At 39.6% G+C, this 72089-nt stretch overlaps 3 protein-coding genes and 1 pseudogene across 3 annotated transcripts; 1 reads left to right on the forward strand and 3 right to left on the reverse strand.

Moving 5' to 3' along the window:
- Positions 1 to 246: 246 nt before the first annotated feature.
- LOC127957838 (uncharacterized) lies at positions 247 to 2933 on the forward strand. The gene is made up of 4 exons (XM_052556542.1): positions 247 to 697; positions 954 to 1109; positions 1201 to 1293; positions 1830 to 2933. Exons 1-4 carry the CDS (start codon positions 545 to 547, stop codon positions 2139 to 2141), a joined length of 714 nt encoding a protein of 237 aa, XP_052412502.1. The 5' UTR covers positions 247 to 544; the 3' UTR covers positions 2142 to 2933.
- Positions 2934 to 31470: 28537 nt separating this feature from the next.
- On the reverse strand, positions 31471 to 32316 carry si:ch211-238e22.2 (uncharacterized protein LOC560730 homolog). Its single transcript, XM_052555977.1, has 2 exons — positions 32233 to 32316; positions 31471 to 31635 (listed from the first exon to the last, which is right to left on the reverse strand). Exons 1-2 carry the CDS (start codon positions 32314 to 32316, stop codon positions 31471 to 31473), a joined length of 249 nt encoding a protein of 82 aa, XP_052411937.1.
- Positions 32317 to 32644: 328 nt separating this feature from the next.
- Positions 32645 to 36561, reverse strand: LOC127957447 (uncharacterized; annotated as a pseudogene).
- Positions 36562 to 42192: 5631 nt separating this feature from the next.
- On the reverse strand, positions 42193 to 44876 carry LOC127957839 (uncharacterized). Its single transcript, XM_052556543.1, has 4 exons — positions 44427 to 44876; positions 44016 to 44171; positions 43832 to 43924; positions 42193 to 43296 (listed from the first exon to the last, which is right to left on the reverse strand). The coding sequence occupies exons 1-4, from the start codon at positions 44577 to 44579 to the stop codon at positions 42985 to 42987; spliced, it is 714 nt and encodes a 237-aa protein (XP_052412503.1). The 5' UTR covers positions 44580 to 44876; the 3' UTR covers positions 42193 to 42984.
- Between the last annotated feature and the right edge of the window lie 27213 nt (positions 44877 to 72089).

A 72089-nucleotide genomic window follows, 5' to 3' on the forward strand; every position in this document is an offset into this window, starting at 1 on the left:
GGGTAGGCCTGCTGCTGAACAACAATTAGGACAGGTTTTGAATAATCCAGTCACATGAAAAAGTAATTTGCACCATTTAATGTTTGCTTTGGAGGATAAGTTTTGTTATTTATCTTTCTTCTCTCCTATGCTCTACCTCACCATTCTCATTGGCTCAATGTGGAAATGCAAAGATTGTGGTGTCTCCAAAGCCAAGCGTTCTGAGCTTCTCAAACATTTTAAGCTTGATCATAGGAATGTTGGACATCGTCATCCTTATCCTTGCGTTTATTCAGACTGTCCTTGTTCATTTAAAACTTGGAGTTCTCTGAAGAGCCATGTGTCAAGGAGGCATCCTCAGCATCCCTCTCAAAAAGATGAATTGACAACTTATAAATGCTTGCTTTGTGAATACAAACACACATCATCATTTAAAGACTATTTCCATCATATTGGGCAGCACCTGAAAAATAATGAAACTGTTCCTTGTGTCTTTAGTGACAGTTGAAAGGTCTCGGATACCCTGAGTATTTGGTAAATTCTCTGAAAACCAAAGCCTCAGACCATGCTTTTCCAGCAAAAAATGTTAAACGACCTAAACGTGGTGAGGCCAATCATATCCCATCCCTACCTATTGGAGAGACAAGAGATTGTGGAAAACCAACCTAGTGTTCAAGATCTGCAAGAAAGATGGCCAGCTCTGTTTCAACAAGAGGAGGTAAAAGCATTTATTTTATTAAAATTTTTTAAAATGTACTAAAACTTTAAAATGACTTAAATTGGAATTACCATAGGTTTTACCATTGGAGTTTAGTATGTAGTGTTTTTGAAAATGTCTTGGATGCCCTAATTATATGTTTTGTTGTTTAATGCATTGTGTGCATATGTCTTTTACAACTAGTTCTCAAAGTAAAATCGTTTTTTTTTTTTTCTCTCTCTCCAAGAAGTATATTTTCTGTTTCTCTTTCTTACAGATTAATGCAGAATATTTTCGCATCACAACCTTACCTTTACAATCAAGATTTATGGCCTCTTTGGACAGACAGAGCTCTCAGCTTCTCCAGGTTATTAGGAGCAAAGGTGGAGCCCTCCGTGAAAAAACCAAGGACACTATTAAAGTTATGGATCAGGTATTGGTTACATGCAAACAAATTTGCTTGTGGCGATCAATTTAGTAGTGTATTGGTCTAATAAAAACAATACATCTTGAACATTTTGTAGAGTTTGGACATAGACATCAGAAGAGAGTGCCTGCTGAAGTGCCTGATCACATACCTTGGTGAAGATACAAGCTGTCTGATCAAAGAATACCAGGTAATGTAGACAATGTAAACTACTGAAATCTTCTACAACCATGTTTGCCTTAAAGTTATATTTCACTACCAAATCAACATTTCCCTATGTTTTACTCGCCCTCAAAGCATCCTAACTAAATTTTGATTTGGTAGTGACATATCACTTTATAGTAGTAATTGTGTTATCATTTACACATCAGCCTGTGTGACTTTCTTCCACGAATATGTCTGATTATCTACAATGGTCAACACATTGTACGGGCGTTTGCTTGTACAAAGTGTTTAAAAGCATTTTCAAAGCTAAAGAAAGTGTAAAAGTACGTCTTCACCCAAAAATAGTAATCACTTACTCTACTTTTGCAATAAGCCGTTTACATTTTATTTTTATGCTGGACACAAATGAAGACATTTTAATGAAAGTTAGCAACAGATGTTTGGGCTCTACATTGATCTCCATAGTAGGAAAGCTAAATAAATTTTGTAATTTTCAGATGAAGGGATATTTTTTTTTTTTTTTTTCACAGTCCCTGAATTTACTCTCTCCTATGTTTTTAGGCTGACCAGAGGGAGGAAGCAGAGAGAGAATTTGAAAAGACCACCATGGCGTTTTTTGTGATCCGTGAAACTGATGCTCTTAGTCGTGCACTGGACATTTCCATTGTCATTGACGGTGTGGAAGTACTCAATGAGTTGCCCTCTGTTGCATGTGCCTGTGCTATGATGTTTGGACTCATTTATGCACTGAACTTAAAATATCCTGAAGGACTCAAATACACCTTTGAGGCCTTTCAAAAAATAATCATGGACATAGAGAGTAAGCAGATGAGCCAAAGGGTGCAGAACCTCTCTTCAAAGCTGCAGGAATGAATTTGTTTCCTTTGACTCAGCTACAGTGTTCTGCTGATGCTACATTTCTTTGAAGATGTTGGACCGTATAAATCCTTTTATACAAAGTTAACTGTACTACTGTTTACTAAACCGGATTTGTTTTATCTTGGTTAAATTGTGTTTTATCTAGGGTCAATTAAATAGCTTACCCAAAAATAAAAATTCTTACGTTGTTTAATCATCCTTAAGCTATTCAAGTATTTAACTTTACATTTGGTTCAGAGACATTTCGACAATTATGAGAGAAGTTTCATTTTTGGGTAAACTATTCCATGAAGGTGAAAATTTATTTTTAAATTTCAATTTATTTTTTTATTTCTACCATTGGCTAATTTGGTAGGTGTTTTATTAAAAGTGTTTTGTTTTACACTGCCCAATTTAAAGCAGTTTTTGGGCCAAACTTGTTTTAACTTCTAAAGGTTTGATTTGTGTAGTCAGTTCTGATTGACAGTTCATGGAAATGATTACAGAATTTTAAATGTTTGATTGTGTAGTCAGATCTGATCAGATCGTTCATGGAAAGATTGTATGTTTCTCTTCGAAACCATAACTGATTCTTATGGTGAATTTACATTGTATCCAGTGTGTCAATGCACAATGTGTTTTTATAAAAATTCTATACACATTGTAGAAATGTTTTATGACAAAAATTGTCAAGTTTATGATGTGTTTATATTGTTAGACAGTGTGTATTTGTATCAGGATACTGTACACATTGTAAAAAAAAAAATGTTGTATTATGACAAAATAAATTGTCAAATGTTTGATGCTTGAAGTCATTCATCTTAGTTGATAAAATTACACATTCTGAAAGTATTTTTTTTTTCATATTATATCAATATTTTAAATTGTATTTGTTTGGATATTTGGTTAGATAGAAAGTAAAATAATTAAGTTAATACAAAGAAAAAACATTAAGACAAAGTATAATTTGAGATTTCATTGAACTTAAAAATATTATTTGATTTTGAGATACTTTTTGCTTTGGCTAAGCAATAGATAGTTAATTATTTTCAAAGTAAAAATTTTAAGTTGATAAAAAGTAAAGTAATTAGATGTAACAAGTTGACGCAATTTTTTTTACTTTGATCCAATGAAACACTTTTTTCAGTGTATATATAGCAAAATTGTAATAATGTGAGAAATGTTGAAGGTGTCTGAATAAATGTAGGCTTGATTGTATATTTCATTTTTACATTGAAGACTATCCAGTGCTTTTTTACATTTAATTATTTGGTTTCTGTACCTTGACGCCTACAAACTTGAGAAAACCTTAAACATTGTGTAAATAGCACAAATAAATAAAAATAAACAAACATACAAATTAGACAATTTCAAACAGGGCCCACTGGTACAACCTTCACCGGGTCGCCGCTAGTGCAATGTGGAATTAGTTTACAGCTTTTTCAAGCAGTTTGTGATGCATTTTGGAAACAGGAGATGTACATTTCTAATGCACCACCTAGCTTGATAAACCCCTTCTCAAAGACTTACTGTTTGTCAATTTTATTTGGGTAACACACATATTCTGAATGCCGTCGGCAGAATTCGAATGAGCCATTTTAATCTAGATTAATCTAGATTAATTTCAAGATCACAGTGAGATTAATCTAGAATAAAAAAATTAATCTATGCCCACCTCTAATTAATAAATTAAAAAAAATGTTCACTATTGTGCTAAGAAGTCTCTGGGTTAATTTTACACTGTTTCCCTTGGTTTGGTTTTTAGTCTGCATGTGAAAGCGATTTTCCCCTTTTCCCTTTCCCATTTAAATGTGTTTGATCTTATTCAATCTTATTTTCTGTCTTTCATGCAGACCTTATTTATTCTCTCTTCCAGCTTCTGTGATTTACTTTGGAAATGAAGTTCAGGTAAAAATCAGTCTTATGCAACCTGGTTAATGACAATCAACTTCCCAGTCTCGTCCACTTTGCAGCTTATTTCAAACAAATGAAAATCTAGATCACTAAAAGACAATTCATGATGTAAGACAGCATCTTTTACATTTACATTTTTTACTTGAGTCATTTAGCAGACACTTGTATCCAAAGCGGCTTACAAAAGAGGAATGAGCAATGGCATACAAGTGCTATAACAGTGCAAATAGCAAGGGCTTTTTAAATACTATAATAAAAAATAAAAATAAAAAACAGATAGAATAGAAAAAGAATAAAGCATGTTTTAGAGGTCTTTTTTGCTTTTGTTAATTGTATAACTAATAAAAACAAAACAAATGAGTACAAACATATTAGAAAAGCTAGTGTTAGTTTTTTTTTTTAATGAAAATAATTAGAATAGAAAGTTCTAGAGGTAGAGGATCAAATAAAGATGGAAGAGATCTGTTTTTATGTGTTTTCAGTCGATTCTTGAAGATATGGCTAAGAACTCAGCTGCTCAGATTGAGTCGGGCAGGTCATTTGTTTGTAGTTTGTACTGCAATTATACTAAAAGTGAACTTCTAGGTAAACTGACAGTTTATTAATTAAATACTTTGTACACTTTGAAGTATAGTCTCAGTAAACGACTAGTTTATTAGTTTTATACTGCAAGTATACTCATAAGTTTTCGTTAAGTGAACTTTACATCATACTTTAAGTATACTACTACTGTCCCAATTTAGGTTTCAATTTGTATATATTTTGTTAAATGAATATCTGAACATAGAAAACATCAAAAGAAATAACAGGGTATCTGCTTCTTAACAAAAATATTTTATTCTAGCTTCATAAATTCTTTTTTATAAACACTTTAATGTAGGTATGTTAAAAAAATAAAGAAAGAAATAACATTTTGAACAAAAAGCTGAAAAAAGACTATAAATTGGATTCAGAATGATAATCAAATGTAAATGGAGTCATTCAACACCCCAAAGCTTGACTGTAATTATTACCTCTTCATCGGTTGACAATTTATTCCATAACATTACAGTTTTGATGCTGTTTCATGTCAAATAATCGTGTTACATGTGTTAGTGTCTGTTGTTTGTTTTTTCTTCTTCACTTGTGTTTTTTTTTTTTGGGGGGGGGGAAATTCTGTGCATAAGATGTGTACTAGCACCCTCTACCGTATAATAATGAAAACACGGATTCTAGGAGCACAAGTATAGTTCAAATATATTTAGACTTTTTTTAAGTATAAGCATACGTAAATGTCATTTTAAGAATATTTCTGAGAAGTACATAAAAAGTCAACTAAAAGCATAATTTCCTATTTTTTGTTTAAAAGAAGTATACTAATAGCACACTTGAATAAACTTCTTTTTCCTAGGGTAGAAGAGTACCATCCTCAGGAAAGGTTAAGGTTCAGGTTTTCGTCGAAAAAGTTACCTAGTGGTCCTATGGGCCAATATATAACTACAAATTGGATTTTAAGAGGGTAGGTAATAGTAACTGGGTATCAACAGCTCCTTCAGGTCTCATTCAAAGATGGTAAAGGATTACATTTCCAATCGTTAGAGATAAGCAGACCAGTAACTCCAACTCTTCAAGTCAAATGGGGGGAGTGGGAAAATGAGAAATTATTGGGCATTGCTGCAGGTAGCAGTATCGTCTGGTTTGATCCAAAACTGTTTTGATGTTGTCTGTTTTGACTTTACAGATCACTTTAAGTCATGCACAGAATGAATTACATGAAACAAAATACAATTGTCCTAATATATTCATGGAACATGATACTGTATGACCCCGAATAGTCGACGAACTGAAGCTTTGATTCGAGGAGCCTGGTTCGACTACCAATCTAACAGTCGAATATTCGCAGGGTGTTATTGATTATACCATTTTGACTATATGGGGGAAATACCGTTTTTCTCCCAATAAGTTAATATACTATTATGATAAAGTTGTAAGAATCTGAAAGAAAGAAGCTTCAAATTAATATTTTAAAGTGCGTGAATAAATCCAACCACCCCTATGGATTTATGTTTCACTTTCCATAATCTGAGACTGAAAGAGGAGCATCTTGGCGGCAGGGATTTAAAACTTTACTAAGACTCAAATTTTTTAAAATAAAATAGTTAATTGTTATGGTTTCGCCAGCGTTAAGTGTTAGCTATCTGTTCATCAAAACATAAAACATTATTTACCCTATCTATGAAAATCCTTCGTCGGGGACACTCCTAGTATGAACACGTCATCACACAAAAAGCTTTTCTCCAGCACACAGCCTGCTAGCCCGGCCGGGAACCGCCGACGCCGGAGTCCAGCAAGGCGCCCTCGACGAGGCCCCGCGCTGCTGACGTCGGACAGCCCTCGAGGAGGTGAGTCCCCCTCCCAAAACTCTAACCTGTTCTTCGATGTCTTCCAGCAGATAGCGGGAGGGGGGACGCTCGCCAAAGAGCAGCGTGGGGACGAGCGCCTCAAGCATTGCTGGTCTCAAGTGCGGGTGGCGGAAGGAGAGGATCTACAACCAGCTCCCCACACCCCACTTCATCATCCAAAACGGCCTGCTCTATTATGTCGGCCAGCGGAGGGGGGAGGAAAAGACGCTGTTGGTGGTACCGCGGAGCAAAGTCCCGGCGGTCTTGGAACTCGCCCACGCCCACCCGATGGCTGGCCACCTAGGCGCCCAAAACACTGTGCAACGGATCCGGGACCGCTTCCACTGGCCAGGACTGGAGGCGGATGTCAAGCGGTACTGCCAAGCGTGCCCGACGTGCCAACGGACCTCGCCACATACTCCTCCCCCTAGCCCGCTGATCCCGCTGCCGATCATTGAGGTGCCCTTCGAGCGCATCGGGATGGACCTGGTGGGGCCGCTGCCGAAGTCCGCCCGGGGGCATGAACATATCCTGGTTATCGTGGATTATGCCACCCGCTACCCAGAGGCCATTCCCCTCCGCAAGGCCACTGCCAAAAACATCGCACAGGAGCTCTTCCTACTGAGTAGTCGGGTTGGCCTACCAGCGGAGATCCTGACCGACCAGGGCACCCCTTTCATGTCCCGGATCATGGCTGACCTCTGCAAACTCCTCAAAGTCCGACAGATCCGGACCAGCGTATACCATCCACAAACCGATGGGCTCGTGGAACGCTTTAACCAGACCCTTAAACAGATGCTGCGACGTGTCGTGGCCGAGGACCGACGCGACTGGGACCAGATGATCCCGTATGTGCTGTTCGGGGTCCGGGAGGTGCCCCAGGCGTCCACCGGCTTCACGCCCTTCGAGCTCCTCTTCGGCCGCCAACCCCGAGGGCTCCTAGATGTCGCCCGGGAAGCCTGGGAACAACAGCCTGCGGTATGTCGGACCACCGTCGAGCACGTCAAGGCCATGAGAGAGCGGATCGACAGGGTCATGCCATTGGTCCGGGAGCATCTGACCAAGGCCCAGCAAGACCAGCAGCGCCTCTTCAATCGGGCTGCCCAACCCCGGGAGTTCCAGCCGGGAGACCACGTCATGGTACTGGTCCCCACCTCAGCCTGTAAGTTCCTGGCCCGCTGGCAGGGCCCATATACGGTCACCGAACGGGTGGGACCCGTCACCTACAAAGTGCGCCAACCCGGTCGCCGAAGGGAAGAGCAGCTCTATCATATAAACCTGTTGAAGCGCTGGGTGGGGACCGGGCCCCAGCTCTCGGCCCTCGCCGCCACCTCTCCCGTGGTTGTGGACATGGATCCCCATCTCTCCGCAGCCCAGAAGACGGAACTGCAGCACCTGGTCGGTCAGTTCTCGGATGTGTTCTCCCCTCTGCCAGGGCGGACGACCGTCATCCAGCACGAAGTCCGAACACCACCAGGAGTCATCGTCCGGCAGTGGCCCTATCGTGTCCCGGAGGCTCGGCGACACGCAATCGAGACAGAGGTACAGGAGATGTTGAAGTTGGGGGTAATTGAGCCCTCGCGGAGTCCATGGTCCAGCCCCATCGTCATGGTCCCGAAGCCCGACGGCACCCTAAGGTTCTGCAACGACTTCCGCCGCCTAAATGAGGTCTCTGAATTTGATGGCTATCCCATGCCCCGCGTCGATGAGCTCCTGGATCGACTAGGAAGGGCCTGGTTCATATCAACTCTCGACCTCACCAAGGGGTATTGGCAAGTCCCCCTGTCTAAGGATGCCAAGCCTAAGACAGCCTTCTCGACCCCCAGTGGCCACTGGCAGTACCGGGTCCTTCCCTTCGGCCTGCACGGGGCCCCCGCCACATTCCAGAGGCTCATGGATGTCCTGCTGAGGCCCCATATGGCCTACGCCGCGGCCTACATCGACGACGTGGTCATCCATTCAGAGACCTGGGGGGAACATTTAGAGCGGCTCCGGAGGGTGCTGCTGGACCTCCGCCGGGCGGGGCTCACCGCCAACCCCCGGAAATGTCACCTGGCTCTCTCCGAAGCCAAGTACCTGGGCTTCTGCGTGGGACGTGGCCTCATCCGCCCCCAGGAAAAGAAGGTGACAGCTATCCTCTCGGCACCGCGGCCCTCTACCAAGACCCAGGTACGAGCCTTTTTGGGGTTGGCAGGATACTACCGATGTTTTATCCCTAACTTCTCCTCCTTAGCCTCTTCCCTGACAGATCTGCCCAGGAAGGGGCAACCGGAGAAGATAGCCTGGAGTCCAGAAGCGGAAGAGGCGTTCCAGCAGGTGAAGTCAGCCCTCACCACAGAGCCAGTCCTGCGAGCCCCCGACTTCAACTGCCCCTTCCTGGTGCAAACCGACGCCCCGGACACCGGGTTGGGAGCCGTTCTCTCCCAGGTCCAGGACGGCGAGGAACACCCGGTGATCTTTATTAGCCGGAAGCTGACCCCGACCGAACAACGGTATGCCGCCGTGGAGAAGGAAGCACTGGCCGTCAAGTGGGCAGTCCTGGAGCTCCGCTATTACCTCCTCGGACGCCGGTTCACCCTGCTGACAGACCATGCGCCACTGCAGTGGATGGCCCGCGCAAAGGACACCAACCCCAGGGTAACCCGCTGGTTCCTTGCGCTCCAGGACTTCTACTTCACCATACAACATCGGGCGGGGACGGCCAACGCCAACGCGGACGGCCTCTCCAGGATAGGGGCAGCTTTCGCAGGTCTGTCAGGCCCCACTCCCCACCCTCCCCATATCTCCCCATTGTCCCGCAGGCGCAGGTCGACGCTTAGGGGGGGGGGGGGGGGGGTGGTGGGTGTGACATGCGTCCCGAGCGCTCGTCAGCGTCGCCCTGGCAACACACTGGAATCACCGGCACCAGCTCATCACGGGCTGAGCGGCCGCACCTGCAGCTCATCAAGCTGCGCCTACTTAGGCAGAGGAGGAAGGCAGAGTGGTGAGGAATGTCTCCCAACAAAGACACTAACCCTTACCTCCTCTGTTACAGAGAGCAGCGTGTGACCGTCAGCCCCACCAAGGAGAGCACAGCACGGGATCCACCACTCAGGACACAGCGAGCACGAGGGACTTGAAGCGCCACAGGAGATCACCGCCTTCACCCAGAGCACCTACCTTTAATAAATCCACCCTTCGGGGACTTTCTCTGTCAATCGGTTGCCGTGTCGTTCCTCACCCCGCCACAATACATTTATGTGCAAAAGTGTTAGTATTTTCACCAACATAAAATGCTTTTAAGACCATTATTTCTATATCGTTTGCTGTAGTGTGACAGTAGGAAATATCAGTTAACATTTCCAAGCATTTCTTTTGCCATTAAATGTAATAATCCAGTGAGATTTTTGTTTGCACAAGGAGTCTGACAACAGCTAGTGCTCCACACAGAGATCTGCTCTAATCATGATCCAGTCTGTCATGAAGAAACAGAACAAACTGAGACAGACTCAGTCCAGAAGAACTGTGGCACCTTCTCCAAGACACTTCAAGAAACCTTGTGCATAGTTTTTAGAATTTAGTCTGTCTCAGTTTTGTTCGTTTTTTCCTGTTTCTTCAAGTAATTCCAGACAGATTGAATGATGGTGAAATCAGATCTCTGTGTGGGACACTGGCTGCTGTCAGACTCCTTGTGCAAACAAAAAATCTCACCCTGATTAATACAATTAACAACAAAGCAAAATATTGAAATAACTGGCTTATAAACATTTTTGTTGGTGAAAATACTAATAGAACAGTACTGTATATATATATATATATATATATATATATATATATATATATATATATATATATATATATATATATATATATATAATTTTAAACCGCTATTCAGATTTGTGGATTTGCTATGGTGTTCAGCAACAGCACCAAATACTTAAATATTTAGACTACTGTAATCTGGACTACTACATTCCCTAGATATTGTTTAAAGGTATTTAATTCTTTATTGTTCATTCACACTTTGTATTAGGTTAACATTAGTTAGTAACATTAGTTAATTCATTAGTTAACATAAACTGCCAATGAAAAATTCTTCTGAACATTCATTCATCTTAATTATTCCAATATTTAATAACGCATTGCTAAAAGTGTTGCAACTGTGTTATTTAGTGAGGTAACATGAACTAAGACTTGTATTTTTTGACAAAGATGAATAACTTCGTAAGCAAATGTAGCTATTGTTCATTGTGAATGTTAATGCATATTAACATTAATATAAATCTTATAGTTATTTTGCACTATAAATACGCAATAATCCACAAATGACTTAAGCTGTTAACTTTTGTAATGTGGCTGACACTCCCTGTGAGTTCAAACAAACCAATATCCCAGAGTAATGCATGCACTCAAACAGTACACTGACTGAACTGCTGTGAAGAGAGAACAGAAGATGAACACAGAGCCGAGCCAGATAACGTACAAAAGACTGACTCGTTCACGAGTGAAGAACCGGTTGCATCAGTTTTCGGATCACCAGTAGTTCTTTCGGACAGTTCAATTCAATAAACCGGTTGAAGAAAACGGTTCACCGGTTCTTTTGCGCTCGACGTAATGGCGTCATTTGCGATGATTGCCCTTGATTCAAGCCTTCGGTTTACCCGCGCTCATAACACTAGCACAGAATCAGTGGCTGCGGTGTTTGATGTGACAAATATGACGCGTTGCCATGGAAACATTAAGGGGGAACGTTCTAAAATAACTGTCGCCTTGAAAAATCTTACTCTCGGGAGTCAGTTAGAATATTTTAAAATTAAGTATGTAAAGGTTAATTATTCATAATAAATGACACTTGCTTATCTTTTGTCGACTGTGTGATTTCCTGGTGTGGGTATTAAGTCACATGGAAAATACAGTTGTTTAAATTTAAAGCAAGGGGCGAGGTTTTTTGTCCAACCCCGCGCGGAGCCATTCGGTGTCCGTCGAGCAAATATCTGAAAGTTTGATTTTATCAGCAATTCAGTTTCAGCTAAAATGTGAATTATCATTAATATTCAACAATGGACATAAGAAAGTATATGCAGCACATTTCAGACCATAAAAAGGACACTGAAAGTGTGATTGAGATAGCTGATGAAGATGACAGCCATCAAATGCAGCTGCATTTTTTGATGAGCACCAACACTCAGAGCCAGCAGCACCCAGCACGAGCATTGACCTGGACAGCCAGGCCCAAGCAGCAGGCCCGTCTCAGCCCCAACCTCCTCCGCTGCTGCCTAATGACCTCAGAACAGAGAGCCCAGTCCAGGTCTGCCTGCAGTCGTACCCAGGTCGTATGTTCAATGGCAGGAAACGTTCATTCTGTAGTGTTTGGTTTAAAGGAAGGGAATGGCTAAACATGAAAGGTTACTAAGGCGATTCTGTGCCAAACAAGGAGACTGCAGCTCTTCTAAAAAGGACATGATCTATCATCATTACGCTGTTTAAAATTTGCTAGTCTCTGGTTACTTGCAGTTGCATAGGGAGTGTTTTAGGGAGCGCTGTATTTAAAAATCTGTCGTTGCAAAGCGAGATCTCAGTGTGTATTAATCATTGATGGTGTAATGAATTTAACCCCCTTTAACAATTTCACATGCCCCCTCAGTCATTTCATCCTGCAGCCGGGCCTGCGCACATGGTTTGTCAAATCATTGAAGGAGAGTGGAATATGGTTGGGAACTTCATCCCCAGGGAAGACACAAGCTGGGCACCCTGACGATTTATGTGCTCATAGAGCACCCAGACACCACCTTTGACTTTGTGGGAAGAAGTGATGTCATTGAAATCAATGTTGTAAAGATTTGTTTCTTTGTATAGGGTCACACTTCTTCCCTTAAAGCCCACATGCTCAAACAGCACGATTTCAGGGTCGTCCAGGTCATCTACGACCATCCTGAGGGAAGAAATTTTTTCTTTGTCTTCTATGGTTGCATATTCTCCTTCCTCAAACAGCCACTGATTTCCAGTGAAATTCTTTCCATTATAAGCTACCCATGATGCACCAATGACTTTGCGAGATGAGATGTCCTTGAAGCCCTTTTTTTCTAAGTTGCTGACATTGTTCTTGAATTCAGCTGTTCTGCCATTGAAGCCCTCTTTGGTAAAAACAACAATTTTGCTAATTTTGAACAATAACTGGATATCAGAGGCTTGAGAAGGCCATGGCTCTGCTGGGAAAAGTGACTTAAATGGTGAGCAGAGCTGCCTTTTAAAGCACAAATACACCAAAGTGGATGTTAACAAGGACATGACAGTATCTTTCTTTATTAGGACCGGGGACAACTAGTGGGGTGTAGACGTTGTTTAGCATAGTGTTGTCTAAATTTGAACTGTTCATTTTTAGGCTGCAACCATTTTTTTTAATAATCAAAAAATGTTTCAGATTAATTTGATATAATGCCAAATTTTATTTTCTTTATATATTAAAAAGGCATTCCACAACATTTGTAGTCTTTAGAGAAGGCAAATTGAAAATCAGGTAGATTTCAGGAATTTAGGATATGCAATACACCATGAAAAAATACATTCTAAATTTTAAAATAAAGTTTGTCTGGAGTTGAAAAGCAGAAGCTAGTTTAACCAAATTAATTATATATATATATATATATATATATATATATATATATATATATATATATATATATATATATATATATATATATATATAAAAGAAAACCAATAGGACAAACTGTTATGACTCATAGGTAAACTATGTTCACACTGTCACTGTTTGGGAGTGACAACCACATTTACATACAGATGTCAGTCTCAATGTTCACAATACTCAACTGCTTACAATAGTGTTTTGAATGCTGTCTGTATGCACAAGTAACTGAAGTCAAGAAGTTTTCTGTTTGTGATTATTTCCTCTAATTGTAACAACACTGAGTAAAGTATTATCTGTGACGGTGGATTAAAGCTGCAGTAGGGAACTTTTGACGCTCTAGCGGTTAATAAACATAACTGCTTGCGTCTTGCGGAAGAACATCGCAGCCGGAACTACTTCTCTCTGTTTATGTCTATGAAGAATCACAAAGGTACTGGGTTAATCCGCCGTGGTACCCCCGAAGCAATCTAAAATAGTCAGAATATAAACACTTATTATAGGTGCACCCTAGTGATTCAGGACAAGCTAAAAACACGGTTTGGAAAATGGATTCATGGTGTACTCGCTTATGTTCATTTTTCTACATTTTGAACACAAACAAAGTTACGGTTGGTCTCTGATTGGTTGATTTCTTACCGGGAGCGGTCAGTAACTGCAAATGGCAATAGGAGCACTGGGAGGAGCCAAAGGAGCTTGATTTTTTCAGATTATCTGTCTCATATTCTACTGTCAGGACATAATGACAGGTTTAACAAATATGTAATAAAATATATATTTACAAAAGTTACCTACTGCAGCTTTAAGGAAAGTCTGGAAGCAGATGCGAGTTAACAGTTTTAATGAGAAAAAAGGAGTATGAATACACAAACAATGATGCTTAGACGACGCCACTCCGTGGTGATGGTGAGGAGGTGAGGAATCCTGATGGTGGCGGAGAGAAGGTGAGTAGTCCGGATGATGACGGGGAGTAGGCAGCAGGAGAGGATGGCACAGGAACTGCGGGGAATAGAGTCGAAGGTAAGTGTCCTAGAGCTGTAATCGGACCTTAAAAGTTAGGCCCGACAGGACCCGACAGGTTTCGGCCCGAGCCCGACAAGTCAATCAAAATGTACTTGTCGGGCTCGGGCCGAAACCTGTCGGGCTCGGGTCCTGTCGGGCCTAACTTTTAAGGCCCGATTACAGCTCTAATCGTAACATCTCAGTTTTTATAACTGGAGAAGACTGGATTATTTGAGTCACACACAGAGCACAAAACTTGAAAGAAACAGAGAAAGTGCTTCAATAAACAAATATTGTTTGTGGTTTGCCCTGACAGATGCTTTGACAGATGTGTGTGTGTTACACCCTGATAAAGGGGGAAAATAGAAATTAATAAATGAAGACACGAACTCGTGCTGTTGTCTCTGCGTCAGTCTGTATTGGCTGTGTGATGTCTCTTTTATCAACAGATATTACTTATAAGTAACAGAACTTTGAATAAATGAATACATCTGTACACTAAATCACATCAATATGTGTCTGAAGCCAATAATACAAATACATCACTTCTTCTATAACATTCATAATGTAACACCCTTCCGTCAATGTCCTCTTGCAACTGCAAAATGAGTTATTTCCTCGTGATGACAATACAGTTCTTTTGTGTTTAACATCAATTTGTTCTTCAGTTACATTTTCAACTTTTCATGAGAGAGATAACCATTCAGAGTCCCATTCTTGAAGAAACACTATTTCAACAGTGTATTATAAAGCATTGAACTCATTATAATATACACAAAAAACATGAACTTCATTACACATAACTTTCAGTTGACATTGTACAACTATACTCTTCTGTTCCACTTAAACAACTGTGATACATCTCATTTAGTTTTCTCCACCCTAATGTTTAGCATATTTAGCATGCCGATTAGCATAGGTAACATCACAGTCTTTGTTTGCATCAAACACCATGCTTTCGCATATATTCACAGAAATATCCAGTCTCATGACTACTATATCAGTTTAACTCATGATGAAAATACATTGTTATGTATTTCATACCTGATAAAGGGGGAAAATAGAAATTAATAAATGAAGACACGAACTCGTGCTGTTGTCTCTGCGTCAGTCTGTATTGGCTGTGACGCACAGCACACATTGCATCAGCCACAACCTGCAACCTTAGATCTCCCCCTAGTGGACACTCCAAAAGTACACTTAAATCATATATTGATTTTAACCTGTTTTTCCTTCTCTTTTTTACAATCGAATCACATTGATTCCATCATTTGTATGATCATTTTGATCTTTACTCTTTTTAACCTCTACATGTGGACTTGAGTCATGTTTCTCCAGAGCACAACTTACATTTGATGGTTGTGTCCTTGTCTAATTTGGAAATAATTGAAGACAATAGAAGTGCAATGATTCTGACTAAAATTTACATTTTGATAAAATATTTATTTTTAATGTAGGTTTAATATTCTACATATTGTATTTATGAGAGCAGTTAATGTTAAGGGGGGTATACATCTAATTACTACAGTTAAATGTAAAAATTGCTATGTTAAAGACAAATATGTAACACTCCACCATTGGAAATCTGATTATAGTTTTTTGAGTATATGGTTATAATTTGCTTTAAACAGGTCAGTGTACGAACGGGTAATATTTAATCCGAAGTATTTAAATCTTGATTTTGATATTCAAAAGTGCAGTTTTTATCTGTAATCTGATCTGCCATATGATTTACAGGGAAGCATATACTTTTAGAGAAGTTTAATTTATAACCTGAAAATTATCCGTCCTCTTTTAATATTTTCTCAACTTCAGAGATGCATGATAGTGGGTCAGTTATATATAGTAACAAATCGTCAGCATAGAGAGAGACTTTATACTCTACACCTCTTCTTTTAATACCACTGATAGACTGTGATGATCTGATTACTGATGATAATGGCTCTATAGCCAAAATAAGGGCATCCTTGCCGTGTGCCCCTAGACAAGGAAAAATATTGTGATATTATCTTATTTGTGACTACGGCTGCCTTAGGTTGATGATACAGTAGGTGGATCCAGGAAACAAATTTTGAGCCAAATCCAAATTTATCTAAAACAGCAAATAAATAGTTCCATTCGACTCTATCAAACGCTTTCTCTGTGTCCAAATAATCCCTTTAGGATTACCCTCTGACACAGGAAAATGCACAACATTAAGAAGTTTCCTAATATTAATGAAGGAGTTGCACCCCTTTATGAAGCCTGTCTGGTCTTGTGAAATAATATCTGGTATTATATACTCTATTCTAGAGGCCAGTATTTTGGATAAAATTTTAACGTCTACATTTAGAAATAGGAACTAGGTATGTAATAATTACAATTAAGGGAATCTTTATCTGGCTTCAGAAGAACTGTGAAATGGGCCTGCGTAAGACTTGATGGCAGTTTTGATTGATTAAGAGAGTGATTGAACATATCAAGAAGCAAAGGGGTCAGTTGCGAGGAAATTTTTTTATAAAACTCGACCGGGACACGTTTGGTCCCGGGGTTTTACCACTTTGCATGGCTCTGATTGAATCCTCTATCTCTTGAAGTTGTAGAGGTTTATCAAGATTATTCTTTTTGTCTATATTAACTGTGGGCAGGTTAACATTAGCCAAAAATGTTGACAAGAAAGAGTCATCATGTGGAAATTCTGAACTGTACAGATCTGAATAATATTTATTGAAAACTAAATTAATTTCCTAGAGATTTACTGTAATTTTTTACTGGAAATATTTTCCTAATTTTTGGAATAAGCCGAGATGCTGATTTACTTTTTAACTGTTGGGCAGGAAGACGGCCTGCCTTATCACCATGTTTGTAAAACCTGGCACGGGCAAAAACCAAGTCGCGTTCTGTTTTTTCTGTTGATAGTAAATCATATTTTGTCTTAAGACTACGTTTTTCTCTTTATAGTTCTGCCTTTGGGGCTTTAGCATACTGACGGTCAGTTTTCTGTATAGATTCAACAAGTTTCTCCTGTTTTTTTCCTTTCTTTATTACGTAAGGCACAGTACGATATTATTTCTCCCCATATTACAGTATGACCTTAAATGTCTCCCATAATAATGATGGTGATATAGAATCTGTTTTATTAGTTATTAGAAAATTGTCAATCGCACAAGATATGAATTGGCAGAAGTTTACATCTGAAAGTAAAGTTGTGTTTAGCCTCCATACTGACCGTGTTGGGTAGTTCTAAGTAAAACAAATATCCAGAATTACCGGGGCGTGATCTGATTCGACAGTAGCAGAGTATTCTGTGTTTTTGATTGCTGGGATAAGCCTTTTATCAGTAAATAAATAATATATCCTTGAATATGTATGATGGACATGTGAAAAGCAAGATAATTCTTTTATTATCAGGAAATAAAAACCTCCATGGATCCACACATCCAATTTGAGTCCTATATCCAGCAATAGTCTGAGACATTTTTAAAAGAGGTACAGTTTTAGGGTTGGATCGATCCATAGTTGTATCCATCACACAATTCAAATCCCCACCAGATCAGATGATGCTCAGGCCTACAGCAAATCCAGGGCAAACCTGAGGAGGGGCATCAAAAAGGCCAAGTACAGCTACAAGCTAAAGGTAGAGGAGCACTTTTCCAACTCTGACCCCCAACGCATGTGGCAGGGCATCCAGGTCATCAGTGACTCCAACGGTTACAGATGTCTCTTTCCGTCACAAGTTAAGTGACTTTTACACTCGCTTCAACAGCGACAGCAAGGAGACGGCCACCAAGATTACACTCTCAGCAAACCACCAACCCCTCAAACTCAACTCCACAGATGTCCACACTGCATTGAGCTGGATCAACACACTTAAGGCTGCTGGCCCGGACGGCATTCCTGGACATGTGCTTAGGGCATGTGCAGAGCAGTTTGCAGGGGTCTTCACAGACATTTTCAACCTCTCCCTCACCCAAGCAACTGTGCCAACATTCTTTAAGTCCACATCCATTGTGCCAGTGCTGAAACACTCCTCCCCAATGTGCCTGAATGACTACCACCCCATAAACTCACACTTATCGTTATGAAGTGCTTTGAGCGACTGGTCCTAGCCAGAGCATGTGAGCGGAGCGGGGAGTGGAGCGGTGTGATTTTGACAGGAGCGAGGAGCAGATTTTTTAAAAGTCGGAGCGTTGTGGTTTTCACTCGCTCCAAGAGCGCTCCACCACCGTTCCATCACGAGTACAATTCATGCCAACGGCCCGTAATATAACTGCATATTTAGCAAGTATTCACGTTAAACATTTAATTATAGCTTGATACAGATGGATCTCTCAAATCAGAAGGTTACAATGACGACAATAGCCGAGCGGGAAGTTATAGGTTAGTTCTCTAGGAGTTTGTCTGTTCCTTTTACTGAATATTTTCGGGTCAAAGCATGATCTAAACAGTTACAGCACATTCACACGCAATCGGTTTCGCAATAATGCATTCAAACAAATGTAATCTTACAGTGTTACTTCATCTGTATCTGATTTTGAATGAGCAGAAATCTGTAAGAAATGCATTGATCTGTTATTTTCATCACAAACAAAATTTGCACAGCAGAATACAGCAATTATACCTTTAAATGCTGACATCCATGTTATTAGTTTGGCATGTGGTAGGAAAAAAAAGTTTGCACACAATAGCCTAAGCCACTTTGAAACCCTCCTGTTATTTTATTTTTTATTTTAATATAGGCTACTTTATGAACATAACATTTCAAACATACTGAAATTCTTTAGCCACGGAGCGAAGGCGGAGCGTGTTTCTGGTATCACTGAGCACGGAGTGGAGCGGGAGTGGGAAATTGTGAACCCGGAGTGGAGCTGGAGCGGAGTGATTATTAAATGCTCTGAGCGCGGAGGGGAAATTGTTGCCGCTCCACTCCGCTCACATGCTCTGGTCCTAGCACACCTCAAGGACTGCCTCCCACCCACACTGGACCCACAGCAATTTGCCTACTGCAGAAATAGGAGCACAGAGGATGCAGTATGCACAGTGCTGCACTCTGCACTCACACTCCTAGATCATAACAACACATATGTCATGATGTTGTTTGTTGACTTCAGCTCAGCATTTAATACTGTCATTCCCTCCAAGCTGATCACAAAACTTGGAGACCTGAACATTAACACCTCCCTCTGCAACTGGATTATGTAATCTCTGTCCAACAGACCTCAGCATGTTAGGTCAGGCCACACCTGCTCTACCACCATCACACTCAACACTGGTGTACCACAGGGCTGTGTGCTGAGCCCATTCCTTTACTCCCTCTACACCCACGACTGCAAGCCTCTGCATGGATCCAAATCCATCATGAAGTTTGCAGACGACACCAAGGTGATTGGCCTAATCAATAACAACGATGAAACTGCCTACAGGGAAGCGGTACAGCACCTGGTCACATGGTGTGCTGACAACATCCTGCTCCGTGATACCAGCAAGACAAAGGAGCTCATTGTGGACTTCAGGAAGAAGTTTGTTGTTGAAAGTTTCTCCAGCTTTAAGTTCCTGGGAACCACCATCTCGGAGGACCACAAACATCTCCAGCCCCGCATCAGCTAAGGACGGCCCTGGATGTGACAATTAGAGATTAGACTGCACAGAAATTGAAATCTACATCCTAATAAACACTATACTCATAGTCAAGCAATGCTGATGTTGTTAATAGAGTTGTTCCGATTCCGATACTAGTATCGGAAATATCACCGATACCACAACAAATTCTGGCATTGGCATCGGCGAGTACATGAACCCATATACCGATCCGATACCATTTTCTTAAACAAGACCTAGTTATGACCACTAGCTTTGACTAACCTCTGCACGGTTCTTCTTCGCTGCTCAGAATGCATTGCAAACACAGGAAGTTGTGTTGTGTTGCCACAAGCAACCCCTGTTTAGAGCAGCGAAGAAGAAATGAAAACGCGTTTTCAGCACTGATCTATATATGACTGGATCACTCATCATGTACTAAACTGCCAAAACAGACAGTGAAGCCGCTTCTATATTATAGATCAGTGGTTAGCAGTATGTCCGCTGTTTAGCAGTATTTCAGACTGGACCAACCAGACAGTAAAATGGTGACTAGGGATGCCACAAGTACTGCCACTTCACTACCAAGTCGGTGCTGAAAATTAAAAAATTTGATGATACCAGTGTCTCTGTAGCAGAGGTGTCAAGTTACAAAGTACAAATACTTCGTTACATTACTTAAGTAGAAATTTAGGGTATCTATACTTTACTTGAGTAATTATTTTTCAGCCGACTTTTTACTTCTACTCCTTACATTTTCACGCAAGTATCTGTACTTTCTACTCCTTATATTTTAAAAATAGCTTCGTTACTGCGATTTCATTTTGGCTTGTTTTCATTCCGGCTTGACATCATAAAAAAAAAAACTAAAAACAAAAACCTATCCAGATAAATTGCGCCATCCGGATGGAGTGAATTTGTTTGTGGTTGGATGAGAAGTATAAACATAAACCATTCCAACACCCTATTGGTTTGTACGTGATCCATCGCACCTGCACATGACACAAATCACATCACACTTCAGCATGGACATAGCCACTTTTGCGTTCATTTATCAAAAAATAAATTTCTTAAGTAGGGTTGGGTATGGAACCGGTATCCGATCACCTCAGAGTCAGTCCCCTTAAATTTCATATGAAATCGGCATCAGAGCGGTCTCCTCCCTGTCTTTCAGCGTGCTGTTCAATCCGCAGACGGCAAGCAGAGCAGCGCAAGCGCACTTAACACAATCAGAGGACACAAGGTATGTGTTTATTGATAGATTGTTAGAATATCTGTATCTGTGCAGTTCTTTGTCATAAATACAGTTTACAAAAGGTCACGAGGGAGCAGTCGGTTTCTCATCTGTAAAGTTTTGAGACACTCCTGGCTGCAGACTGTAGCGCAGTGACGTCACGTATATACGTCACGTATGTGTTTACCGCGCATGCGCAAAGTGATGTAAGGTATGTCTATAACACGCATGCGTATTAAAACATGGTGACAGCGCATGCGTGTTTAATTTGCAATGTGTGGTGACGTAACACGTCATTAAAACATACTTAACAGAATACTCTTATAAAATATATAAGTATTTAAAAAACAAGAGTAAAATGTAGTACAGAACATATCTAGAATTCTAATCGTATCATCTGAGGTTAAATTATACAGAATTATAGTTTATTCTGTAATATCGTTATAGTATTTTATTAACATTCTGTTGCACTATACTTCACTATGCATATTATAACAATACATTTTACTGGTCACCTTATATATTTCTTATTTTAATCTTTCCTCTGTCATGGTTCTTTTTTATTTATTTAATATAATTATAGACATGTTTCTGTTACTTTGGCAATTCTGCATGTGAAATATTTAATCCAATAAACTATTTTAAATTACATTGACTACATGCTGTTTATTTTCAGTGTTTGCATTCCATTTTATGCATGATGCCTCCAAAAACCAAACTGATACCATTGGTTTCATGATTTTTTTTTATTGCATAGAACAAAACAGAAAATATAATTGTATTATTATAGATCGATTAAAACTATAAACATGACACATGAGAAAGAAAAAAAAAATTGCATCTACACAATATGAAATTCACCTCCATCATTTCACTAGTTCACGCTTACATATAATTAGCTGAGGTATGGTATGCGTATTTGGCGTGCTGTCCGGGGAAGGGCTCCGAGCTCGGGAATGGCCCGAACCTAGAGTACCCCCCCTTCCCCGTCTATTATAAAGTGAACTTGAAGTGAGGAGATGGGGTGGAGGAGGGATGCTGATAAACCGTCAATGGATAGAGGTAGGTCAGTGATATTTATACTATGGGATTGATTACATGATTATGGTCCACCTGTGTTGATTAGGCTAAGTATCTTACGCGCTCCTCCCGAATCTTTTTAATAATTACATTTCACTAGTTCACAGTTACAAATAATTAGCTGAGGTATGGTATGCGTATTTGGCGTGCTGTCCGGCGAAGGGCTCCGAGCTCGGGAATGGCCCGAACCTAGAGTACCCCCCCTTCCCCGTCTATTATAAAGTGAACTTGAAGTGAGGAGATGGGGTGGAGGAGGGATGCTGATAAACCGTCAATGGATAGGCAAATGTACAAGAGGACAGCCGCCAGTTTAAAGAATGCCCCCCACAAAAAGCAGAGTACTGGCGGGGGCTGATTTGGTTTCTGAGAAGTCATCTCGTTGGCAGGCTGGAGCTGGCTGCAGCTAGTGAACTACGTGGTTGTTGGCGCCCGGTCGGTAGGGCTCGAGCCGATGCTCAACTGGAGCTTTTTGGCGTTGGAATGGTGAGCCCTACCGGCCGATGAGGAGGAGCAGCGTGGTTATGGTGCCCGACCGGGAGGACCCGAGTTTCCTCGACCGGAATAGATCACGGTGTCGGCGTACGGGCCCTACTGGCTGATAGCCCCTGCTATTCAGTGGGTGAAGGGCCTAACGCTGACCGAGAGGGCCCATGAAGCCTTCGACAGGAGATTGAGACTCAGGATGACGGACGTCTGGGTCTTCTCTGTTTGGCAGATAAAAAGCTTTGGGCTGGCCAACAAGGAGGACTCTGGCGACATCCGAAGGGAGATCCCGACTCACGGCATCGGATGGATGAGACTCACTTGCGGCCGGCAAGCATAGGCCCGTCTGGGAGACTGTCGCCAGACGTCTGAAGGGAGCACACGCAACAGACGGGTAAGCCTCGGCGGACGGGGAGAGTTGGAAAGGAAAACCCGACTGGGAGGACTCTCGCGGCATCCGATGGGGCCTCTAACTCAGAGAGCTGAGAGTTGTTGTTTTTTTTTTTGTGCAGGATTTGGCGAGAGGACGAGACTTGTAGCATCGGATGGTTAAGCCTCGCCTTCCGTCAAATGGAAAGGTAAGTAGTGTGGCCGAGAGACTGTTACCGACGTCCGAAGGGAGCACACACATCGAACGGGTAAGCCTCGCCGACCGTAGAGTGGAAACGTAAAGCAAGTCTGTCCAGGAGGCTCTCGCCAGCGTCTGAAGGGAGCACACACATCGAACGGGTAAGCCTCGCTGACCATAGAAAAGGAAAAGGTAAGGTTGTCTAACCGGGAGGCTTTTGCCGGCGTCCGAAGGGAGCACACGCATCGAACGGGTAAGCCTCTCTGCATGGCGGACAGAAAAGGTAACGATAGGTAGCCAGGAGGCTCTAGCCAGGGTCCAGCGGGGACTTCCTGTTCCCCAAAACTGGGTGAGCCTCGCAGGCCGTAGGATGGAAAAGGTAAGTTTGTGTGGTCGTTAGGCTGTCGTCAGCGTTTTATGGGAGTTTGCTACTCCCGGCAAGAGACGGGTAAGCCTTGGCGACCGTAGGAAGGAGGGAGGGTTTATTTGTGTGTTTGGTACTTGCGGCATCGAACAGCTTGCTTGTAGGTTTGTAACCTAAACCACGCAGTAAGGTCGTGGTTGGCTGCCCAGGAGGCGATGTCATACGAGTAAGCTTTGCTGATAGTTGAACGGAGAAGGCAAAGGTTGGTTCAACCGGGAGCCCTCTTGCAGCACCTGGCAGGGAGTTCGATACTAAGGATGATTTGTTTGTCTACGAGGGTAGACGCTGTGAGGCTTACTTGAATAATTGTTTAGCAAATCCACTGGGCTGCTTCCGATAATGAGTCCGAAAAATCTTGGTGCAGTCTTAGTATCCGAAATTAAGCGTGCAAAAATAAATTGGATTTCCTGTGCCAGTGTACCCCAAATAGGTGCCATGTATCGGCGATGTGGTCATTGTCAGCACGTGAGATCGATGGTCCATATCGACGATGTAATCGTGCGTGGGTGGAGTAAGAGAAAGATTCTTTATACTTGTCTGAGCTTACTATTTGCCTTTTTGACAATGCAGGTGCACGAAAAGAGCCTATGGAATCACCAATAATCGAAAAATATACTTTCGGACGTACTGATACACTGGCATTAAGTATGAAATACTATATTTAAATACTGCTAGTTCATGTAGTCGGCACTACTGTCATCTCGCTTGTCCTGTGAATTTTTTTTTTTTTTTTTTTAAATATACGATAGTAGATTCGTAACTGTAACTGTGGCATTAACTCCGTTAGTGAGAGCTCCTTTAAAAAAAAATGGCACGTATCGGATTACCTGTTAAGTACGATGGAATACCTTATATCTGCAAACGATGTATGTCTATTTGTGGATGGAGACTTGTTTTTAAAAAAAAATTATATAATATATTTAGGTATAGGAAAGGCTCCTGCAGGAGCAGAAGCTGCTACGGCCGTTTGGAGGTACAGGAAAGGCTCTTGCGGGATCAGACACTGCGCAGCAGTGAGGAGGTATAGGAAAGGCTCCTGCGGGAGCAGACACTGCGCGGCAGTGAGGAGGTTTAGGAAAGGCTCCTGCGGGAGCAGACACTGCTGCGGCAGTGAGGAGGTACATGAAAGGCTACTTGCTTCGGCTGCTGTAGATGTTGGCTGTGGGAAGAGTAAAAAGGGTTAGTAACATTTGATGGGGCAAGCTAAAAATGAATGGGTAGCCTACTGTGTTACCAGCTTAGCAATTGGTTGCCTGATTTGACAATTCCTCAAGCCTTGTCCACCTTATTATGTTCCTGTTGGAAAAGCATATTTCCTCTCATTTGGCCTCCGGGCTCTTTAGACGGTCTCCCGAGCGGATACGTTTGGAAAGCTGTTTTCACATTGTAGTATGGACTATGGACACAGAGGCTTTTGGAAACGATGAAGCATGTTTAGTCTTGTAAGATGTTGTACCGAAAGACATGGTTATAGCAGTAACGTTAACCCCTTACCAGACACCCCCCATTTTTGGCATGGAGACAGAAATTACATACCCAAAATAAAGATGTTTCTGTTCATGATTCTTTCTGACTAGATCCATGATCAACATTTGTCCACGAGCTAACACTTTGACGTTTACCGTTCAGGAATAGGAATAGTTTTCCTGACATGATGGAAAATTATCACTGGAATGATGTTTTATCGAAATATTGGTCAAATATAAAAGCCAAAGTCTTTAGACTTCGATTGATGCAGGGTTTATCCAGATCAAGTAATAGTGTAACAGAAACAGGTCAATTTAGCTCAAAGGGAATCATTTAAGATTTTAAAGGGAATTTGAACAGAATCACTGTTTCACGGCTGATAACTGCGATTCACTGAACGAGCCGTTTAACATCAAATCTGGGCTGGATACTAATATCCAAACTATAGTGAAAACACTATCAATTAGCACAGTAACAAGATCGGCAGTTTAAGACATTAACTTGTAAGCACAAAACACAAGATACTTCTCTTTTCAATATGAATAAGGCTTTATTAGATAAATCTAAGACATATAAACTAATCTAACACATAAACGCACGCACTCACACATTCACACAAGTTGCAGGAAGGTCGAAAGTTAGGGAAAGATGAGTTTAAGAGAATGGAAATATGGAATCCCAAGTTTACAGCAATACGTTAAATTGCATAGATATGAACAACCATCAATCACGTAATTAGCCCTCGCATTGAGTTCTTCAGTGAGGTTAAAATTATATTAGATACACCAGCACAAATGTCTGAAGGTACATTGCCTGAAGGTGTCCCTTTGCTGTCGCTGATTGGCTGGGAGTTCAGTAGTCGCTAAAGTGACGTCCTGGGAAGCCCGTGGTTGGACGTTGGCTGAAGATGAAGTCGTTTGGGCTGGTTGAAGTTGAACGCAACGTTACAAACTTAACTCAGAACACGAAACTCTCAAACGAAAAAGAAAAGAAATAAAGTTTGATGAGACCAAGTTGTGTTTCTTCTCATCGTGGCTAAGTAGCAGCAGGCGTGCAGGCTGTAGCACGCTGCAACCACGCTCAAAGAACAATGGTGACTAACCGCATGGCTAGATGCTAAAGCTAAAAGCTAAAGCTAGGTAGCCAAGCTACAAGCTAAAAGCTAAGAGCAGGCATGACTGATAGCACAAGCAAGGCTAGAACTAAAAGCAGACTAAAAGCAAGGCATGACTGACAGCACAAGCAATGCTCGAACTAAAAGCAAAATTTCATGGTGTCCAAAGTATTTAAACTTCCTTGTTGGCCACACCTCAAATGTTGTCTTGACCAATCAGAAATGGTCTTGGCTCGGAGGTATTATAAATCATTTGTTTATCTTACCAAGCATGTGGTTCCTGCCTCGCAGGGTCTAATTTTGGACATGATTCCTATAACCAGGTTATGATATATTTTACAAATAAATGATTGTCAGGACAATATCAAGCAAGAAAATTAAATTACACACATACCAGACATGACTATGTATCCTTCAGCTATTCCATAGTTATTAAAAAAACATACACAATAAGTGATTATAACATGATAGTCAAATGTGTGGGTTACACATAAATGAATATGGAGTGATGCGATGGACTGATTCATTTATGAGTCTTTTTGAGTTCATTCTGTTCCATATATATGTACAAAGCAGTCCATTCTCATGACAAAAGACTTTTCTGTGAAGACGGAGGTTTAAAGCCCTTCCAAGCCCTTCCTCCCCTTAGGAATTTCAGTCTGGTTCTGCTAGGTGGGGGGGAAGTCAATAGAAGTTGTGCAGTACTCTCATGGGTTTTCATGTGATGTCCAGCGTTGCATTTCAATTACGAACAACAAATTTGACAATCTCTTCTTCGAACTGAAATTGTAAATAATTGCTCTAGTGGTGTTCATGTTGAAAGCTGTTGTGTGAACAAGTTGGTGGGTCATCTTGCTTGGTTCTTGTGGCACTAGAACTGATTTATGACTTCCTGAGGAATTCGGCTCTCGTGTTTCAGTGCACACAGCTTTGATAGACTCTTTCATTTGTCTGGTTCGACTCATTTCTGTTACAATAGAGTGATGTTTAACGTGCTGTGAAAGTGAAACGATAGTAGACTGGGGCCGTTGGCGATGCTTGCAGCAAATGGGTTAACAGCTGTTATGTGCTATTCGCTTCTTAGTGGTTTCTAAAGATATTTACTTGCCAGTTTTTCCCTATTACGGTCCTTAAAAGGTGAGTTTTTTTTTTTTTTTTTTTTTTTTTTTTCATGGAACTTATGTCTGTATCATTTCGGTGAGGTTTAAACGTGTGCGGTAAGGCGAATGTAATAATAATAATAATAATGCATTTTATTTGTAATGCGCTTTTCTTAAACCCAAAGCGCTACAGTAATAAAGTAATAACAAAATAGAACGAAACACCAAAAGCAATACAACAATTAATTAAAGAAAGACAGTCTTGAATAAATGTGACCTAATCAACTTTTTAAAATCACCCAACGTTGGTGCATATCTGACGTGCAGAGGAAGTACATTCCATAGCTTAGGGGCTTTATATGAAAAGGCTCTTTCCCCCATGGTCTTTAGCTTACATGATGGCTGGTGAAGTGAAAGAGAGTTAGTAGAGCGAAGAGAGCGTGATGTTATATAAGGACTGATGAGTTCACAAAGATACTCAGGTGCAGTCCCATGAAGTGCCTTGTATGTTAAGATAAGAATTTTAAAATCAATTCTCGCATTTACGGGAAGCTAGTGTAATTGTGAAAGAACCGGTGTAATGTGTTCACGAGGAGAAGTACAAGTGAGCACACGTGCGGCAGAATTTGTATATACTGAAGCTTGCTCAACGATTTTGCTGGAAGGCCTGAGAACAAGGCATTACAATAATCTAACCTAATGCCTTGGCTTCGTGGTTAAAAGTGGCATCATCATCCGACGGAACGTTGTATCTGTAGTCCAAATCTATGCGCGATCCACACTCCAGATCAGCGGGTGGCGGTAATGCACCTTTACGCTGGTTTGCCAAAACCGCCATAAAACACTAGTAGAAGAAGACGGAACTACGTCATGACGTCGTTTAACAAACTTTAGCCGCGAAACTGCTTTTAGATGCAACACTTGGATGCCAACTGCTATAAAAATCCAATGAAGAAAAAGAAGAGCCTGTTTTTAGCGTCTTTGCCTGGAAATGTATTGGTTAACATCGCGCGGTCTGCGCCGCTAGAGGAAGCGGCCTCAAACTGCCACTCGGCCGGAACGCTGTGGTGAAAGGCTGAGCCGTGGTGAGAACTGTTCAGCCCAGGCTGGTTGGATTCTTTCTGCTGCAATCCAGCGCTCGATGAGAGCTCGGTCTCGGGCGGCACGATAGTGTATCGAGCGAGGCGAGCTCGGAGCTTGCACGGTCTATTGGCCACGATGTGTGGCTTGGCGAGGAGAGCAGCTGTCGCGATGACGCTTAATGCTGCTCAGCGGCCGTGTTTGGCTGGGTAGAAATGATCTGGGGTCCGGCAAAAGCAGCAGGTCTTATAAATCCCCTCTGTAGCACTCTTCGTTGGTACAAAAATTGGGTCTGTGATAAGGTGACTGACGAAGCGAACCAGCATGCTGATAAACCGTCAATGGATAGAGGTAGGTCAGCGATATTTATACTATGGGATTGATTACTTGATTATGCTCCACCTGTGTTGATTAGGCTAAGTATCTGACGCGCTCCTCCCTAATCTTATTAATAATTACATTTAAAAATCGATTTAAACTATAAACATGACACATGAGAAAAAAAAATTGCATCTACACAATATGAAATTTACCTCCATCATTTAAAAAACAATCAACTGAGCAGTAGCCCTCGAAGTCTTTGGAAGAATAAAACCCACGCAGGACTCCCCTCCTGCCATTCCCAACATAGCCAGGTGGATAGTCCTTGAATTTTTCACAGCACCGTAGGCACTTGGTCAGTGAATATGGCACCCAGAACTGCTCTCTGTATCGTGCAGAAAATGCATTCCAGTTCACGACACCTAATTTACATAAAGGAACAAACAATATTAAAACAACATTAAATCGTGTTGAAGAAAGGCAAAAGAGGCTCACGAGGAAAATGCTTTAAATGTATTTTAAATATATTACAGGATGGTGTTAGGAAAAGTGTTTTATTTGCTTTGTCTGTAAATTACCCAAGAGATTTAATTTATAATCAACATAGCCATCAACTATACTGTGTGCAAAATCATTAGGAAAGTTGATTTTCTAGTCTTTTTTTTAAATGAAAACTCTCAACAGGATCTGTCTGAGAATCTCCTGAGGCATCTGTCCAAAATAACCAACAGTCAATCTAAAATTTGACTGCAGATAAGACTGATATAAAAAAACTGATAGATTGACAGGATTTTATACTGTGCTTACCTTGGTCAAATAATCAACAGGTGGGGGGGGGCTTCCATTGGCTCTAAATTGGAGAGTAATAAGAGTAGCATCAATGTCAAAAACTCTGTTAATTGTGCTGAACAAGAATTAAAGTAGAATCCATACCTGCTCTTTCCAGTCTCATCTTTTTTCTGAGTTGTTTTCGTTCCGCATCTGACCTTCAAATTTTTTAAATATAAAGAGATTATGGAGGGAGTTTGATCTTAATGACATCTCCAGAAGAGGATTTGAAATTCACAGGTTTAGACTGATATATGAAATGAAATGATTTGCACTTTATAGTTGAAACGTACGGTAGCACATTACTGCCACAAACATTTACTTTGTCCACTCGATAATGTTGTATAAATGACATATTTTCTCGTAATAACAAGTTGTTGTTAAAATGATAATTATCTTATTAAAACAACATATCATAAAAACAACATGGATCATAAAACAACATAACACGTGGCAGCAATATGTGCCATCATAAAAACACTTTTTTGTACCATTTAAACTGTTAAATGTATTCTTACAGATAAGTCTGCAACATTTCACATACAACTTGATCGGACTTACTTCATACACCACCACCTTCTAATTGTTGGCATGTCATACTGTAAAATAGAGCACTGATGAGCGAATGGTAACTAAGGATCTCTAAATAAATGACTTTGGAATTTAAGACTTCGTTGAAATCAAAGTGCCCCTTCAATACCACATAGAGTGCATACTACAATACGAATTAAAGTTAATTTTAGCAGACAATGTACAATCATATACCAGAAATGTTCAAAAAATCAAATGCAATTTCTGATGTAGGATGTAGGACATTTATCTTACTTTCTGGTCTGACTTAGGTTACAACACTCCATTGCTTACCATTAACACAAACACTCCGCAGTTATTTGAATTGTGTTGTCTGGGAATGCCCTGAAAATTACAAGAAAAAAATATTATTATTATTAATATTATTAATAAGAAATATATATATATATATATATATATATATATATATATATATATATATATATATATATATATATATATATATATATATATATATGAATTTGTATCTCTCTCTCTCATATATATATATATATATATATATATAGATAGATAGATAGATAGATAGATAGATAGATAGAGAGAGAGAGAGAGATACAAATTCAAACATCAAAAGCTGTCAAGCCTTAGTATAATTGGTCCTTACTGTAATGTCATCACAGCTATACTCCCTCCATGGCCCTGGAATGACTGATTTTGCTAGTTGCTTGTTAAGAGTAATATCATGTAAGTGTAAGTAATTTAAAAGTGTAAGTAAGCAGAAGTATAAAATTACTTTAAAAAACACACGGAAAGACAGCTCAATCTGAAGTAAAAAAAAATAAATAAAAAATAAACAAATGGGGATATATGGTTTAAAACTGAACCACATAACCCCGAACTCATGAACTTTGAACATTTCACACGTAAGACCTGTAACTGTTCATGAAACGGCAATCACTGAAGCCACGTCCGGAAAGGGAAACAAGCCAATAGATCTCTCTATTTTTTGGCTTCATGATCTAAAACAATGTAACTTTGACATCAACTGTCAAGTGCTAGCATGTTCCTTTACAATTGTAAGGTATGAAATACCCAAGCAGAACATTTAAACATTTTGATTATTTGATCATTTTTGAATGAATTATTTTGAGACCTACACAGATATTCCAATGATTTTCTGACCAGGAGGGAAGTAGAATTATGTCATGACTTACTAGATTTTTCTAAGAATAAAAGTAAATATGAAATCAATTTAGACATTTATAAATAGATAAGTTATTTAGAATATAACTATTTCTAAAATGGCTTCATACTGCCTCAGTCACAAAACAATGATACTCACAGGAACATTGCACATTGGGTCTGCACACAAGGGTGGCAACCAAGTCACTGTCACATATGAATTAAAGACATGGACCATTATGCCCTGTTAAGTAAAAGTGCAACAATTAAAAAATATTTTGTTCCACACATTGTGGATACAGAATATTTGATCAAGGGAATTCTTTGCAGGGTCAGGTCAGCAACATCCTTCACAACAGAAAGACAGGCATTCAAAATCTGTTAACATTCAAAGAAACGCATTTACAATCTGTGAAAATTTAAGGACAAAAAAGGGCACATGGTACTATACTGTACTCTATGGGTTAAAGGGTAAAACTATATTTTTGCTGCATCTCACTGTTGCTTCAACGTCACGTTGGAGCCCTAAAGTAAGGAAATCCATCCTGGTGAGGACTGTGGTTCCAACAGATGCCAAAAATTCTTTGGCTGGTCCCGTCTCCATTAAAGCTGCAGTAGGGAACTTTTGATGCTCTAGCGGTTAATAAACATAACTGCTTGCGTCTTGCGGAAGAACATTGTAGTCGGAGCTACTTCTCTCTGTTAATGTCTATGAAGAATCACAAAGGTACTGGGTTACTCCGCCGCGGTACCCCCGATGCAATATAAAATAGTCTGAATATAAATACTTATTATAGATGTACCCTAGTGATTCAGGACAAGCTAAAAACACGGTTTGGAAAATGGATTCATGGTGTACTCGCTTATTATGTACATTTTTCTACATTTTGAGCACAAACAAAGTTACGGACCGCAGCTCTGATTGGTTGTTTCTTACCGGGAGCGGATGACTTTCTGCAAATGGTAATAGGACCACTGGGAGGAGCCAGAGGAGCTTGATTTTTTCTCAGATTATCTGTCTCATATTCTACTGTCAGGACATAATGACAGGTTTAACAAAAATTTAAAAAATATATTTTTACAAAAGTTCCCTAGTGCAGCTTTAAGGCATGGTTTAGCTATGAAAATAAAAGTGAAGTACTACAATGTGTCTTTTTTGTTAATCTTAATAAAAAAAAAGTAACCATAGTAATAACAAACAAACAAAAAAAAACTTTACCTGATTCAGCCGGACTGTACTAGGGAACACTTTCCAGCATGCCTTGTTCGGTTGCACATCCCTTAGAGCAGTAATACCCACCATGGAAAACTCAGAAGGAACTGAGGAGTACATAAAAGTGTAAATAGATTTATAAAAAAAACAACAACATCCAGTTTAACGTCACATTACATATTTTTAAAAATGAACATGCGTACATTGGTTACGTTTCCGCTTTTTGTCTCCTGAGGGTCTGTCATCGTGTCATTATTGTGACTCTCACAATAACCAAAAACATAGTAATAGGAATAATCTTACCTACAACAATCTGACCGTAACCATTTAAAGTCAACTGATCATTTGGTGATACAATTTTTCTTAGATTTTCTTTCACGCTTTCATTTTTTTATTTGTTGTAGAGGTGGATTATGTTTCACATTAAAAATGCGTGTGCTGAAGGTGTCAGCATGTTCATAAAATAGTTATTTTTCCGCATCCCAGCAAACAGCTGTTCTGCAGTTTGTGTGTTCAACCAACCACTTAGTTCTGGGACTAAGTCGACTCTTCTGAGGCCATCTTTCGGGTCTTTTGTATTAAACTCATGAAAGCGGTCATACAGAGCATAATGCTCAGATGAACCGCTTAGAGGATGGCAAGTGGTATCCTTTTCCGGCTGTTTAACTTTTAACCAAGGCAAATTCATGGTCAACTTGCTTTCTTTAGCCAGCTGAATATTTTCAGGTGTTGGCTCCACAAGTCTGCCTTCATGAGCTAAAGGGTAAAGTTTCTGGTTCACGAAGATTGGCATGTGTTGCTAGTCCTCTAGTAAATTCATACAGGGACACATCTGGGAAGTGTTTCCAAGAAAAGAGCAAATCAGCGAAGTCTCTTGGAAACTCTGCTCTAATATTACATTTAATTGAGTACACTACTCCACAGGGACAAGTAATTACTGCCCATCCACCTAACAGAAAAGGAAGATAAAATTAGTAGATTGTACAATTAAGTGTTAGCTAGTGTAGTAAAATTTCTTTAACTTTTTCTTTAAATAACTTTTAACTTTTTAATAACTGTAGTTGCTTTCAAGTGTAACAAATAAAACAATATAAAATAATTCTTACATTATAATCATCAAAGTAAATGTCAAGGAGAGTAGAAAGAAATCTTACCAGAAGCACCCCAGAACTTCTGGAACACTTTGTCATACGAGGAGCGGTTTTGCATCACCTGTCTTAACCGTAAAAAAAGGTCCATCTTAGATCCTTTCGACTCCAAACCACACTCTTTGCAGAGTTTCCTTATGGCTTCAGCCTAAACCATCATTATGACATAAATAAAAAGCATTGACTAATTTATTATAATAATTATTATCTAAGAGCTCACCTTCATCTTGAAGAGCTCGTCTCCAAGTCGTTCTTCAGTAATATCAAGATCCACCATATCACATGGCTTGTTTTTTTTTATTTTTGCAAATTCTGTGTTTAACACCATTTCGGATTTACTTGTGTTGACACCAATCCAAGGAGCCCAAAAATCATAACTCGGGGGAACTACGAGGGGGTTATTCTTGCCACCTTACATTAACAAGCACATTGTAAAGCACATAAGTTAACAATAACAATACAATTTCTATTAATAGCAAAAACAATTAAACCAGCATAGTAACAATATAATAATAATAACAACAATAACAACAACTAAAATACTTCTAAGAAATCCCCGACCAACCATCTCTTGTGCCACTTGCTCCCAAAAGGACACAATGTTGGCGTTTCCCTCAAAGTCTTCAGGGGGAGTTTTTATTTCACTGACTAAAACAAATGGAATTCATATAAAAAAAAAAAAAAATCTTTTCAATTTTAGGTAGTGTTTAGTGTGGTTACTTACAAGGCACAGTAAAAACTAATTTTTTGTGGAGGTCCATGATTACCACTTTAGGATAATAACCACAATTTATGCAGGAGTACATGTAATCATGATTTGTCAGTGCTTCAAAATCAATGTATGCATGAAGCACCGTGTCATGGCTGGGAAATGTTGTATTTTCAGTGGTTTCAAGCAGGCTGAGGACTCTCCTAACTGCGGTGTGATTCTACAAGAACAATTCAAACAACATTATAGAGGCAAATTTGAATCTTAAAGTTTAAGGAATTCAAATGCAATTTCAACTTTCAAATTTTAATAATTTAAGCAGCAATATCAGGTACTATAATGGGTAACATACCTGAATAACATTGCGAAGAATCATGCATAAATGCAGACAGATCAGCAGGTGGTCATTAAAGTTATGACTTCCGTCTCTGTACTGTTGATAGCGGAATGTCATTCTGCAGTTGCTGCAGATTTTGTAGTAGGTGGAAATTCTAACTTTTCAAACTGCAGTCATTCAACATTTCTGAATATTCTTGCATTAATATATATATATATATATATATATATATATATATATATATTAGGGCTGTCAAAAATTAACGACGTTAATTATGTCCAAATTTTTTAACGCATTTCTCGCATGCCCAGTGTGACAAATTATTCAGGTCAAGAAAGTCTCGTCGGTCTCTGAATTCTCAAGATAGTAAAAAACAGCGGCGAGCGCCGCGACGAAAACACAGAAGAAGCTTAAGGTTTTACCCCAGTTACTCTCAAATACATTCATGCCAAGCTTGAGAAACAGAGATGACTTTGGTAGTTGATACGCTGGAGCTTGCAGAACGCATGTGCAATGCAGCGAAATTACAGCTGTTTGGAAAAGCATATGCATTTTTACTTGGTCTTACTGGCACTTGAAGCCTTCAGAACGTGAAAATATCGATCCTAAAGTATTGTGGCAGAGCAAATGAACTTCTCCCAAAAACAAGAGTGCCCAGAGTGCTGCTTATGTGATGGTGGCGCATGTTTGTGTTTCTGAGTTCATTCTTTCGAGTTTCTCTATGCATAATTTCATAGATATGTGGCTATATTTAACCACTGGTTCACCTAAAACTCTTACACTATCTGTAGTTAAATGGCATGGTTTGATATAGTGCTCAGGTAAATTTGATCTAAGTAAATGTTAAACTTTTGAAATTCAGAAAAAAATAACCACATATTGATGAATCAATACATGAAAATTATGTATCTGTGTCCTGTTATTTATCTTTTGGTATGCATTTCAGAAAAAAAAAATGGTTAGGATTCAGGTGTAATTGCAAATGGTGATTAATCCTGATTAATCCACTGAAAATTCTGATTAATTTGATTAAAAATCTTAATAATTTGATAGCCCTAATATATATATATATATATATATATATATATATATATATATATATATATATATATATATATATATATATATATAATTTACCTTCAATAACTCCTGTAAAGGTCAGAATCTTTGCCCTTGATGTGATGAGGATCAGCTCACTTAGCATATGATTTTGCATTGTGAGCAGAAAGTCTCCTCTGGAATTAGGATGCACGGGAATTCACACTTAGCCCGAAGGCCATTGACCAATTCCTTTGGCAGGTCTGCAGGAAGTCTTTTCTCTTTCAATAAATATAGCACCTTTTTCTTTAAGCCTGCCTCATTTGGTGGGTACTGTTGATCTTGTAAATCTTCTGTTTGGTGTGGAGAACTCTGGATGGGATCATTCATTTCTGTGGTCCGTACTTTTCTCAAAAGCGACTTTTGGGTTTGAAACAAATGCCATTTACCAATTGATTTATGCACGCATGATTGTTTTGTCTTGTTGCATGGACAACTCCATGTGATTTTTTTGGAGTCATACACAAAAATTACTCTCCCAAGGCGGCTATAATATGAACTTTGGGTTCATTCACTGAAATATATTTCTTGGATGAGGGTCCAGAAATTGTTACCTCCACTGAGAGTGGCACACCTAGAATAGCAGCTGTCTGCTGTCTTTCAATGCACTTCTTTTTTCTGTCTTCCCTGAACCACTTTTGTTGCACCATCTCTGTCAGCATTTCTTCATGTAGAGTAATAGTGTTATTAGTGCTTCGAGGACAGAAATCCAAGGATTTCAAATGGTCGCATTCAAATGCCTTCAAACCACTTTGTGTTTGTGTTACACTGGTCTACCTCACACATGATTCTGTGGTTTGCCCCCCATGTTCTCTTCTGTACATGTATTGGCAGTGATGGCTCAAAGAAAGATTTCTGAACAGCAAAAATACCATTCTCACTGTCAATGCATTGACAGAGAAAGTGACGTTCAGATGTAATCATTTGTTTCACATCTGTATGTTTTCTTTTAATGTGGAGCCGTAGTTTTTCTTATTAACTTCAATTTCACAGTGAATACATTTCACCCTGATTTGCTTTGAACCAGTCTGGACATGGTGCATGCATTACTCTGGGATATTGGTTTGTTTGAACTCACAGGGAGTGTCAGCCACATTACAAAAGTTAACAGCTTAAGTCATTTGTGGATTATTGCGTATTTATAGTGCAAAATAACTATAAGATTTATATTAATGTTAATATGCATTAACATTCACAATGAACAATAGCTACATTTGCTTACGAAGTTATTCATCTTTGTCAAAAAATACAAGTCTTAGTTCATGTTACCTCACTAAATAACACAGTTGCAACACTTTTAGCAATGTGTTATTAAATATTGGAATAATTAAGATGAATGAATGTTCAGAAGAATTTTTCATTGGCAGTTTATGTTAACTAATGAATTAACTAATGTTAACTTAATGAAGCCCTAATACAAAGTGTGAATGAACAATAAAGAATTAAATACCTTTAAACAATATCTAGGGAATGTAGTAGTCCAGATTACAAAAAAAACAATTGCCTATTAAGTCTAAATATTTAAGTATTTGGTGCTGTTGCTGAACACCATAGCAAATCCACAAATCTGAATAGCGGTTTAAAATTATATATATATATACAGTACTGTTCTATTAGTATTTTCACCAACAAAAATGTTTATAAGCCAGTTATTTCAATATTTTGCTTTGTTGTTAATTGTATTAATCTGGGTGAGATTTTTTGGTTGCACAAGGAGTCTGACAGCAGCCAGTGTCCCACACAGAGATCTGATTTCACCATCATCCAATCTGTCTGGAATTACTTGAAGAAACAGGAAAAAACGAACGAAACTGAGATAGACTAAATTCTGAAGAATTGTGACAACTGATTTCACCATCATCCAGTCTGTCTGGAATTACTTGAAGAAACAGGAAAAAACGAACAAAACTGAGACAGACTAAATTCTAAAAACTATGCACAAGGTTTCTTGAAGTGTCTTGGAGAAGGTGCCACAGTTCTTCTGGTCTGAGTCTGTCTCAGTTTGTTCTGTTTCTTCATGACAGACTGGATCATGATTAGAGCAGATCTCTGTGTGGAGCACTAGCTGTTGTCAGACTCCTTGTGCAAACAAAAATCTCACTGGATTATTACATTTAATGGCAAAAGAAATGCTTGGAAATGTTAACTGATATTTCCTACTGTCACACTACAGCAAACGATATAGAAATAATGGTCTTAAAAGCATTTTATGTTGGTGAAAATACTAACACTTTTGCACATAAATTTATACATACATTTAAATATATATATATATATATATATATATATATATATATATATATATATATATATATACTCATTTTTAATTTAATACTTTTTATTTTTAAGAGATTTTATGGAACTAAATTATATTAGTCAGAATCAGGATTATCAGAATACTCTTATTCACTACAGGGCACTGGTGGGCTCAGAATCTCCCCTCTGTGTGTCTCAATCCTGTAATGAATCACAGCACACAGTTTTCTGCTGCTTTATCAGTTTTGGCCAACAAATGTTCATCACTGTTTGCAAACTTAACAGGAATTTGAGACACATTTGTAATTATTCTGTCAGTGCTGCACTGTCTTTTGCATTTTTATAAATGGCATTCCTAGAATAAAGCAAATAATATAAATACATAAACAAATAAACAAATACAATAACAAAACTCAGGATGATGGAGCTATAACCTGGTTAGGAGTAAAGTTGGTTGTGACCGGATAAACCATACTGTATTAGTATCCTTAATTTACCTACAGGAGACCAAAGCTGAATTCTGATGGTGTATCTGGACTCACATACATGTCATAGGATGATGTACTATGTAAGCTGATTTCAAATAGGTGTTTTCAATCACAGCTCAAAAATTTCGTTATTTATTTCTATAATTAATTTATGTATATATATATATATATATATATATATATATATATATATATATATATATATATATATATATATATATATATATATATATGGCCTTCTAACATTTAAAACATTATGTGAACTACTGTGTTAATAGTCTAATTTGCAATGTTTTGTAAAAAAAAACGGTCCTGGCACAAGTGTGGTTGCCAGTGCTGAGATGTTTGTTTATGATCTCTATATCTAAATAATAATACCATAAATAATGATACTTGATTTATTTGAGTATCATAATGTAATAAAAGGCTGTCAATGTTACCAGTGCACGTGCTAGATGCTAACAGTATTACAATTGTTTCAGATCATTTATTGACATTCCATGAAACTCATCTAAATGTTTTCTCTCATACAAACTATTCTTCAAGCGAACTTCAAGGGAAAAGCTTTTTGTGTGATGACGTGTTCATACTAGGAGTGTCCCCGACGAAGGATTTTCATAGATAGGGTAAATAATGTTTTATGTTTTGATGAACAGATAGCTAACGCTTAACGCTGGCGAAACCATAACAATTAACTATTTTATTTTAAAAAATTTGAGTCTTAGTAAAGTTTTAAATCCCTGCCGCCAAGATGCTCCTCTTTCAGTCTCGGATTATGGAAAGTGAAACATAAATCCATAGGGGTGGTTGGATTTATTCACGCACTTTAAAATATTAATTTGAAGCTTCTTTCTTTCAGATTCTTACAACTTTATCATAATAGTATATTAACTTATTGGGAGAAAAACGGTATTTCCCCCATATAGTCAAAATGGTATAATCAATAACACCCTGCGAATATTCGACTGTTAGATTGGTAGTCGAATCAGGCTCCTCGAATCAAAGCTTCAGTTCGTCGACTATTCGGGGTCATACAGTATCATGTTCCATGAATATATTAGGACAATTGTATTTTGTTTCATGTAATTCATTCTGTGCATGACTTAAAGTGATCTGTAAAGTCAAAACAGACAACATCAAAACAGTTTTGGATCAAACCAGACGATACTGCTACCTGCAGCAATGCCCAATAATTTCTCATTTTCCCACTCCCCCCATTTGACTTGAAGAGTTGGAGTTACTGGTCTGCTTATCTCTAACGATTGGAAATGTAATCCTTTACCATCTTTGAATGAGACCTGAAGGAGCTGTTGATACCCAGTTACTATTACCTACCCTCTTAAAATCCAATTTGTAGTTATATATTGGCCCATAGGACCACTAGGTAACTTTTTCGACGAAAACCTGAACCTTAACCTTTCCTGAGGATGGTACTCTTCTACCCTAGGAAAAAGAAGTTTATTCAAGTGTGCTATTAGTATACTTCTTTTAAACAAAAAATAGGAAATTATGCTTTTAGTTGACTTTTTATGTACTTCTCAGAAATATTCTTAAAATGACATTTACGTATGCTTATACTTAAAAAAAGTCTCAATATATTTGAACTATACTTGTGCTCCTAGAATCCGTGTTTTCATTATTATACGGTAGAGGGTGCTAGTACACATCTTATGCACAGAATTTCCCCCCCCCCCCCCAAAAAAAAAAAAACACAAGTGAAGAAGAAAAAACAAACAACAGACACTAACACATGTAACACGATTATTTGACATGAAACAGCATCAAAACTGTAATGTTATGGAATAAATTGTCAACCGATGAAGAGGTAATAATTACAGTCAAGCTTTGGGGTGTTGAATGACTCCATTTACATTTGATTATCATTCTGAATCCAATTCATAGTCTTTTTTCAGCTTTTTGTTCAAAATGTTATTTCTTTCTTTATTTTTTTAACATACCTACATTAAAGTGTTTATAAAAAAGAATTTATGAAGCTAGAATAAAATATTTTTGTTAAGAAGCAGATACCCTGTTATTTCTTTTGATGTTTTCTATGTTCAGATATTCATTTAACAAAATATATACAAATTGAAACCTAAATTGGGACAGTAGTAGTATACTTAAAGTATGATGTAAAGTTCACTTAACGAAAACTTATGAGTATACTTGCAGTATAAAACTAATAAACTAGTCGTTTACTGAGACTATACTTCAAAGTGTACAAAGTATTTAATTAATAAACTGTCAGTTTACCTAGAAGTTCACTTTTAGTATAATTGCAGTACAAACTACAAACAAATGACCTGCCCGACTCAATCTGAGCAGCTGAGTTCTTAGCCATATCTTCAAGAATCGACTGAAAACACATAAAAACAGATCTCTTCCATCTTTATTTGATCCTCTACCTCTAGAACTTTCTATTCTAATTATTTTCATTAAAAAAAAAAACTAACACTAGCTTTTCTAATATGTTTGTACTCATTTGTTTTGTTTTTATTAGTTATACAATTAACAAAAGCAAAAAAGACCTCTAAAACATGCTTTATTCTTTTTCTATTCTATCTGTTTTTTTATTTTTATTTTTTATTATAGTATTTAAAAAGCCCTTGCTATTTGCACTGTTATAGCACTTGTATGCCATTGCTCATTCCTCTTTTGTAAGCCGCTTTGGATACAAGTGTCTGCTAAATGACTCAAGTAAAAAATGTAAATGTAAAAGATGCTGTCTTACATCATGAATTGTCTTTTAGTGATCTAGATTTTCATTTGTTTGAAATAAGCTGCAAAGTGGATGAGACTGGGAAGTTGATTGTCATTAACCAGGTTGCATAAGACTGATTTTTACCTGAACTTCATTTCCAAAGTAAATCACAGAAGCTGGAAGAGAGAATAAATAAGGTCTGCATGAAAGACAGAAAATAAGATTGAATAAGATCAAACACATTTAAATGGGAAAGGGAAAAGGGGAAAATCGCTTTCACATGCAGACTAAAAACCAAACCAAGGGAAACAGTGTAAAATTAACCCAGAGACTTCTTAGCACAATAGTGAACATTTTTTTAATTTATTAATTAGAGGTGGGCATAGATTAATTTTTTTATTCTAGTTTAATCTCACTGTGATCTTGAAATTAATCTAGATTAATCTAGATTAAAATGGCTCATTCGAATTCAGAATATGTGTGTTACCCAAATAAAATTGACAAACAGTAAGTCTTTGAGAAGGGGTTTATCAAGCTAGGTGGTGCATTAGAAATGTACATCTCCTGTTTCCAAAATGCATCACAAACTGCTTGAAAAAGCTGTAAACTAATTCCACATTGCACTAGAGGCGACCCGGTGAAGGTTGTACCAGTGGGCCCTGTTTGAAATTGTCTAATTTGTATGTTTGTTTATTTTTATTTATTTGTGCTATTTACACAATGTTTAAGGTTTTCTCAAGTTTGTAGGCGTCAAGGTACAGAAACCAAATAATTAAATGTAAAAAAGCACTGGATAGTCTTCAATGTAAAAATGAAATATACAATCAAGCCTACATTTATTCAGACACCTTCAACATTTCTCACATTATTACAATTTTGCTATATATACACTGAAAAAAGTGTTTCATTGGATCAAAGTAAAAAAAATTGCGTCAACTTGTTACATCTAATTACTTTACTTTTTATCAACTTAAAATTTTTACTTTGAAAATAATTAACTATCTATTGCTTAGCCAAAGCAAAAAGTATCTCAAAATCAAATAATATTTTTAAGTTCAATGAAATCTCAAATTATACTTTGTCTTAATGTTTTTTCTTTGTATTAACTTAATTATTTTACTTTCTATCTAACCAAATATCCAAACAAATACAATTTAAAATATTGATATAATATGAAAAAAAAATACTTTCAGAATGTGTAATTTTATCAACTAAGATGAATGACTTCAAGCATCAAACATTTGACAATTTATTTTGTCATAATACAACATTTTTTTTTTTACAATGTGTACAGTATCCTGATACAAATACACACTGTCTAACAATATAAACACATCATAAACTTGACAATTTTTGTCATAAAACATTTCTACAATGTGTATAGAATTTTTATAAAAACACATTGTGCATTGACACACTGGATACAATGTAAATTCACCATAAGAATCAGTTATGGTTTCGAAGAGAAACATACAATCTTTCCATGAACGATCTGATCAGATCTGACTACACAATCAAACATTTAAAATTCTGTAATCATTTCCATGAACTGTCAATCAGAACTGACTACACAAATCAAACCTTTAGAAGTTAAAACAAGTTTGGCCCAAAAACTGCTTTAAATTGGGCAGTGTAAAACAAAACACTTTTAATAAAACACCTACCAAATTAGCCAATGGTAGAAATAAAAAAATAAATTGAAATTTAAAAATAAATTTTCACCTTCATGGAATAGTTTACCCAAAAATGAAACTTCTCTCATAATTGTCGAAATGTCTCTGAACCAAATGTAAAGTTAAATACTTGAATAGCTTAAGGATGATTAAACAACGTAAGAATTTTTATTTTTGGGTAAGCTATTTAATTGACCCTAGATAAAACACAATTTAACCAAGATAAAACAAATCCGGTTTAGTAAACAGTAGTACAGTTAACTTTGTATAAAAGGATTTATACGGTCCAACATCTTCAAAGAAATGTAGCATCAGCAGAACACTGTAGCTGAGTCAAAGGAAACAAATTCATTCCTGCAGCTTTGAAGAGAGGTTCTGCACCCTTTGGCTCATCTGCTTACTCTCTATGTCCATGATTATTTTTTGAAAGGCCTCAAAGGTGTATTTGAGTCCTTCAGGATATTTTAAGTTCAGTGCATAAATGAGTCCAAACATCATAGCACAGGCACATGCAACAGAGGGCAACTCATTGAGTACTTCCACACCGTCAATGACAATGGAAATGTCCAGTGCACGACTAAGAGCATCAGTTTCACGGATCACAAAAAACGCCATGGTGGTCTTTTCAAATTCTCTCTCTGCTTCCTCCCTCTGGTCAGCCTAAAAACATAGGAGAGAGTAAATTGAGGGACTGTGAAAAAAAAAAAAAAAATATCCCTTCATCTGAAAATTACAAAATTTATTTAGCTTTCCTACTATGGAGATCAATGTAGAGCCCAAACATCTGTTGCTAACTTTCATTAAAATGTCTTCATTTGTGTCCAGCATAAAAATAAAATGTAAACGGCTTATTGCAAAAGTAGAGTAAGTGATTACTATTTTTGGGTGAAGACGTACTTTTACACTTTCTTTAGCTTTGAAAATGCTTTTAAACACTTTGTACAAGCAAACGCCCGTACAATGTGTTGACCATTGTAGATAATCAGACATATTCGTGGAAGAAAGTCACACAGGCTGATGTGTAAATGATAACACAATTACTACTATAAAGTGATATGTCACTACCAAATCAAAATTTAGTTAGGATGCTTTGAGGGCGAGTAAAACATAGGGAAATGTTGATTTGGTAGTGAAATATAACTTTAAGGCAAACATGGTTGTAGAAGATTTCAGTAGTTTACATTGTCTACATTACCTGGTATTCTTTGATCAGACAGCTTGTATCTTCACCAAGGTATGTGATCAGGCACTTCAGCAGGCACTCTCTTCTGATGTCTATGTCCAAACTCTACAAAATGTTCAAGATGTATTGTTTTTATTAGACCAATACACTACTAAATTGATCGCCACAAGCAAATTTGTTTGCATGTAACCAATACCTGATCCATAACTTTAATAGTGTCCTTGGTTTTTTCACGGAGGGCTCCACCTTTGCTCCTAATAACCTGGAGAAGCTGAGAGCTCTGTCTGTCCAAAGAGGCCATAAATCTTGATTGTAAAGGTAAGGTTGTGATGCGAAAATATTCTGCATTAATCTGTAAGAAAGAGAAACAGAAAATATACTTCTTGGAGAGAGAGAAAAAAAAAAAACGATTTTACTTTGAGAACTAGTTGTAAAAGACATATGCACACAATGCATTAAACAACAAAACATATAATTAGGGCATCCAAGACATTTTCAAAAACACTACATACTAAACTCCAATGGTAAAACCTATGGTAATTCCAATTTAAGTCATTTTAAAGTTTTAGTACATTTTAAAAAATGTTAATAAAATAAATGCTTTTACCTCCTCTTGTTGAAACAGAGCTGGCCATCTTTCTTGCAGATCTTGAACACTAGGTTGGTTTTCCACAATCTCTTGTCTCTCCAATAGGTAGGGATGGGATATGATTGGCCTCACCACGTTTAGGTCGTTTAACATTTTTTGCTGGAAAAGCATGGTCTGAGGCTTTGGTTTTCAGAGAATTTATCAAATACTCAGGGCATCCGAGACCTTTCAACTGTCACTAAAGACACAAGGAACAGTTTCATTATTTTTCAGGTGCTGCCCAATATGATGGAAATAGTCTTTAAATGATGATGTGTGTTTGTATTCACAAAGCAAGCATTTATAAGTTGTCAATTCATCTTTTTGAGAGGGATGCTGAGGATGCCTCCTTGACACATGGCTCTTCAGAGAACTCCAAGTTTTAAATGAACAAGGACAGTCTGAATAAACGCAAGGATAAGGATGACGATGTCCAACATTCCTATGATCAAGCTTAAAATGTTTGAGAAGCTCAGAACGCTTGGCTTTGGAGACACCACAATCTTTGCATTTCCACATTGAGCCAATGAGAATGGTGAGGTAGAGCATAGGAGAGAAGAAAGATAAATAACAAAACTTATCCTCCAAAGCAAAAATTAAATGGTGCAAATTACTTTTTCATGTGACTGGATTATTCAAAACCTGTCCTAATTGTTGTTCAGCAGCAGGCCTACCCCGTCCTACAAAAGACAAAGTGAATTAACCACCTGGCTCACATAAACAGATCACTTCTTTGCGAGTATGCTGGTCGACACAATGATTTAAAATAAGTGTTTAGGCATGTCACTAAAGACATGTGTTTGGGCCTTCATGTAAAGCTAATGTTAATCATAAATGAGAGACCATACAAGTAAGCGGAGCAAATAACTTGCGAACACGAGTTTCATAAATCAATAAAAATCTTCATAATATATACCTTCATAAAAACGTTAAGTCTATACAAGTGTCTGAAGCGTGCATGTACTTTATACATGTAACTAGCTGTACAGTATTGCACTCCAGCATACCCGAAACAGTCTTTATACTATGTTTCAATATCAATCCATCTCACCTCAAGCAGTTTTCTTGTATTATTTTATTTCCACTCGGTTTAACATTGTAATGAGGGAAACGTGTAACCATTCTAAACGAGTTAGAGCAGTCAAACTATTATGTTAATACTAACAGTATGTAAAACACCAGTACAACATAACATTTTATGAAATCATACAAGTATAATGTTAATAATATGGCCCAGACGTACGGGGGGAGGGGAGGTCAGAGGACTCATATGCAAGAGAAATATCATCTACTATCCACCGGCTGAGCAGGAAGACCTCTCTTAGGGGGACCATAACAAACAAACAACTGGTCCGCCCTTCTCCACAGGGCAGCTCTGTGGATGTATGTGTCCAATGCTCGCACTGGACACATACAATTAAGCTTCTTCTGGTCTGGCTCTGCAGGAACTCCAGCACTGCAGGAACTCCAGCACTGTACCAATCGGGCAGTTAACTGGGTCGAGCTGGCGGTCTCCACACCAAGAAGTCTGCTCCCATATTCATATGCCCAGGAATGTGAACCGCTCTGAGCGAGAGAAATTTGTACTGGGCCCACACAAGGATCTGGTACGCTAGTTTGTTTAGACGGCGTGAGCGCAGACCTCCTTGGTGGTTGATGTAAGAGACCACCGCTGTGTTGTCGGTGCGCACCAACACATGGTGACCTCTCAGGTCTGGGAGGAAATATTTCAATGCTCGATAGACCGCTAGCATCTCTAGGCAATTGATGTGCCATGTCAGATGGCGACCACTCCACAGACCGCGGGCAGGGTGGCCACTCATGACCGCACCCCAGCCGATGAGGGACGCGTCCGTCGCTAGCATCACGCGGCGACAAGGAGCTCCCAACACCGGGCCCTGAGACAAGAACCAAGGCTTCCTCCACATATCCAAGGCACGTAGGCAGCGCCGCGTGACCTTGATCATGCGAAGTGGGTTTCCCCTCGGGGAGAACTGCTTGGTCTTGAGCCACCACTGTAGGGGTCTCATGTACAGCAGGCCAAGAGGTATCACGTTGGACGCAGCTGCCATCAGACCCAGCAGTTTTTGAAACCGCTTGACAGTGAGTGACTGGCCTTCTCTCACTCTCGCGACTGCGGCGAGGATCGACTCGATCCGAGCAGGTGACATGCGTGCCTGCATCGTGGTCGAATCCCACACCACGCCCAGATAAGTGGTTCTCTTAGACTTAGAGGCCCCCGACCCAGAGCGTCGTCTGGACCCACAGCTCCGCTTAGCTGGAGGAGCACGTGAGGCGACACTCTGTTTTTGTGCCTCCCTGTATGAGAAGCTGGTACTCGGCGAAGGCTGCCCCCGCCCGGCAGCCTCCGGATTTAGAGAGCGACGTGGGAGGAACCGCTGGAACGCCGCCGCCTGCTTGCGAGCCTCCTGGTACCTGTCGACGACAGAATTAACAGCGTCGCCGAACAGGCCCGAGGACACAAGCGGGGCGTCCATGAGACAAACCCTGTCCTTTTCTTTCATGTCAGACAGGGTGAGCCACAAATGTCTCTCTGCTGCTACCATTGCTGCCATGGACCGCCCAATAGCACGAGCGGTCTCTTTGGTAGCGCGTAGAGACAAATCAGCGGTCCTCCTGAGCTCCGTAATATCCTCAGATCTCACGTGCTCTTGCTCATCTAAATCTCTCAGCAGATCGGCTTGGTACGCCTGTAACACCGCCATGGTGTGCAGACACGCACCAGCCTGACCCGCTGCCGAGTACCCCTTGCCCACCAGCGCTGATGTTGTGCGCAGCGGCTTGGAGGGCAGCGCCGGAGCCTTTAATGACGATGCCGCGCCGGGAGACAGATAGCTCGCAAGCGTCTGTTCAACCCGGGGCATCGCCTTATAACCGCGCTCATTCGTCCCCGCTACGCTGCCGTAGTGATCAGAAGCGGGGATGAAGACGCGGGCCGAGAAGGGTTTTTCCCACGATTTACACACCTCGGCGTGCAAATCGGGAAAAAAAAGGCAGGCTTCGGCGCGGAGGTGGCGGCTTAGTTCGCAGAAAACGCTCATCAAGTTTACTTTTCTGCGGTTCAGCCTTTTTCTCGGCTGGCCATTCGATGTTTAACTTGGCCACAGCACGAGTAACCACCTCCAAAAGCTTCTAATACTGGGGCGATTTAGGGGGTGAATCCTCAGCGACATTCACCACATCAACCTCCTCGGAGGAAGATAGATGAAGCGCAGAGCCCGCTCCCCGGGGAGAAGTAGCGCCGGAGCGCGCCCGATCCCTGAGAGCGGGCGCTGGATCTGGCAGGTGAGGAAGAAGATAGGGACTCGCCCGTCTCCATTCCCTCTGCCAAATCCAACTGCGAACCCCACGAGCGAGATCGCCGCTCCGCCTCGGCAGAAGCGGGACCAGCGCCGCGGGGAACGCTAGCGAAGGCTCCCTCGGTGAAGAGAGCCCTCCGGGAACGGAGAACATGCAGGGCAAGCCGCTCGCACTGCGGGCAGTCGCCTCTCTCGAGAGCCGACTCTGCATGCTCCGCTCCCAGGCAAACAACGCACAAACTGTGTGTATCCCCGCCTGAGATATAGCGAGGACAGGGAGGAACACACAGTCTGAAACGCTGCTTGCCTTCGCCCATTTTGTGTTTGGTCTTGGAGGGTGCTTTTGGCATACTTGGGATGACAAACAACACTAAATAAGACTCACAAACGTAAAGTTTCTTGAACAATACAGACACACAGAGAGCGCTTGCTGAAGACAGAAAGGCTGGTGCCGGCTGTGTTTCTCCGGCTTTTATGCTTCCTGGTCTCTGACGTCACCCGCCTATGACGTCTCGCCCATCCATTGGACTGATTACACACATGATTCAGAGACGCCATGCTGGGGGCGTTCCCCAATCGTTCTCGACGCAGCTCGAGTTCCTGAAGAGGAACTTAGATTTACTTTAAATTTAAGTAAATAATTTACTTAAGCTCAAGAACAAGACAGAAAATTAAATAATTTAAGTCGGATTAAGTATAAAATGTGCTTTAGAGTAATGACAGGGCTGTTGCACTTTTTTCAGTGTATCAAAAAATATATCTGGTGTCTGAATAGTTTTTGGTTTGACTGTTAAAACTACAAAGTAGTCAAGAGCAGTGAATAATTTTCATTTTCATTTTCTTGGATTAACATTACAGCAGCCAGTAGCTAAATTAGGCGCTGTCACTTTAAGAGACGATGAACGCATCCAATATAATACACATCACATTTTCCTCAACTGTTTACTTTCACTTAAGAAATAACTGACAGTTTTTTCGAGAATAATTTCTAAGGTGGATATTTTGACATATTTCGTATGTATTTGTCGGCACTAGAGCAAAAATAAGCAAATTCGATGTTCAAGTGTTTTGATCAAAACACATGAAAACACTTATTTTTAGCGTCTCGAGACGCCTTTCTCTGCGTGAGCCCTGAACACCAGAACACCGCGAGTACTGAATCGGGCTCTTTCACATTTTGTTGTTTGTTTCAAACTGCGATTTGTATTTGTTTGTTCCGGTGCAGGAGGGACTTTGAGGAGAAATTTGCAGAAGAGAGCTCGGTTCAGTGTCGCTGTCCGTTAGGCTGGCCTCAACCAGTCGGTTATATGAAATATCAAGGTGAAAGTCATCATAGCTCGCTTAGACCCAGCTCCCAACCCAACTTTGAGAATAGATTAACTGCGATATTTTTTTTATCGCCCGATAAGAGTCTCGCGTTAACGCAGCACGTTAACGGCGATAACTATGGAGTGAGATTCATGCCAAAACCTCACACACACACACACAAAATGTGTTTTACTCACACCCAACGATTCACAAACAAACTCAGTGTGGTTTGCAAATACAAAACATCACTCACAAACTAATGCATTATGTTCTGCAAATAAAAAACGTAGCTATCAATCAAATACAGTACGTTTTACATATACAAAGAAACGTATGTCTTCAAGGACAAAAATATCTTCCAAGTACAAACTAAAATCTTTCAAGTACAAAACAAAATCCTTCAAATACAAAACAAAATCCTTCCAGTACAAAACAAAATCCTTCAAGTACAAAACAAAATCCTTCAAGTACAAAACAAAATTCTACAAGTACGAAAAACTGTCACGTGACTTTTGGCACAAATTTTCCGCCTTGCTGATCCACACGCAAATGCCTTCAGATCCACACACGTTAGTAAACTGTCATGTAATTCGCACTCCACAAAAGCAGGTGGCGCTGTTAGCGACTTGCTTGGCGCCGCCACCGACATGCAAACAGGAGAGAAGAAGAAACGCTAGTGTGAGGGACGTTTTGAACATGATGAGCGGCTAACAGTTGAGTTTCCAGTCATTGCTGGTGAAAAATCAGCCTGAAGGGGTTGTTATTCGCTATAACAACCGCCTCGCTATACATGATCCCACTTATTACATCGCTACCTACAAAATAAATAAATAATTTAACAAAATTTATTGATTTTAAAAACGATTGTATTGCTTCCGCTAAAGAAAATAGTTCGTTACGCATCCATACCAACGGTCTGTTTTTCATGGCAAGGGTGTGTTTAGACCTCCAAATCAACCCTGGTCTTCTCCTGCTAGTGTCTAATAGAATATAAAGGCTTTATTCCATGTCAAATCAGTCAGAATCCAGGAAAGTGGTTGCAGCAACATCTCAGATGAAGAGTTTTTCTATATTATTAGATTAGATTAGATTAGATTCAACTTTATTGTCACTGCACATGTAGGTACAAGGCAACGAAATGCAGTTAGCATCTAACCAGAAGTGCAATAAGCAGTAAGTACAGAATAAAGGTCTATAATATGTACAATAACTATACAGGTAAGTATTATGGACATAATTTACAGATATTAAATACTATAAGCAAGATATACAGATAGGTGTACTATGAACATACTATACAGATGGGCTATGTAAAAGTGTATGTACACTATAGGCAGAACTATGAACATAATTTACAGTATTGCAATGGACAGTAAAGTGCATAGAAAAAATATTACAATGTGCAAATGGATTGTACAGTGTTCCTGGATGAACAGACAGTAGTGCAAGTAATAACAAGTTACTGTTTTTTGCTTGTTGTGAATAAATAAATAAATCAGTCACAGTGTTGAAGAGGGGGAGGAGTCTATGTGTGTGGTGTGGGGGGTATTGAGGGGTGTCAGAGGGCAGAGTTCAGCAAGGAGACAGCTTTAGGGAAAAAGCTGTTCCTGAATCTTGTGGTCCTTGTTCGGAGGCTCCTGAAACGCCTCCCGGAGGGGAGGAGGTTAAACAGTCTGTGGTCAGGGTGAGAGGAGTCCTTCAGAATGCTGCGAGCTCGACGTAGACAGCGTTTCCTCTGGATGTCCTCAAGAGCAGGAAGTGGTGTCCCTGTGATGCGCTGGGAAGTTTTCACCACCCTCTGCAGTGCCTTGCGGTCAGCCACTGAGCAGCTCCCATACCAAACTGTGATGCAACTGGTCAGGATGCTCTCGATCGCACACCGGTAAAAGTTCACCAGGATGGATGAAGACAGCTGGTTCTTCTTCAGTGTCCTGAGGAAGAAAAGGCGCTGGTGAGCCTTCTTGACCAGGTTGGAGGTGTTTGTGGCCCAGGACAGTTCCTCCGAGATGGTGGTTCCCAGGAACTTGAAGCTGGAGACACGTTCAACAGCCAGCCCGTTAATGTGGATGGGGTCATGCGTGCTTCCATTCTTCTTCCTGAAGTCCACAATGAGCTCCTTTGTCTTATTGGTGTTAAGGAGCAGGTTATTGTCAGCGCACCATGTGGCCAGGTGCTGTACCTCCTCCCTGTAGGCAGTCTCATCGTTGTCACTGATGAGGCCAATCACCGTGGTGTCATCTGCAAACTTAATGATGGAGTTGGATCCATGCACAGGCTTGCAGTCGTGGGTGTAAAGGGAGTAGAGGAATGGGCTCAGCACACAGCCCTGTGGTACGCCAGTGTTAAGTGTGATGGTGGTGGAGTGGGTGTGACCTGACCGAACATGCTGAGGCCTGTTGGTCAGAAAGTCCATAATCCAGTTGCAGAGGGAGGTGTTGATGTCCAGGTCTTCAAGTTTTGTGGTCAACTTGGAGGGAATGACGGTGTTAAATGCTGAACTGAAGTCAACAAACAACATCCTAACATACGTGTTGTTATTGTCCAGGTGTGTGAGTGCAGAGTGCAGCACTGTACATACTGCATCCTCTGTGCTCCTATTTCTGCGGTAGGCAAATTGGTGTGGGTCCAGTGTGGGTGGGAGGCAGTCTTTGAGGTGTGCTAGGACCAGTCGCTCGAAGCACTTCATAATGATGGGTGTGAGTGCTACGGGGCGATAGTCATTCAGGCACGTTGGGGAGGAGTGTTTCGGTACTGACACAATGGATGTGGACTTAAAACATGTTGGCACAGTTGCTTGGGTGAGGGACAGGTTGAAAATGTCTGTGAAGACCCCTGCAAGCTGCTCTGCACATGCCCTAAGCACACGTCCAGGAATGCCATCCGGGCCAGCAGCCTTGCGTGCGTTGATCCGGCTCAGTGCAGTGTGGACATCTGTGGAGGTGAGTTTAAGGGGTTGGTGGTCTGCTGAGGGTGAGATTTTGGTGGCCATCTCCTTGCTGTCGCTGTTGAAGCGAGCATAAAAGTCATTTAGCTCGTTAAGGAAGGAGACGTCCGTGACTGTTGGTGTGGAGTTGCTTGACTTGTAGTCACTGATGATCTGGATGCCCTGCCACATGCGTCGGGGGTCAGAGTTGGAAAAGTGTTCCTCTACCTTCAGCTTGTAGCAGTACTTGGCCTTTTTGATGCCCCTTTTCAGGTTAGCCCTGGATTTACTGTAGGCCTGAGTGTCATCTGACCTGAAGGCAGCGTTGCGGTCTTTCAGCAGAAGTCGAACCTCCTTGTTCATCCATGGCTTCTGATTAGGGTATGTTGTTATCTGTTTTTCTGTTGTTACACTGTCAATGGTGGAGTTGATGTGATCCAGTACAGAGGAGGTGTAGATATCAATGTCCGTGTGAGAGCCACAGGCAGCCTGTGAAGCAAACATACTCCAGTCAGTGTGTTGAAACCTGTCTTGAAGTAAAGAGTCTGCTCCAGTTGGCCACACTTTGATGGTCCTCACTGATGGCTTCACACGGTTGATGAGGGGTGAATACTTAGGGGTGAGAAACAAAGAAAGGTGATCAGACTGTCCGAGGTGGGGGAGGGGGCTCGCGATGTAAGCTCCATTGATGTTTGTATAAACATGATCCAAAGTTTTGTCTCCTCTGGTGTGGCAGGAAACATGCTGGTGAAATTTGGGGAGTACTGTTTTTAATTTGCAGTGATTAAAATCACCCGCGACAATAAAAGCAGCCTCTGGGTGAGCAGTCTGTTGTTTACTAATGGCTGCATGAAGTTCGTGCAAAGCAAGCTTGGCATTAGCATCCGGTGGAATATAGACTGCGGTTATTATGGTGGAAGTGAACTCCCGTGGCAGATAAAAAGGTCTACATTTAACCATGAGAAACTCTAGGTTAGCTGAGCAGTGTCTCCCAACAATGACAGTGTTCGTATACCAAGCTTTGTTGACATAAATGCACAATCCACCACCTCTTGTCTTGCCGGAGTCATCTGCCGTTCTATCTGCCCGGAGCGTGTAGCGTCCTGCTAGCTCAATAGCATTGTTGGGTACGTCGCTGTGTAGCCATGTTTCCGTGAAAACCATGACATTGCAGTCCATAAGTCGCTTACTGTGGGTGATGCGGAGTCGTAACTCATCCATTTTGTTCACCAGTGACCGCACATTAGCGAGGAAAATGCTGGGTAAAGAGAGCCGGAGCGGTGTTAGCTTTAGCTTGGCTCTTAGACCTCCGCGCTTCCCCCGCCTTTGTTTACGATCTCGACGCCGCCTGCGAGCACTTCCGCCCGGCCGGGTAGAGTGCGAAGCCTCGGTTGTTCTAGCGATCTCAGGGATGAGTCGAAGATTGGTGATAAAACTGTTGGTAAAGTCCTCACCGATATCCAAAAGCTCCTGTCGGGTGTATGATGTTAAAGCAAAGCTGTTCAGTACGAACAGACCCGAGATGAGCAGGAATAATACTGCAAAATTGCAAAAACTGGAGAGACGCTGAGCCTCGCGATGTGTTCGCGCCGCCATCTTGGTCTAGAAATTAGAAATTATATTTGGGTCCCAAAATCAAGGCCTGTAAAAATATTCATATTTTTTGTCAGTCCTTGAGATTGTCATTTTTATAGCATCAAAAACACAATCAGAGAACCATGTTTGGGCATTAATATCTTAAAGTGTTATTCATAGCCTCACCAAACTTTGCAGGATGGAAGACAAACATGTTCTTAGTATAACTGAACCAAAGTTTGTACTGCATGTCTATTGAGATTCTACAAGGCCCTAGATTTGGGTAAGTGGCTAAACCCCTGATACTGAGGGTATTATAAACTCATTTTCTGCATCCATATCATACCAGCAGGCTGTCAGCATACATGGGTGCTGCATTTTTTTTAAAGCTGAAAATTAGGACATAACCTGCTTGTTAATAACCCTTAACCCTTGCTAAAAAGAACTATACGTATGAAGTATGTGCAAAGATTTTATTTGAATTAAAGTATATTCAATCAGTAAGAATAAACTTGGCAATGGGTATGGCACTGGTCCTTGAGGGAGGTTCAGGGGGGGTATATATAAATACACACAACTTTTTAATTCTGACTTTTTCTAGAAATAGACTATTTTTCCACAAACTTCTTTATAAATTTTACCAAAAAATGCATCCCATTGACATTAATTTGAACATACATTGACAAAGAAAGTAATGTTATTCAGTCTCAGAATTAATATTGTGTATTTCTGGAGTTTGTTACAAAATGTTATCAAATGTGTTCCGGGTCCTTGATGTAAAAATGTTTGAGAACCACATAAACACTTCACATGTCTTTTCAGGTATTGTACCTACCACATTTGGACTGGGAGGACAGTGGCCTGCCTGATGAGCCACACCATGGTGTCACTGTTCCGGAGATGGGCGATGTACTGAGTGATGAACAAATGGCAGCACTAAGGGCAGCCATAAATCCCCTGGGACACTCCCAATCACATGGCTCAGACATCTACCTACTTACTGTGGAGTATGTCCAGCACTTACTAGGCTTACAGTAAAATGTACTCAGCAAAGGACCTGATTCAATGATAATGCAGCACAAATACAAAAAGAACACTTATCTACAGAACAGTGCCCCTGCTAATAACTGGTTTGTAAGATGTTACAGTAACACAAATAAATATTTCTGAATCAGTGAGGTGGTCTAATGTTTGATTTTTCTCTGTTTAATCAAATCAGACCAGCAGACATGCCCCGTGTTAGGACTGCCAGCGGCAGCAGGAAGAATAGCTTTCCTCAAGCAGTGCTAGCAGCAGACTTTAAGACTTTCAGCTCTCTTAATGTCGTAATGAATGTTCAAACCAAACACATGTAGATTGTATTATTTTTTTTATTGTAGTGTGAATACAATCTTAAAACATCTGGGGGGTTGGAACAAACAAAAAAAAAACAATCTTTCTCTTTTTTTTTTTACTATGGGGACCTGGTTTTCTCTTCCTTATGGGGCGGTCACACTGCACTTTTCTCTCCATTGACTTCCATTCATACGCATGCGAATGCGTCAGACCGGAAACGCAAGCTCATGCGAAAAATTTCGCATTTCGCTGCATTCCAAAGTTCAAATTTGGTGAACTCTGACCTGCGAATTCGCAACACGTGAAGATGTGGGACCAGTAGAAGATCGATACGTCACTGCGTGACCTCTCTGTACAGAAATTCAAATTCAAAAATGAAGGAAGCGCTATATAACTTTAGTTGTAGCGCAGCGTCCTATTTTATATAATACATATTTAAAAGATTATAAAAAATAAAATAAAGTATCTGCATGGTTTGTAGTGTCAACCGGAACAGATGATAGATTTGAATGTGGATGTTTTATAATTGTTTATTGCTTAGGGTGTATATATTTATATAGAGAGATACAGAGAGTACAATATAATAAGACGCCGTCGCAAAAGACACAGTACAAGCACATATTAATCCATGTTGTGATAATTGAGGAAAGACCGTTTTATTGCTCTGCCCATATTCGCAGCGGTGTCTGAAATAATTTTGCATGTTTAAAGTCTAGTGTGACCGCGCCTTTAACCAACTTGTGCAGCTCTGTGAGTGCATCTAAAATGCCTTTTGGGATGAGAACCTGGTTAGAGGCAGCACTAAAAAGAACAGCCTCCTGAAAACACACAAATTCAAGGTAATCCAGGTCAAGGGGTTGCTGACAGACAATATGCTGGAGCCGTGTGTGGATTCTCTCTAACATTGTGCAAGCAGTTCCTAGAGAGAGGGGAAAAGAGGAAAAATGTATGAGGTCAAAAATGCTGGTGTAACTGAACATGACCAGTAAAATGACCAAAAACTACACTTTGGTTCATTCTTAATATCTTCATGACCATTGAATTTAAATTAAATTAAATTTAAATTAAATTTATGCATTTAGCAGACTCTTTTATCCAAAGCGACTTACAGTGCAATCAGGCTATCAATTATTACATATCATTAGTGATAGAGACCTCAAATAATGACACATGATAATGATTACGATTAAGAAAATGTAATAATTGATATCATATGGATGCAGAAAATGAGTTTATAATACCCTCAGTATCAGGGGTTTAGCCATTTACCCAAATCTAGGGCCTTGTAGAATCTCAATAGACATGCAGTACAAACTTTGGTTCAGTTATACTAAGAACATGTTTGTCTTCCATCCTGCAAAGTTTGGTGAGGCTATGAATAACACTTTAAGATATTAATGCCCAAACATGGTTCTCTGATAAGTGTTTTTGATGCTATAAAAATGACAATCTCAAGGACTGACAAAAAATATGAATATTTTTACAGGCCTTGATTTTGGGACTCAAATATAATATAGAAAAACTCTTCATCTGAGATGTTGCTGCAACCACTTTCCTGGATTCTGACTGATTTGACATGGAATAAAGCCTTTATATTCTATTAGACACTAGCAGGAGAAGACCAGGGTTGATTTGGAGGTCTAAACACACCCTTGCCATGAAAAACAGACCGTTGGTATGGACGCGTAACGGACTATTTTCTTTACAATCGTTTTTAAAATCAATAAATTTTGTTAAATTATTTATTTATTTTGTAGGTAGCGATGTAATAAGTGGGATCATGTATAGCGAGGCGGTTGTTATAGCGAATAACAACCCCTTCAGGCTGATTTTTCACCAGCAATGACTGGAAACTCACCTGTTAGCCGCTCATCATGTTCAAAACGTCCCTCACACTAGCGTTTCTTCTTCTCTCCTGTTTCCATGTCGGTGGCGGCGCCAAGCAAGTCGCTAACAGCGCCACCTGCTTTTGTGGAGTGCGAATTACATGACAGTTTACTAACGTGTGTGGATCTGAAGGCATTTGCGTGTGGATCAGCAAGGCGGAAAATTTGTGCCAAAAGTCACGTGACAGTTTTTGTACTTGTAGAATTTTGTTTCGTACTTGTAGGATTTTGTTTCATACTTGAAGGATTTTGTTTTGTACTTGAAGGATTTTGTTTTGTACTTGAAGGATTTTGTTTTGTATTTGAAGGATTTTGTTTTGTACTTGGAAGATTTTAGTTTGTACTTGGAAGATATTTTTGTCATTGAAGAAGACGTTTCTTTGTATATGTAAAACGTACTGTATTTGTTTGATAGCTACGTTTTTTATTTGCAGAACAAAATGCATTCGTTTGTGAGTGATGTTTTGTATTTGCAAACCACACTGAGTTTGTTTGTGAATCGTTGGGTGTGAGTAAAACACATTTTGTGTGTGTGTGAGGTTTTGGCATGAATCTCACTCGATAGGATAACGGCCCACCACTATTATTAATACAAGGAAACCAACCAGCATTTTAACCTCTTACTAGAACCAAACTCACCAACATTCAAACATCTTTTGAAGAAAAAAAAAAATATATATTTTTTTAAGTAGTTTAAGTCTTTGGTTCTTTTAATTGTGATGATTTTGGCTCACATTGGCTCACATTTAGCAAAAACCCACCATGTAAAAAAAAAGGGGTACTGTCACAGTTCATGAATTCACTGTCTCACCTTTTCTGTGCGTGCGGTTGTGTTGGAGGTGTGGTTACTGATTACCTATCACCCTGATCACTGCCACCTCCTGCACTCATTACCGGGACTATTTAAACCTGTTTCTCACCCAGCCGTATTGTCAGATTGTTTCAGTGAGTCTGGTGTTCTGGCTGTTCATGTGCTTCCTGGTCTTCACTCTTCGTTCCGGATTCCAGGATCCCGCCGGTTTGGTTCCCTCATTGCATCCCTGCGTTGCTGTCCTGAGCGGTGGTATCCTCAGCCTGCCTGCTTCAGAGCCTGACTTCACATCATCTATACATAATAAATATACACACACATTATGTAAACAAAAACTTTTTCATGCAATTAATCATGATAAATATTAGCAAAAGTGTATGCAAAACTGTATTCTGGAGTCATGATTTGGATGACAGTACTTTTATTGTTTTTAAATCGATTTTGAATGGATTTTTTGGGAGTTTATCTACAGTTTTTATGGAAAATTTTAATTTTGTGTTCCTTTGAAAATAAACCATCAAACTGGTTCAAACAACATGAGGAGCAGCAAATATTTAAACCTTAAAAAAATAATTTAAAGCTTGTGACTTTATTTTTGAAGTACATTTTAAGCACAGTTTAATTGTATTAAAATATAAAAAAGTGCAATCATATCCATAAACATAAATTAAAGGCAGTACAATAAATATGACCATGTATCTAAAGTGCATATATTAAAATTAAATTAAATTAAATGTATGCATTTAGCAGACGCTTTTATCTAAAGCGACTTACAGTGCATTCAGGCTATCAATTTACATATCATATCATCTGTTCCCGAGGAATCGAACCCCAAACCTTGCCCTTGATAACACAGTGCTCTACCAATTGAGCTACAGGAACACATATTAGTATCTAAAGTATCTTTTGAACGGGTACTGGGGTCCAGTGACAGCTTTTGTACCTTTTTTTTCTGAACTGTTATTGTGAAAAAAGCTTTTGTTCATGCATCCAGTCCTAATGAACCAGCGCCTGTTGATACCTGAGGTCTTCTTCTCCGACTCGCCTCCTCCAGGTGTCTGTGCCACATGATCGCATTGAAACTTGTAAACGTTCTCTGAGAAACACAGACATTCTGCTTGAGTTATGCATACAAGAAAACGTCTCGGATATGTACGTAACCCTCGTTCCCTGATGGGAGGGAACGGAGACGTTATGTTGAACGACATATGGGGTCTCACTTGGGAGGCCAATCATCTCTGAATTTAAGAGAAAACGCCAATGAAAATTGGCTAGTGGATTAACATACCTGAGCCACTTCCCGTGCCAATGGGTATAAATAGGGCGACAGGTGCATCCACTCATTAGGTTTTACGCTGAGGAGCCGAGAACGTGTCCCGGCAACAGCGAATGGTTCAAGGTTGTGGCATGGGGACATAACATCTCCGTTCCCTCCATCAGGGAACGAGGGTAAGGTACGTAACCGAGACGTTCCCTATCTGTCGGTCACTATGAGTTATGTCGAATGACATATGGGGTCCTATGGAAAACGCCACAACCTGAACACCGTCACAACCCTGTGGCGCTGCAATTGTCGACAAGCCCTGGCGTGCCAGAAAGGCTATGCTTAAGGTCGTAACCTTCCCAAAGCCCCAGCGCAAATTCACTGACCTTGGTACCGAAGGGGCCAAAGGGTGAGTACATTGCTGCTGGAGAAGGCCATGCTGCTGTTCCGCCCACACAAAGTTAATGGAAGGGATTTCAAACTTCAGAGAAAGATTGCTTCAAATCTTCCCTATTTGTTCTTCCAGCTTGGCAAGACAATGGGGAAGCGAGCCTTAGGAAAAAGTTGCTACGGAGACCACATCCTACCCGTAGGGAGGTGACATGTCGATATACTGATATGGACTGACCCAGGGGGCAGTACTACATATGGAAGGGGTCTCTGAGGCAGGTCCTACCTTGGAGTAGGGAGAACAGGTCTGTCAAGGGAAGACACGGGTTTGCCAAGAGGGAAACCTTACCGTGGAAGAATACACATATGGGATTACCTGTAGGGAACCCAGCCATATGAACACAGACTGCTCCGCCAAGTCTGATTGCCGAGGGTGCTGGAGGATGCACGACCAGGGTACGCCAACCGGGGAACTCTACTGGGAGAAAAAAGGTGCTCACATCCCTCTGTTAGGGGGAATGACGCAGCAAGCGTGACACCCAGCCAGCCCTTCCAGCTAATTTACCTGTTACCCAACACATGGGAAGAAACTGGCTCTACACGAAGGTTGCAAAACCTTGCGAAGGTGTTAGGTGTCGCCCAGCCCGCAGCTCGACAAATGCCTGCCAGAGAGGCGCCATGCGCCAACGCATAGGAGGAGGCCACACTCCATGTGAGGTGGGCCTTCACCCCCAGGGGGCACGGCTCGCCTTGGGAATGGTACGCCAAGGCAATGGCATCCACTATCCAGTGGGCCAACGTCTGCTTGGAGACAGCCTTCCCCTTCTGCTGACCTCCAAAGAAGACCAGGAGCTGCTCAGAGCTTCTGAAGCTCTGGGTGCGGTCCACGTATATGCGAAGCGCTCTTACGGGACACAACAATGCCCAGGCTGGATCTGCCACCTCCAGGGGCAGCGCTTGCAGGTTCACCACCTGGTCTCGGAAGGGAGTGGTGGGAACCTTGGGCACGTATCCCGGCCGGGGTCTCAGGACAACGTGAGAGTAGGCCGGCCCGAACACAAGGCACTCTTCACTTACCGAAAATGCTTCGAGGTCCCCGACCCTCTTGATGGAAGTGAACGCGATCAGGAGCGCTGTCTTGAGAGACAGGAAGCTCGACTGAATCCAGCGGCTCAAAGGGACCCCTCAGAAGTCCGGCCAGGATGATAGAGAGGTCCCAGGAGGGACACAGGGGTGTCCTAGGAGGATTTAATCTTCTGGCACCCCTCAGGAACCTTACGATCAGGTCATGCCTCCCCAGGGACCGGCCGTCCACTGCATCGTGATGGGCTGCAATGGCAGTCACATATGCTTTCAAGGTGGAGGGTGACAGCCCACGCTCCAGCCTTTCTTGCAGGAAAGAAAGCACGACTCTGACCGAGCATCTCCGGGGGTCTTCTCGGTGAGAAGAACACCAATTCGTGAACAGACTCCACTTCAGAGCATAGGCCTGCCTCGTAGAGGGGCTCTAGCCTGAGTGATAGTGTCCACCACCGCTGGGGTGTCCAGAAGCCACACGTGGAGGTTCCAAAGATCTGGACGCGGGTGCCAAATGGTCCCAAGCCCCTGAGAGAGGAGGTCCCTCCTCAGGGGGATGCGCCAGGGAGGGGCTGTCACGAGGAGCATGAGTTCCGAAAACCAGGTCCGGGTGGGCCAGTAAGGCGCAACCAACAGGAGCTGTTCCTCGTCCTTCCTGACCTTGCACAGTGTCTGTGCGAGCAGGCTCACTGGGGGAAACGCATACTTGTGTAAAGCCTGAGGCCAGCTGTGTGCCAGTGCATCTGTGCCCAGGGGGGCCTGGGACAGGGAATAGTACAGCTGGCAGTGGGAGGACTCGTGGGAAGCAAAAAGGACTACATGGGCTTCCCCGAATCGACTCCAGATGAGCTGGACCATGTGGGGATGGAGTCGTAATGCTAGATGCACTGCCAGCAACTCCAGACAGTTGATGTGCCAAAGCAGTCGAAGTCCTGTCCAGGACCCTGAAGCTGCCAGCCCGTTGCATGTCGCGCCCCAGCCCGAGTTGGAGGCATCTGTTGTGACAACAACGTGCCGGGAAACTTGTTCTAAGGCTCCAATTCGGCACTCCAATTCGGCAGTGGCGACAACACCCGAGGGGGGCAGCCCCGCCGAATCTTCATCCACAGAGGTCAACAGCCCATCCCCGATGCTGCAATCGACATCTGATCCCCGGCGGCAAACTGAATGACTCGTTGGGACTGCCATAAGACAGCCCAGCAAAATCACCCAGCAGCCGCACAGGACAAACACTGCGGAAGGGGTAAGAGGTCTGTGGGCCGTGGCCCGGCAGAGATGCTCTCACTGTCACCTTCAAATCTCCCAGAGCACTAGCCAGCGGTCCTCTGCTCGTGGCAGAGAAGCCGGAACGGGTAGTGACAGAGGGGTCTGCTCCCTTCCCTTTAAGAAAGGGGAGACACGATCATAGCGTTGCCATGGTCACACACGCAGTGCGTGCATGAACCATCCAGGAACGCGCCTTCAGCGTGCTGAATGCCCATACATGGAAGACAACGAACGTGGTCATTGTCAGAGAACAGGAAACGACCGCATCCAGAAGGACGCGGATGAAACGGCGTCTTTAAAAATACACGATTTGCTCTTTTAGGAAATCTGCTCTCTCAGTTGAAGCGCCCAGGGGAATCGCTGAAAGGGACACTGCTGTTTGCGCCGTAAACAGCTTCCCGACACAGCAGATGAATGGCTTTGTGGAGTATAACAGCTTTCATACAACCACTCGGCTCCGAAGCAAAAACCTAAAGAGTGGATGCACCTGTCGCCCTATTTATACCCGTTGGCACGGGGAGTGGCTCAGGCATGTTAATCCACTAGCCAATTTTCATTGGCGTTTTCTCTTAAATTCAGAGATGATTGGCCTCCCAAGTGAGACCCCATATGTCGTTCGACATAACTCGTAGTGACCGACAGATAGGGAACTTATAATTCATCATTAACAATGACTAAATGAGTAAAGTCTTTGGTGAAGACTGTCATCATAAAAGCACTATTCAATAGCAGACTCACCTTTGTCAGGATGGTTGAGCTGAAAGATGTTGGGTTGAGCCGGATCATCCGGCAGCACCACCATCCAGCCCACAACACACACTTTCTTACACGGTGTGTAAGACTTAAGATTCCAAAATTTTTTATTTTTATATCAAATGATACTTTATTTCTTCATTTTTCATTTATTTACAAATAAATAAAATGTATTATTCTAATAATGCATGATTCATTTAAATGGATACAAAATTTCATTGCTGTGAGATTCTTTGCATCACTCTGTTCTTTGCACGTTTCTGTGTGGCTCGCAGGGCTTCCCTTATGAAAAAGAAGTTTATTCAAGTGTGCTATTAGTACACTTCTTTTAAACTAAAAATAGGAAAGTATGCTTTTGGTTTACTTTTTGTACTTCACAGAAATATACTTACATTTACATTTAATCATTTAGCAGACACTTTTTTCCAAAGCAACTTACAATTGAGAACAATATAGCAATCAGACCAACAAGAGAACAACAACATTATACAAGTGCCATGATAAGTCTCAGTTAGTCTAGTACAGAACACATAGCCAGGTTTTTTTCTATTTTTTATTTTTTAAAGAATATGATAAACAAGAAAAGAAAAGGTAAGTGCTAGTATTAGTTGGTTAAGTGCTGGTGAAAAAGATGAGTCTTTAGATGTTTTTTGAAAATGAGTAAAGACTCAGATGTTCAAACTGAGATTGAGAGGTCATTCCACCAGCTGGGCACAGTCCAGTCCAACTTCTTTGTGTTGTTTACTTTCAGAGCGCAAACTTCTGGAGCAAGTTAAAATGACTTAAAATGACATTTATGTATACTTACAAAAATTCTAAATATATCTGAGCTATATGTGTGCTCCTAGAATCCGTGTTTTCATTATTATATGGAAGAGGGCACTAGTACACATCTTCTGTGCAGAATTTTCAAAAACAAAAACAAAAACCCGGTGAAGAAGAAAAAAGAAACACCAGATACTAACACATAATCTAACATGATCATCTGACATGAAACAGCATCAAAACTGTAACGTTATGGAATAAAATGTCGACCAATGAAGAGGTAATAATTAAGTCGAGCTTTGGGGTGTTGATCGACTACATCTACGTTTTGATTTTCATTCTGAATCCAATTCATAGTCTTTTTTGAGCTTTTTGTTCAAAATCTTATTTCTTTATATTTTATGAAACTTATCCACATTAAAGTGTTAACTTACCCACATAAAAAGGATGCATGAAGCTAGAATAAAATGTTTTTGTTTACAAGCAGATACCCTGTTATTTCTTTTGATGTTTTGTGTTCTGATATTTATAAACAAAATATATACACATTAAAACCTAAATAGGGACATAGTAGTATGCTTAAAGTATGATGTAAAATTCACTTAAAGAAAACTTATGAACATACTTGCAGTATACAACTAACTAGTAGTTTACGAAGACTCTTCTTCAAAGTGTACAAAGACAAAGTATTTAATTAGTAAACTATCATTACACATATAAGTTCACTTTTAATATAATTGCAGTTCAAACTACAAACATAGAGGTAAACTAGTTTGCTACTGTTATAATTAAAGTATACTTAAAGACAATTTAGTCCCAAGGAGTATTGAAACAGTACACTTATAGTTGCTACATAAAGTATATTTAAAAATATACTTGAACTTTACTTAAGTATACTTAGTAAAATAAACTTGAAGTATACTACTTTTTGGTAAGGGTTTGGATCTGTAGAATATGAGAGTGGAACCACAAAGTGTGATCCAATACCGCGTCCATGAGGCAAGCTGAATAAAAAACAACCAAACAAAACATATGAATAATGATGCAAACTCAACTAAACAGAGCTGGGCAATGCTCTCTAAATATATGTGATATCTAAATACCTGTAGCTCAAAGAAGAGAACATGACAGAAAATAAGTGTTTAATTCCTACTGATCAAATGTTCACCTGCAATGCAATGCAAGTACCTGGCAAACACATTCATAGTAATGTAGGGATATCTTTTAGGATTTTATTTTTAGATACATCAATGAATGAAGAAATATTTTCTGATGATTCGTTTTTGTACGTGTTGATTTTGATCACTAGATGGAGTGCTTGAGTCAAAGATTCAGTTCATTCAAAGCCACAGGAGTAGCACTTTCGGGTCAGTGTGAAGGTTTTCTAAAAAATTGTCATGAATCTGTTACCAAATAAAGTTCAAGCTAAAATTTGGCCATATACACTGAAAATTTCAGAAAAATAGGGCATTTTAATAACATATTCATAGCAGTTGAACTGAAATGACTGAAGCTAAACACAGGAGCATGATAAAATGCTCATTTAAAACCAAACAAAAATCTCAGACAGACTTTTTGCATATTTTCTGGCCAAAAAATATTTTAAATATATATTTCTTCAAATGTGACATATGTGAATGCATATAAAAAATATTAATATCCCCCATATTTTAACAAATATATATTTTTGCAATTTTGGGGGATTTAAAAAATATATATATATACTTGTGCATCTCAATAAATTAGAATGTTGTGGAAAAGTTAATTTATTTCAGCAATTCAACTCAAATTATTTATTAAATTAATTCAAAGCACACAGGCTGAAGTAGTTTAAGTATTTGGTTCTTTTAATTGTGATGATTTTCACTCACATTTAACAAAACCCCACCAATTCACTATCTCAACAAATTAGAATACTTCATAAGACCAATAATAATAATAATAATAAAACATTTTTAGTGAATTGTTGGCCTTCTGTAAAGTATATTCATTTACTGTACATGAACTCAATACTTGGTAGGGGCTCCTTTTGCTTTAATTACTGCCTCAATTCAGCATGGCATGGAGGGGATTAGTTTCTGGCACTGCTGAGGTGGTTTGGAAGCCCAGGTTTCTTTGACAGTGGCCTTCAGCTCATCTGTATTGTTTGGTCTCTTGTTTCTCATTTTCCTCTTGACAATAGCTCATAGATTCTCTCTGGGGTTCAGGCCTGGTGAGTTTGCTGGCCAGTCAAGCACACCAACACCATGGCCATTTAACCAACTTTTGGTGCTTTTGGCAGTGTGGGCAGGTGCCAAGTCCTGCCCGAAAATGAAATCAACATCTTCAAAAAGCTGGTCAGCAGAAGGAAGCATGAAGTGCTCCAAGATTTCTTGGTAAACAGGTGCAGTGACTTTGATTTTCAAAAAACACAATGGACCAACACCAGCAGATGACATTGATCCCAAATCAACACAGACTGTGGAAACTTTAACACTGGACTCCAAGCAACTTGGGCTACGAGCTAGGACCACTGGGCAACAGTCCAATTCTTCTTCTCCTTAGCCCAGGTAAGACTCCTCTGACGTTGTCTGTGGTTCAGCAAATTCCTTGACATGTCTGTGTGTGGTGCTCTTGATGCCTTGACCCTAGCCTAAGTCCATTCCTTGTGAAGTTCACTCAAATTCTTGAATCATTTTGCTTGACGATCCTCATAAGGCTGTGCTACTCTTGGTTGGTTGTGCATCTTTTTCTTCCACACTTTTTCCTTCCTCTCAACTTTCTGTTAACATGCTTCTTTGGCAATGAATGTTTTTTGTCTTACCCTCCTTGTGAAGGGTGTCAATAATAGTCTTCTGGACAACTGTAAAATCAGCAGTCTTCCCCATGATTGTGTAGCCCAGTGAACCAAACTGAGAGACCATTTTGAAGGCTCAGGAAACCTTTGCAGGTGTTTGAGTTGATTAGCGGATTGGCATGTCACCATATTCTAATCTTTTGAGATCTTGAATTGGTGGGTTTTTGTTAAATGTGAGACAAAATCATCACCATTAAAATAACCAAAGACTTAAACAATATAAAAATATATATATTTTTTTTTCAAAAGATGTTTGAACGTTGGTCAGTTTGGTTCTAGTAAGAGGTTAAAATGCTGGTTGGTTTTCTTGTATTAACAAATAAACATTTTGTTCACTATTGTGCTAAGAAGTCTCTGGGTTAATTTTACACTGTTTCCTTGGTTTGGTTTTTAGTCTGCATGTGAAAGCGATTTTCCCCTGGGACACAATTTCGATGGAAAAAATTTAATCAGACTAGTTTTATATAGGGATATGCCGGTATACATTTTTCCTGTTGCGTTTAAGTTACTAATGCTTTGATCACAGTATTATCAGGGTATTGATATTTAGTGGTCATAATACAGTATTTATAGTGCAAAAGAACTATAAGATTTTATTGTAATATTTATATTCTAATTCTAATTCTATACTTTAAAAAAAAATCTTTCTAATGTTTTGCATTCTATTTTCTTTTCGTTTATTATGCAATTGTGTGTGTGTGTGTGTGTGTGTGTGTGTGTATGTGTAGACCTCTAACACTAGCTTGCTCTATTCTTTTTCTATTTCATCTGTTTTCTTTTTATTTATTATATTAGTTAAAATCCCATGCTACGTGTACTGTGTTAACCTAACTGGGACTTGTTATAGCACTTATATATCATTGCTCTTTTTGTTGTTTTTGATTGCTTCCACTGTCCTCATTTGTAAATCCCTTTGGATAAAAGCGTCTGCTAAATGAATAAATGTAAATGTAACTAATGAATTAACTAATGTTAACTAATGAAGCCCTAATGTAAAGTGTGAACGAACAATAAAGAATCAAACTCTTTCAAACAATATCTAAGCAAAGTAGTAGCCTAGTTCAGATTAAAATAAAAATAAAAAAGTTTAAAAAATCTTTGGTGCAGTGATGAACACCATAGCAAATCCACAAATCTGAATGACTGTTTAAAATTATTTAAATATGTTTTGGAAAGTAGGCAGCTGCTTTATTTATTGGGTTTCCAGAGTAAAGGCTGCATTTTCTGCAGTTTAGCGCCATCTGCTGTGAGAGAATGAATGTGCTTTCATACAGCGTGTCTCTCAGGTGTTCCTCATGTGCTTCTCATGCGTGCTTGTTTACATCAGAGCTTGCACTCTTTCAAGCAGCATACAGATGTGTTGTACATTTTGACCAGTTGATGGGAAAAGTATTCTTAAAATGCATTCCAAATTCTGAATAATTTGTAATCTATAATTATTCACGTTATTTAGAAAATAATATCATGCATATTCATTACTGTGATATCACAATACCGAATACACACATCTCTAGTTTTATAATAGTTTTGAATAGCAATTTGACTGGTTTTGTTTTACAGACCTGCCATTCTTGCATGGCAGTCAAAAATGACCATTTTGTTTTCAATTAGATTAATGTTAATATATATGTGTTGGCTTCAGTTGTGCTTGATTACTAGTAATAGCAATAATTTATTTATTGCCCTCTTTTGCACTAGTTATATATTTTGGTGGATTAAAGTATTTGTAGCTGTTCAGTTGTGGGTGGGTGGGCAGTTTTCTTTTATTATAATCTGTGTGTTAGTGACTGTGTTTTCAAGTGTATAACCTGATTTCTGCTCGTTACAGGAGCTGAGTGCCTGAGGCAGGGGTGGATTCCTGGTGTTGGCGTTTCTTTCACGATTGCTTGCTGGTATTGTACTGCTTGAAATTGTAGCAGTATTATACTGCATTGTCCCTAATAAATAAATTTATAAAAAAATTAGCTTTTGTATGATATATTTCAGTTTTGAGTTATTAAAAAACTTATTCAGTCATTGAAGTCAATAAAATCTTAAAATCTGATAACTTTCCCTATTTTTATAGTTATTTCAGCATTCAACATTTGTGTGAGCTTGACGTTGTTCAGTAAACACACTGACACGGAGGATTTGATTATGGAGTTTAATATTGAGGAATTAAATGATTTCAGATGTTTACAGGTTTGACTACATTTGGACATGTCCAGCAATGCTACAATGTTAAGAAAAGTATGCAAATGTATGAAGCTTGACATAATGCATTTTAACGTTCAGTGAGGACGGACGAATTATTTGCAACATCATCACACCTGCTTAGGACACTCAGTGTGAGTTTGTGAGATTTACGATCTCATAATCCATGAACAATACAAACAAACAAAAATATGATTGACCTTGAACATGTAATTTATTCCTTCCACAACCTGAGGAGACCAGACCACAGGAATGACAATCTTAAAATCAGTTCCAACAGTCTTCTCTATCTCTAGTCTCACCTGAATAAAGAGAGAAACATTATCATTATGCTCACAATAATATTTTTTTTAACAGCTAGGAGTTAACTACATTTAGTAAACATGAACTATTAATAAATGCAGTATTTTGAATATTGTACATCACTTCACATCAGTTAAGAGTTCTCAATAAAGGAATAATCAAGAGCAATTATTTATCTGCATCAAATCTGAATTTATTGCACAATAAAATTCAGATGGACACAATTTCGATGGAAAAAATTTAATCAGGCTAGTTTTATATAGGGATATGCCGGATTACATTTTTCCTGTTGCGATTAATTGCTAATGCTTTGCTCACAATATTATCAGGGTATTGATTTTATTTTTATTATTGATATTATCAATAACATCTATTTCGTGATATAAATTTTTGAAAGCATCCTCATATTATAGTATTTTTACACAACTTTGCACAGTACTGTAGCTTTGCAGGTAGATTTCGTGCCACAGTTCTTCTGGTCTGAGTCTGTCTCAGTTTGTTCTGTTTCTTCATGACAGACTGGATCATGATTAGAGCAGATCTCTGTGTGGAGCACTAGCTGTTGTCAGACTCCTTGTGCAAACAAAAATCTCACTGGATTATTACATTTAATGGCAAAAGAAATGCTTGAAAATGTTAATGGATATTTCCTACTGTCACACTACAGAAAAAGATATAGAAATAATGGTCTTAAAAGCATTTTATGTTGGTGAAAATACTAACACTTTTGCACAGAACTTTTTATTTTTAAGAGATTTTATGGAACTAAATAATATTTATCAGAATCAGGATTATCAGAATACTCTTATTCACTACAGGGCACTGGTGGGCTCAGAATCTCCCCTCTGTGTGTCTCAATCCTGTAATGAATCACAGCACACAGTTTTCTGCTGTTGTATTAGTTTTTGGCCAACAAATGTTCTTCACTGTTTGCAAACGTAACAGGAATTTGAGAAACACCTGCAATTATTGTTTTATCAATTATTCTGTCAGTGCTGCACTGTCTTTTGCATTTTTTTAAGTGGCATTCCTAGAATAAAGCAAATGATATAAATACATAAACAAATAAACAAATACAATAACAAAACTCAGGATGATGGAGCTATAACCTGGTTAGGAGTAAAGTTGGTCCTGACCAGATAAACCATACTGTATTAGTATCCTTAATTTACCTACAGGAGACCAAAGCTGAATTCTGATGGTGTATCTGGACTCACATACATGTCATAGGATGATGTACTATGTAAGCTGATTTCAAATAGGTGTTTTCAATCACAACGCAAAGTTTTGCAAGAGCAGCAGTATTTATCTTAAGTTAATTATTTATTTCATTATTTATTTCTGTAATTCATTTATGTGTATATATATATATATATATATATATATATATATATATATATATATATATATATATATATATATATATGGCCTTCTAACATTTAAAACATTATGTGAACTACTGTGTTAAAAGTCTAATTTGCAGTGTTTTGTGAAAAAGGTCCTGGCACTTCAAGTGTGGTTGCCAGTGCTGAAATGTTTGTTTATGATCTCTATGGATATCTAACCATAAATAAATAAATAAATAAAAGGCTGTCAATGTTTCCAGTGCATGTGCCAGATGCAATTTCCATTGTTTCAGATCATTTATTGACATTCCATGAAACTCATCTAAATGTTATTATCCCACAGACTATTCTTCAAGCGAACTTCAAGAGAAAAGATTTTTGTGTGATGACGTGTTCATACTAGGAGTGTCCTCGACGAAGGATTTTCATAGTCGAATCAGATTTTTGGAACCTTGCCGATATTCGACTGATAGTCGAATCACATGTTTGGGGGCGGGGCAAAATACATTAACAAGAGTCAAGTCAGACAATCGACTAACATAATTACTGATGTTAACACACAGGGAAAATGTGTAACGAACACCTTGCAGATATAAATGGGGTAAATAATGTTTTATGTTTTGATGAACAGATAGCTAACACTTAACGTTGGCAAAACCTTAACAATTAACACAATTTTTTTTTTTTTTTTTTTTTTTTTTTTTTTTACAATAGTGCTTTTATAACATTAGCCCAAAACTTTAACAGTATTTCTGCATTTCTGTTTTGAGCTGTGCTCGCTGATGATGACCAGTAGATAGATGCATTTGATAGAAAGTTTTTAATCAATGGGATTCAACTCATAATTTCACATAGAACATGCTTCGTTATTTATACAACATAACGTTAATATTAAGACTTATAGGCCATTTGCAAAAAGGGCCCGAATGCACATGAACATATCTGCGGGGCTATGAATGCGAACTCCTTTTGTGGATGCGTTCTTCATGAAACAATGTGCAGAAACACGGCAGTGCTAAAAATGCTTAAAATTCATAGCATTTTAGAATAATGGTTTTCTCATTATAATCATATGTATATAACAGTCCCAGTCATAGTTATTAATATTCTGCATTGTATATTGACCAGCTTGTGCTCTGAAGAGATATCACCGTAGTACGACAATGAAACGCTTGACTCAAAACCAAATGCATCTTATATCAGGTAAATAATATATCCAGGATATATATACACTGGCTGAAATGTTTGGAAATCACTTGTACCCCATACCTGATTGAAAAAATCCAGTCTCTGCCTGTGTCAGTTTGAGTCTTGGTAAAGTTTTAAATCCCTGTCGCCCAGATGCTCCTCTGTCGGTCACGGATTATGGAAAGTGAAACATAAATCTACAGGGGTGGTTGGATTTATTCACACACTTTAAAATATTAATTTGAAGCTTCTTTCTTTTCAGATTCTAACAGCTTTATCATAATAGGCTGTATATTAACTTATTGGGAGAAAACCGTTATTTCTATTTGAAATCAGACATTTGAGCTCCCCCATATAGTCAAAATGGTATAATCAATAACACCCTGCGAATATTCGACTGTTAGATTGGTAGTCGAATCAGGCTCCTCGAATCAAAGCTTCAGTTCGTCGACTATTCGGGGTCATACAGTATCATGTTCCATGAATATATTAGGACAATTGTATTTTGTTTCACGTAATTAATTCTGTGCATGAATTAAAGTGATCTGTAAAGTCAGAACAAACAACATCAAAAAATTTTGGATCAAACAAAAGGATACTGCTACCTGCAGTAATTTCTCATTTTCCCACTCCCCCCATTTGACTGGAAGAGTTGGAGTTACTGGTCTGCTTATCTCTAACGATTGGAAATGTAATCCTTTACCATCTTTGAATGAGACCTGAAGGAGCTGTTGATACCCAGTTACTATTACCTACCCTCTTAAAATCCAATTTGTAGTTATATATTGGCCCACAGGACCACTAGGTAACTTTTTGGATGAAAACCTCAACCTTAACCTTTCCTGAGGATGGTACTTCTCTACCCTTGTGAAAAATAAGTTTATTCAAGTGTGTTATTGGTATACTTCTTTTAAACTAAAAATAGGAAATTATGCTTTTAGCTGACTTTTTATGTACTTCTTAGAAATGTGTTTTATGTACCTCTCAGAAATATTCTTAAAATTACATTTACTTATGCTTATACTTACAAAAAGTCTTGATTAGACTGAAAATATTTGAACTATACTTGTGCTCCTAGAATCCGTGTTTTCATTATTATACGG

This window comes from Carassius gibelio, chromosome B5 (genome assembly GCF_023724105.1).
Source record: "Carassius gibelio isolate Cgi1373 ecotype wild population from Czech Republic chromosome B5, carGib1.2-hapl.c, whole genome shotgun sequence".
Taxonomy (NCBI): domain Eukaryota; kingdom Metazoa; phylum Chordata; class Actinopteri; order Cypriniformes; family Cyprinidae; genus Carassius; species Carassius gibelio.

Excerpts from the sequence above, each read along its gene's own strand:
- si:ch211-238e22.2 (XM_052555977.1), bottom strand. The coding sequence starts at position 32,316 with ATGGTGGGTATTACTGCTCTAAGGGATGTGCAACCGAACAAGGCATGC. Across the intron at positions 31,636-32,232 it reads GTACAGTCCGGCTGAATCAG|TTCCCTACTGCAGCTTTAAT; the intron begins GTAAAGTTTTTT and ends GAGCATCAAAAG.
- LOC127957839 (XM_052556543.1), bottom strand. The coding sequence starts at position 44,579 with ATGCTTTTCCAGCAAAAAATGTTAAACGACCTAAACGTGGTGAGGCCA. Across the intron at positions 43,925-44,015 it reads CTATTAAAGTTATGGATCAG|AGTTTGGACATAGACATCAG; the intron begins GTATTGGTTACA and ends AACATTTTGTAG. Across the intron at positions 43,297-43,831 it reads GTCTGATCAAAGAATACCAG|GCTGACCAGAGGGAGGAAGC; the intron begins GTAATGTAGACA and ends CTATGTTTTTAG.
- LOC127957838 (XM_052556542.1), top strand. The coding sequence starts at position 545 with ATGCTTTTCCAGCAAAAAATGTTAAACGACCTAAACGTGGTGAGGCCA. Across the intron at positions 698-953 it reads CTCTGTTTCAACAAGAGGAG|ATTAATGCAGAATATTTTCG; the intron begins GTAAAAGCATTT and ends TCTTTCTTACAG. Across the intron at positions 1,294-1,829 it reads GTCTGATCAAAGAATACCAG|GCTGACCAGAGGGAGGAAGC; the intron begins GTAATGTAGACA and ends CTATGTTTTTAG.